The sequence below is a fragment of the Diceros bicornis genome, chromosome 38 (genome assembly GCF_020826845.1).
Source record: "Diceros bicornis minor isolate mBicDic1 chromosome 38, mDicBic1.mat.cur, whole genome shotgun sequence".
Lineage (NCBI taxonomy): Eukaryota > Metazoa > Chordata > Mammalia > Perissodactyla > Rhinocerotidae > Diceros > Diceros bicornis.
In genome coordinates, this window is record NC_080777.1 from 10,659,446 (window position 1) to 10,731,534 (window position 72,089).

A 72,089-nucleotide genomic window follows, 5' to 3' on the forward strand; every position below is an offset into this window, starting at 1 on the left:
AGACCCAAAAAATTCTTGGCAGGCTGCTCACTCAGGGCAAGACATTCAAATGATTTATGTATGGAGATAAAGGGTGGAGACCTGTGTGCATTTGCCAAGAGCTTCTCTGATCACTTCAGATTTCCTAAATTTCCATTCCAAAGGTTAAAGTCTAGGTGACTCCATCATTAGAAAGAAAAAAATTAAATTACCTTTAATTTACCCACATTACACACAATGAAGTATGGTGGTAATAACCTAAAACATCAAGATCAGAAAATCATTTAAATTTTGTTAATTGATTCAAAAGATTTTTTGCTCCATGATTTGTTTTATTGGGGATATTTTTGGCTTGGCAAGAATTTAGGGTTTAAATATTGCTATAAGGGGACGTTAGCTACCTTACCAAACAAATCATTGGATCTTGGAAGCTCCCAGATAGAGCTGGGTGATACTTTTTCTCCACGTATTGTTTAGCATCCATAAATTTACAAAAAACAGACCATGCCTCTTGGGAGGAAAAGGACCAGGACTACAACTCCTTCTCCAAGATTTGATGATATAAAAATGAGGTGGGACAGACTGGGATGATACTGACCAAGAATAGGTGGCATGAGAGGACAATGAAGGCCCAAGAGGAAACTCACCATAAAACAGGGGGAGCCTGGACTGGTGGACAAGTACTGTCCATTGTGTAGATTGTTGGTGGGGAGTGTTGGTTCTGGTTATAGTGTATGGCTAATGGTAGACTCCCTTCCTACTGAGTCAACTTGACGTTATGACTGTGCTTTGGGGAAAACGGCTATGGGTGTGTGAGTAAAAGAGCTATGTCACTAGAGAGTTGTACTTTCTAGAAGCCTAAATTTTTGGTGGGGGGAGGTTGTTCATAGCTAATATTACAGAGAAATGTTTTCCCTGGTACATGGAGACCCACCTGAGTGAATCAACAGGTAAAAAATATGGGAATTGACAGTGGTGACAAATGAAGCAGCCACACTAAATTTGCAGGAGGCGGTTGCCTGGTTAGGTGGCAGCATAACACAGTAAGGTAAGAGGCAGAACTGATACAGCTCAGGGAGTTCAGTCTAGCCTTAGGGAGTAAGGCAAAATTCCTGGCCTCTGGGAGCATGAGGATTCTTGGATGAGTAACTTAGAAGGTCTTATGAATATTGAGGAATAGAAAATACATTAGTTATCCATTGCCGTGTAACAAATCACCCAAAATTTAGCAGCTAAAACAATAAACATTTATTGTCACAGTTTCTATGAGTCAGGAATCCAAGAGGGGCTTAGCTGGGAGGTTCCGGCTCACAGTCTCTGTGAGGTTGTAGGCAGGCTGTTGGCTGAAGCTGCAGTGATCTGCAGGCTACAGGAAGATCATCTTCTAAGCACATTCTGTTGATGTCCAAGTCCCCATCTGCACAGAGGCTCCAATTAATGCTGGAGCCAGATATCCCAGGAATTCTGAAGCCTTGATTGGTGGGAGCAGGCTGTCCTGGAATGAGAGAAGACAGGGAGCCCTAGTTCCTGGAGAGGCCTGGGTCCCCATCAGCCGCACAACCGGGTGGGGACTGACTATTGGCCACCTTTGCAGCCACAGCATCAGATCACATTGCATAGGTGGGGGTGGGGGTCCCCTCCAACCAGGAGAATATCCAGGTTGTTGGGCCGGTCATGGCATTGATACCAAGCAATGACCTTGTTCTGCTCACCACAATCTGAGCCAATTAATCACAACGAGTTAGAGATCAAGAAACGAAGTTTAATTAGATTAGCCAGCAAATCGGAAGACAGGTGACTAATGTCTCAAAGAGCCATCTTCAAGGATTACAGAATCTTGAGGCAGTTATACAGGGAAAATGGGCAGTAAGGAGGGGAGCCCAGAGATGTTGGTCTCCAGGCATGACAGGCTTCAGGCATCATATTGTTCCATTCTTCTGTCAGCTGTGATGGATACCTTGTAGGTGTGTTTCCTGCCTGTGGTCAGCCTGTTCCTGGAGAGAAACTCACAGAACAAAGTTTTTAATTTATCAGGTTATTGGGGAGTACATATGTAAGTGGAGGCCATAAATCAGGAGAGCACGTGAATTTTTTGGAATACATGCAGAACAGCGAGTAGTCACACAAAGGAGGGGCTGGGGCCATTTAGTGTAACAAGATGGCCTCACTTATGGTTACTTACAGCATCAGATGACTAGAGGGTTGTGGCTACCTGAGGCTTGCTGAAAGGTTGACTGAGCATGCCCCTGCCCTGTGATTCAGGGTAGCCAGGGATCTGGAACTGTTCAAGGGTCCTGACAGGCAAGATGACTAGTGCCAGCTCTTGGGAGACCCAAGGCTTCTGGAATATTCCAAGCCCTAACCTAATCAATGGTGCCTATTCCCCCTGAAGACAGATCTGCAGGGAAGTCCAAAGTCATCCAGGGCGGGGCGTGGGAGGGCTGCCCAGAATTTTCTCCAATAAGAGACACCTGGGAGCTTTGATTGCTGGAGGAGCCCAGGTCCCCATCAGCAGTGTGACCAAACAGGGGAATGGCTTTTGCCACCTTTGCAGTCACAGTATCAGATCATGTTGCAGAGGGGTGGGGGGGTGGGGGCCTCTACCCAGGAGAATATCTAGTTGGTTAGGCCAGTCCATAGCATCAAAGATCTTGAGAGCCATGGCTTCCCAAGGCCTGCTGAAGTGCTCCTGTCATGTGGTTCTGGGTAGCTAAGGATCTGGAATAGTTCAAGCGTGGTGAGATTCCAGATCACGGGGACAGGCCCATGGGGACCAAGGCAGCTGCCCAATTCCAAGCCCTAATCTACTCAGTGTGGCCTCTTCCCCTTTAAGGCAGAGCTGGGTGGAACTCAAAAACATTTCCAGGGTGGGGCGGGGCTGGGCGAGGTTTCCTCCAAAGAGACACGTGGGATTCCTGGCTGCTGCTGGAGCCAAGGCTGCCTGGGGCCTGGTTCGGGAGAAGGAATTGCTCCTGCCAGTGCCATGCAGCTCTCTAGAGCTACAGGAAATGTGGCTCAGTCCGGCACCAGGTAGTGGGCGAAGACCCTTCTCAGAGGATTGGTGACACTATGGTGGCTTTTGGGGGAAACTAGGCCTGTCAGCAGTCCTTTGTCCCTCACTGGCTGTTGCTTGGGGATCTCAAGATCTCCTCTTTGCCAAATGGACCTCCCCATAGGCTGCATGAGTAACCTTACAATATGTCAGCCGTCTCCCCCAGAACGAGTGATCCATCATTGAAAGAGAGAGATTAAAACAGAAGCCATAGTGTCTCATAACAATCTCAGAAGTGTCATACCATCACTCTGACATAGTCTCTTGGTCATATAGACCATCCTGGTTCAGTGTGCCAAGGGGTACATGGAGTGTGAATACCAGGAGGTGGAGATTACTGGGGGCCGCCTGAGAGGATGGCCACACAAAGACTGGACTTCCTGATAATTTAGCTCTGCAGATCTTAAGGCCGACAGGAGTGTAGAGAGTTTTGTCTGTTTGGTTGATAGCACCTAAGACAGTAACTGGCACATAGGAGATGCCCAATTAATATTAAAGGAATGAATTAATTTTAATATTAAAGGAAATGTGACCTTATCTTGCAGCACAGGCTGGTAAGATCTGGGCATTGGTTTCTACTTGTTTTCCTTATGATATTTAGCTCAAAATTTGATTGATTTGCATACGGTCACTGACCATAAGAGAAGGCAACCTCCCTTCTTTTAGTGGAAAGAAAATTAGATTGAGAGTGTAACATTTGCTAGATAAAATTCACTCCTATGAATACCACACTTTGGTTTGCCCAGTTCTCTAGAATCAGCAATAAGTGGATATCTTCTAGGGTACCATTGAATTTTTGAGAAAAGTGGAAAAGTCAAAAAGAGTCCATCACAGAGTGTATTATGAAGCAAAATAACAAATAAACCAGGGATAGAGTTTTAGTGTGACCTGACGCCTGAGATGCAAGTAACCAATGTTTAACTGGTGGACTTGGCCACCCCTTCTGCCACATCCTAGAACCCTTGGATTTACTTCATCTTGAAATTGGGCTAACAGGGCCTGTCAGGTGAAGAACTAAGACTGACTCCTTAGTGGGGATAAACCATTCAGACTCCATGATACCAGGATTCTCATCAATATTAATTATTATAATTGATACTATGATTTGAGTACCTAATCAGAGCCATGTGCTTTTTCTCAGTTTTCACATCCTATTCTCAGAACAGTCATAGGATGTGTCTACCTAGTCCACTTGAATCTCTTTTTCCTGAGAGCCATGCTCAGCTGGAAATACGTCCTATAACCATGTTCCTCCTACATGACTCCACCTCCCTTGTCACAATTGATGGGATGAGGGTTGGTCACCTGAGCAAAAAGAGCTAATCACGTTTTATTTCTCATATGTATGGAATTGGAGCAGTTGTTTGAAGAGATGAGTTCTAAAGAGCTATGGATTTGACACCAAAAGCAAAGGCAACAAAAAGCAAAAATAAACAAGTGGAACAACATCAAACTAAAAAGCTTCTGCACAGCAAAGGAAACCATCAACAAAATGAAAAGGCAGCCTACTGAATAGGAGAAAATATTTGTAATTTATCTATCTGATAAGAGGTTAATATCCAAAATATATAAAGAACTCGTACAACTCACTAGCAAGAAAAGGAACAATCCAATTGAAAAATGGGCAGAGGATCTAAACAGACATTTTTCCAAAGAAGACATACAAATGGACAATGAGTACATGAAAAGGTGCTTCACATCACTAATCATCAGGGAAATGCAAGTCAAAAGGAGATATCTCCTCACACCTGTTAGAATGGCTGTTATCAAAAAGACAAGTAATAACAAGTGTTGGCCGCAATGTGGAGAAAAGGGTCCCACTGTGGTGGGAATGTAAATTGGTGCAGCCACTATGGAAAACAGTATGGAGGTTCCTCAAAAAATTTAAAATACAACTACCATACGATCTAGCAATTCTACTTCCGGGTATTTATCCAAAGAAAGCAAAACACTAACTTGCAAAGATATATGCATCCCCATGATCATTGCAGCATTATTTGCTATAGCCAAGACAAAGAAGCAGCCTAAGTGTCCATCGATGGATGAATGAATTAAAAAATGTGGTGTATATATATATATAATGAAATATTATTCAGCCATGAAAAAGAAGGAAATCTTGCCATTTACAACAACATGGATGAATCTTGAAGGCAGTATACTAAGTGATATAGGTTACATGGAGAAAGACAAATACTGGATGATCTCACTTATATGTGGAATCTAAAACAAACAAACAAAAACAAAAAAAACCCAAACTCACAGATAGAGTGAATAGATTGGAGGTTGCCAGAGGCGGGAGGTGGTGGGTGGGCAAAACGAATGAAAGTGGTCGAAAGGTACAAGTTTTCAGTTATAAAATAAATAAGTCCTGGGGATGTAACGTGCAGTATGGCGACTATAGTTAATAATATTGTATTGTATATTTGAAAGTTGCTAAGAGAGAAGATCTTAAGAGTTCTCATCACAGGAAAAAAACATTTGTAACTATGTGTGGTAACAACGTTAACTAGACTTATTGTGATAATTTCACAGTATATCCAAATATTGAATCATTATGTTGTACACCTGAAACTAATATAATGTTATATGTCAATTATACCTCAATAAAAGTAAATACATAAACAAAGATTAAAAAACAAAAGAGATATGGATTGATCTTCTTCCTCATGTGTAAGAAAGATGAGAAATGGAGAGAGAGTACTGCTTAGGTATCAGCTTGTCAGATTTGTTCTAAACCTACTGAAACAGCTTTGCCCTTGGGGCCCACGAGATACCTCAGTATCCTTCCAAAAATATCCTTTTTTTTGTTGCATAAGCTAGTTCACATTGGATTTTCTTCCTGTATGAAACCTGTTTTACACATGGGAACACTGAGAAGTTGAGTAACTTGCACAGGGCCCCTGGGTTAGAAAGAGGCAGCAGAGCTGAGACTGAACCCATGTCATATTGACGCTAGAGCCTGTCGTTGATCCCTTATGCCACTAGAAACAAGGGTTTCCCTTTCTCAGCTGTCTTAGGAGGCTCGCACTTCTTAAAGTGAATTGTGGCCATGTGACCTGCTTTGGTGGAAGAAACAGAAGCAGAGGTGACATGATTCATTCTTAGCAGAGACATTGATTGCCAGTGCTTCACTCCCCACTCCCCTTCTGCTTTAGCATCCCTGAGAGCATCATAGTACGGAGGAACCATAAGATAAAGAAGCATGCACATGAGCCAGCACGTGGAGAGCACTTTGGGAAGCCACCTGAGCTGACAGTGGACTTCTCATGACAAAGAAAGACTCTGTTGTTGTTTTAAGCCACTGAGATTTTGGAGTTGTGTGTTTATGCCACATAACCCATCCTACCCTCATATATTCAGTTAACTGTACCTTATTCTCCAGGCCTATGTCTGTCCTCAATTTCATATCAAATCAATTCCAATTTCCCCTTCTCTTAGAGCTATTATTTCGGTTATATATGACTGCATCACCAACCACTACAAAACTTAAAACAACGATGATTTATTGTGTCTCATGATTCTGCGGGGTGACTGGGCTCGGCTGCGTGGTTCGTCTGCTCCTTGTAAGGTAGCAGGAGGTCACTTATGTGGCTGCATTTGGTGAGGAATTTGGCTGGAGCTGAATTGTGTAAGATGATCTTTCATCCTTGGTACCTCTCTCTATGTGGCCTCTCATCATTCAGAAGTCTAGCCCGAGCTTCTTTACAACATGGAGCTTTCTAAGAGGACAAGCCCCCATGTGCAAATGCTTATCAAGCTTCCACTTGCATCACACTTGCTGCTCTCTCATTGGGCAAAGCAAGTCACATGGGCAAGCGCAGGGTCAATGGAGGTGGGACTGTACAAGGATGTGAATTCCAAATGGCACGGTGCTTTGGAGCCCTTCAATAGAAAAGTCTATAACAGCCATTAATTAAGTATTAACAACTAATATTCACAGTGTTAAAAGTGTTTTCACATTTATTATCTCATTTTGTTTAACAATAACTCTCAAGGAACAAATAAATGCCACCCGCATCTTATAAAGAAAGAGACTGGGGCTCAGAAATCTAGACACTTAAAATCACACAACTAGTAAATGGTAGAATTGAGATTTGAACTCAGATCTTATTACTGCAAGTCTTGTGTATTTCTGTTTTATCACAGCCCCCTTTGGCCAGCACAACCTCTGTTATCCAGCTATGATTTCCATGGTTGATCTTTCCAGGTTTTGAAAATTTGTTGACAAATAAACAAGAAAATCATCCATTTTTTTCCAAATACTTTTTCTAGAGCTTAGATTATTTATTTTTTAATCATTTGGGGGAAAATGCACCCAATTCTCAAAGACTTGGATGTCTTGTAACAGAGTTATTAACGATGTTTGCTTATTGCAAAGCAAGCCCCAACCAAGATGACTATAGGGAAGGATACACTTTATGTTAAGCCTTGAAAGGGGATTTATTTAGATTTCATGATGCCCAAAGTTTCTTCCGAGGAACAGAGCTTCTTTTCTGCACCCTAACTCCATGATAAGGAATTTCAGCCTGAAACTCCCATGCCCAAGTTCCTTAAGGCATTTATACTACTGTGCAAATGTCAATACTAACTACTTACGAGTAACAAGGCTTGCATCACTGGGGTGGAACTGGGTTGCAGGGCTTATAAATAAACATTCAGATTGAGAAAGAATCCACAATTATTCTCATTATTGCTTGCAATTCCTGGCTGCTGGAGAGTAAATCCCAAAGAGATTAAGATCACATCTGGCTCAGATGCTCTACCTGTGGTGCTGTTGCCATGGTAATCAATGGCCGAGGAACAGAGATCCAGGGGAGGTACAGGCCTATTGCCTGTTACTAGCTGGAATCTGCCGCCAGACCCTCCCTGGAGGAGGCGCTCCACTGAGAAACGCACTCTGCAATTTCCTCTCGTCTGGTTCCGTACTCTCGGCCTCCAGCCTCCAGGTGACGTTTTTCATTAGGAACCTTGGCTGGCTGGGCTTTTGATCCATTCCTTTCATTTTCCTTGTCAAATTCCTGGTATGGAGAGAAATAAGGAAAAGTTTAACTGTAAACCAAATACCTCTGAACTCCCCCTCTCGTAGAGACACCTTGTAAGAAGCTTCTCCTTTAAGCAATCCCAGGCTTCACACTCGACTACCTTCTCCAACTCGTCTCCTGACGTTCTAACTTCTCATGAGAGAGGCGAATATGAAGACATGTCACGGGGTGAGGGGCATTAGAGAAACAAGTCAGTCTGACCATGGGAGCTCAGTGAACTTGTAGCACATGGTCACCAGGTGGGAAAACACTCTTCTATACGGGCCTGAAATGAGAGCAACCCACCGTCCCATCTCAGGGCTCTCAGTGTCCCCATCAGGATGTCACATACCTTATTTTGTGTTCTATAATACTCATTTAACATATACTGATATTTGGGTTGAGTAAGACCAAAGAAGATAGCCAATCTTCCACCAAGGAACTCGCATGCTAAAAGAAAGAAGAAGAACTTTGGTAAGTTGAGTTAATAACTGATGCTTAGAGTCAGTTGAGGTGCCAAGAATTTAAACTTGCCTACAAGTGATCTGTTACTACACTCAACTTCAAGGCTGACAGAAGATTTCAACTGATCTGGACTCCCCCAAAATTCGAGGACTCGAAGGGAATTTGTTAAATCTATCTTCACGTGGGATTCCATCTAAACTATCCTTTCCAGATGAATACATCAGGAGAGACTTTCAAAATACTTAGTAACAGGTACAGCATTGGTCCTGAGCAATCAGACTAGATGCTGCCCATCCCCACGCATATCAGCTGATCATCAGTTGTGAGTATATTTCAAATTATACCGAAAATTCAATCCAGTGTTACTAAGACCCATGTCAGAAATTCTTCCATGCATCAAGACAAACTCCTTCTTAGCAGCAGTTTAAGGCCGTCCTTGTCTGTCTTCAGTCACAGTAGTAAGGTGGCCTCCAGGCTCAGCGCTGTGATTGTTGAGTCAGGGGTAAAGGTTTAGCGTGAATAATGAGTGGTTTCCTGAAGGTGTCTCTTAGAAATCTTTCCCTTCAAAATTATAGGACTTCTGACCTCCCCATTATAGGACTTTCTGATTTCCGTGACTCATATTGTTCATATAGGCCATCAGAATGATGCTATTTTTTTACATGTTTTATCTTTTCAAAAATACTCAAGGTCTTTAATCTGTTTGTTTGCCATGGTGCCTAGTACACACGTATAAGGGAAGTTTCTAAAATATCAGAATAAACTGTAGGAAGTTTTCCTGTTTATGACCTACTAGAATTTTAAATTGAAAAAATTAATTACCAGTGTCCTCTGGGGTCCAGCTGTATCCAAAGTCTCTGTGTAGAGACCAGAGTGCTGACTGCACGCATGTTTATGCTTCCACCACAATGTGGAAGCCCCAAGCAGAAGCACTTTAACGCTCCAGTTCTGTTGGGAACACTGAAGGCAGCTTGATTCTCCATGTGTCCTGTCCCTGCCATCTGAAGTCAAGGCCCAGCGTGGAGGTCACTGTGGTCCCTGTTCTCTTTCACGATCTCATATTGCTGTCTCGAGAGTTTTGTTCTTTCACTTGACCTAATCTCCAAAGGCTCTCTCCCTCCCTCCAAAACATTTCACCTTTTCAAACAATCTTGTCCTAACTAAAGCATAGAACTCTCTGGAAGACAGCATTTCTTCTGCCAATGTATTAGGGTTGAGGTAAGATTGGTATTTCACCTGGGTTCCCAAAGTAACGTCCAAATCACTAACCCTCCATCCTGATGTAAAAGCGCTTATTCCTTTAAAGCTCAGACCATTTGACTAAATCACTCCATCATTACTTTTTACTGAAATTTAAAGACCCCCCCCCCCAGTCACTTTCACGGTCCTCACGCTGGCCTTCACCAGACATACTCTCATATTACTCTTAAGGTATCTCCTCCATATGTCAGCATTCTCGAGTCTCCCCATCTATAGTCCCTGTGCTCCATCCATCTTGGCAATCGTGACGACAAACTATAATTATAGGATGTTTACTGGCCTATATTATCCATTGAATATTGAGTCCCTTGAAAGCAGGGATTGTCATTTGTCTTTGTGTTCCAGAGTCCAGCACAGTGCCAAGCACATATTGGCACTCAATAAATGCTTATTTAATGAATGAATGAAGGGCAATTCCTATAAGCTATATTTTATATTTTCTCAGATTTTTAAAGTTGTTTTCCTCCCTGTTGTATACGCAAGCATATGCAAGTTAGAAGGAAATGAGTGATTAGATGTTGCCAATTGTGTTTTAAAGAAAATTGATGAAAGTCAAACAAAATAAGATTTAGTTTTTCATCTGTTATGGTCAGTTAAGCCATCATGATGCCCCTGGGATGGGTCAATAAAGCTCTTTATTTATAATAATAAATTTTTATAATAGAGTGACTACGACGAGGGAACTTGGAATTGTGGCATATAACAATAGTTAAAAAAAATTTGGAAGTTTATTCAGGTGAAGAGTCAATTCAGGGAGGCCTGGCTATTGTCTTCATATATTTGAAATTCTGTTCTGTGAGAGAAGAATCAGGACTGGTTTTGTATGGCCTTAAGAAAGACAACTAGGATCAATGGGAATAGCTTTAAAAGAAGACAAAGTATAAGATAGAATTTACTAACAAGAGTTGAAAAAAGATGGAAGGGTCTGCCTGAAGATGTGAGATTCTATGCCATTGGGAATGTTCAAGAATAGATCTAGAAGTGACCAGATTATCACTTCTTCAGAATGCCATGGGGTGGATTAAACTATTGGAAGTCCCATCTAACTCTGAGAGTCCATAAGTCATATTTAGGACAGAAGAAAGTAACCTTAGCAGTACTTACTAGAAAATGAGGTGCTTGCTATTCGCCCTGCCCAAAACCATAGGTAAGGCCCCCATGAAAGTTTAGACTGAAAAAAACAAGAGAGAAATCAAGTTAGAGTAATTAATAATAGGAATGGTGATTGCAGAGTCTTTCATGTAGAGATCTCAAAACGCTTTATAATATGTGCCATTTTTTGTCTCATAGAAGAGAAAACTAAGATTATCAAAATTATGAGTTGACTATAGATGGACCTAGAAAGCAAACCAAGGAGAACAAAGAGTTAGCTTAAAACTATATTTTCTACAAATCCTGTCTGGCTTAATCTGGCATTCACTCAGCCCCCGTGTTCACTAATATTGATATTCCAAGCTTACAGGGTCAAGTGTTGAATTCACTTTCTGTTCCTCTTTTTCTTCCTCTTCCTCCTCTGTGCTATATTCTTCCATGACGTCTCCATCTACAAAATGGATAATTCTTTTGGGAGTAGTTCTTTTGGAAGATCCATTCTTCTCTAGTTCTAACTGCTGGAAAGCGTCTTTTTCCATAAGGAAACAAAGCAACTAGTAAATTCAAAACAAGACGCCTTAGGGCAAGTTGACCAGGGCAGTGTTTATATAGCTGAGAGGTGTCTAGTTATTTTCAATTGGATGGTAAAAGTAGAGAGTTCAGAGGTAATCACAGCTGTGATCTCATCAATTCTTCAAATCCAAGAGAGGACTGTTCAGCTCTGTACCAAAATGGAAAAGATTCAATTAGTAGTGAAAATGTGAACTTTGGGTCTTCAAACAAAAATTTCAACAGGATTCCTTTACCCCTTATTAATTGCAAAAGTCACAACTGTTAGTAGGAAGAGGCCACAGCCCTGTGGAAGTTCTTCAATAATTTCAATCAATATTGAGAGGCAGTAGAAGTAGTGGTTAAGAGTACAGGCTTTGCACAGATGGGAGAAAATATTTGCCGTGTATATATCCGATAAAGGACGTTTTTCAGAATATGTAAAGAACTATTGCAATTCAATAGGTAAAATACAAACAACTCAGTTAAAATATGAGCAAAACATTTGAATAGCTGCTTTACCAAAGAGGATTTACAGATGCCAAATAAACTTAGGAGAAGATGCTCAATGTTATTAGTCATTAGGGAAATGCAAGTTGAAAACATACTGAGATATCATAACACACTCACTAAAAGGCTAAAATTAAAAGACTAACAATACCACGGGTTGAAGAGTAAGTGAAGCAACTAGAATGCTCATTCATTGCTAGTGGAAACGCAAAGTGATACAGCCACATTGGAAAACAGTTTGGCAGTTTCTTAAAAGTCAAACATATACTTACTATATAATCTTGTAATTCCATGCCTACATATTTACCCAAGAGAAATGAAAACACATATCCATCTAAAGATTTGTATGTGAATGTTCATAGCAGTTTTATTTGCAAGAGCCCAGAACTGGAAACAATCCAAGTGTCCATCAACTGGTGAATGGATAAACAAAATGTGGTATATCTATTCAATGGAGTGCTACTCAGTGATTAAAAGTAAGGGACAACTAATATTTGCAATGCTACGAGGGAATCTCAAAAGCATTATGCTAAGTGAAAGAAACAAGACAGTGTATATTATATGATTCTATTTATGTGATATTTTAGAAAAGGCAAAATTATAGTAGTAGAAAACAGATTAGTGTTTGCTAGGGGTGAGAGGATCAGCAAAAGAGGTTAACTACAAATGGATAAAAGGGAAATTTTGGGGGTGATGGAAACGTTCTAATAGATACTATGATTGTAGTGGTGGTTACTCAACTGTAACATATTTGTCAAAATGAATTGAATCTAGACTGAATATTAGTTAATTTTATTGTATTCAAATGAAATCTTAAAAAAGCTGACAAGCTTGGAGTCAGACTGCCTAAGTTCAAAATCCTCTTACTTAATATCCCTGTGCTTGGTTTCCTCATCTATAAAACAAGAATAATATAGTTTGAATATGTATGTGAATATAGTACCAACCTTACAAAATTGAGGATTAGATGACTAAAGACACATAAAAGAGTTAGAACAATTCTTAGCAAATAGTAAGTGTTTAATAAAAGCTAGCTATTATTAAGTACCTAGCACTACCTAATGGTATCAGGCACTATTCTAATGTGGTAAGCACACTATTGTCTTAGCTAATATTTAATATATTTTAAGATTATATCAGCAGACTGAGCTGACGTGGAAGAATTCTCCTTCCTGTTCCAAACACACAGAAATGCTGGCTAAAACTAAACAAACAAAACATTAAATCAGGCTGTACTAAGGAAGTAAGAGAGAAAGAGACAGAGAGAGAGGGGAAGGGAGGAAAGGAGAAGGGGAGGAAGGTATGAAAGTAGGAAGGAAGGAAGGAGAGAGGGAAGGAGGGAAGAAAGAGCGAAAGAGAGAGAGAGAAAAGAAAGAAAGAGAGGAGGGAAGGAAGGAAGAAAGGAAGGAAGGGAGGGAGGGAGGGAGGAAGAAAGGAAGGGAGGAAGGAAGGAAGGAAAAAAAAGAAGGAAGCCAGCCTAAGTGTCAGAAAAAGAGAAAACTCAGAATCATAAGTCTGAGCTGAAGCTGAGATGGTTCCTGGGGATTCGGAAACAGATATAGGCCTTGGGGCCAGAGTTTTAAGACTGGTGCAGAGAGAAGAGAATCCAAACCACAGATCACCATGAGTGTGGGGGGCTGAAATGAAGCTACCCGCATAAAACTAAAATAATAAAAGGACTATCTTATCTATAAAACATGGACTAGAAAAACCACCTACTGGCTTGCAAAAGTGGCAAAATAATTTCTCATCTCCTGGCAACGTGAGTAGAAACAGTCACCTGAAAAAATTGGAACCCCTGGCCAGTACCACGTGCTGGCATGTGGCCCATATTCATAGTCTCCACATGGTGTGGGGACCTGAAGTGAAGCTGAGGGTGTGCTCATTGCAAAAACTGAAAAAGCACATGAAGAAACCAACCATCATGAGGAGGGTTCAACAGATGAAAAAATTGGCAGAGTCTTCACCCAAGAATTAGGAATAATAGAACAACATGAAACTTTAAAATGAATATGTTTCGTAGATTCAAAGAGATAAAGGAAGCAAAACATTATAATATCCAAAAGGAATAGGTTGATTTGAAAAAGAGCTAAACAGAAATTCTAGCAATGAAATATATAGTCAACATGGGATAGGTTGGATACAGATTAAACACAGTGAAGAAATCTGAGGAAATCTCTCATAACACACATCAAGAGATATATATTCCATTAACATGAAAGAAAAGTTATGAGATATAAAGAATAGATGAGAAAGTTCAATAAATGTTTACTAGGAGTTCCAGAAGAAGTGAATAAAAAGAACAAGGGAGGTAATGTTTGAAGAGGTAAGGCTATGAATTTTCTATATTTGAAGAAAGACACAAATCTTTAAATATGAGAAATGTAAAGAATACTAAGAGGGATAAATAAAAATAAAATCAAACCTAGATCATGGATATTATAAAAAATCTTAAAGTTGACAATAGATAAGGCAGATTACTCTGAAAGGAATAACAATTAGACCAGTTGCTGACCTCAGATCAGCAACAATTGGGAGCAGAAGACAATTGATTATTGCCAAAAAGAATTCAATACCTAGCTAAACAGTTACAGGGAGAGAGTAAAATAACGACATTTTCAGATCTACAAAAACTGAGAGTTAACCATTCTTACATCTTCACTGAAAGATGAATAATAAAAAATTGTATGTCAACAAGAAGGAAATCGAACCCAGAGGTAAGAATAAGATGCAAGAAACAAAGGTAAATAGATTAGTCAACAGAGTGACAAATCTTAAGTATTGACTCTTAAAACACTATTTCAGTAGAGTGCAGTGTAAAAACAAAGCAGTATTAAGTATTAGACAACAATAACAAAAATATGAGGAGTTGACCTCTTTAAGTATTGTTTTGGAATACGTTGTTAAGTATGCATGTTAACAATTTAAAGGTAACTAAAAAAATAATGGAATTAGAATGTATAGCTTCAAAACCAGTAGAAGAAAAAAAAGAGAAGAAACGATCAATTCAACAGTAGGCAGGAAAGAGGGTAGAAAGAGAGCAAAGAAAAAGCAGGATTAATGGAAACACTAAATAAAATACTAGAAATAATTCCAAATAAATCAGTAATCATAATAAATGTAAATAAATTATCAGCAATCTATCAAAATGAAGACTAGCAGATTGAATTTTAAAAAGATTTTATGGGCAATACAAACATGATTAAACACATATATGCATATATATTCTTATATACATATGCCTATGTATATATGAATATTCACATATATGTATAAATATACATATGAATATTCATATGTATATATGACTAAATCACCAAATTTTATTGGTACAATGCTGAGTTTATGCCCTTGTCAAAGGCCAGAGTTGCCAGAGGCCTCAAGGGTTAAATTTGTCACCCGCAGCAAGGGGAGTTGATACCTGCCCAGCTCAGGGTCCTCTGAGGAGACTTGAAGGATAGACACGCTTTTCCGTGACTTAGTCTCAGTGTTTCACAAAAGAGCTTCGGTAAGAAATAATAAGAAAAGTTGTTACCATTTAGTTTCTGATGCCAAAGAGCACCAAAAAATAACCATTTTAATCTAGTGTTTAAGACCAACAATATGCTAAGCCTAACACTATCGCAAAAGTAAATATTGTCAGTGCCATGAGAAATAAAACACATTCTATGTAACTATTAAAAGAAAATTACAACTTTTTCAAAAAGCAACTCACCTCTATTATTCCTCTGCTTTTTCTTTCATCGCTTTATGTTTGGTTTTGAAAGTAGTACAAAATTTGGTGCCAGGGGTTGTTCGGTAGATGATAAATTAATAAAACCAGGCTGAGGCCATACGGAGCCCTCGGATACGCTGATGTGGAAGTGTTCTCTTGCGTGTATCTTGCAGGGTGGAACGTGTTTGAGTTGTGGGAAGGTCAGTTATGTTTACATATTCGTCATTGAGTAACCCAGTGGCCCTCAAACTTGTCTTCATGGTAGAATCATCCAGGAGTCTTTTAAAAAATTCCAAGGCCACGCCACACCCAAGACCACTGAAATCATAATCTCTGGGCAGTGGGAGGTGGCATGGACATCAGTTATTTTTGAATAAAAAAGTGCCCAGGTCCTCTGCTCATTTCTCTGTATTTGCACTTTTTCAATAAAGTATATGTTTTATTGATGTAAAACACACACACACACACACACACACACACACACACACACACACACACACAAGTACCCAGGTGATCCCAATGTGCAGACAAGTTTGGGGGCCAGTGCCTTAAGGAGAGTGGGAACAGATGTAACTTTTAAATTGAAACAGAGACGTGATTTAGTGATCTGGTGTATTGCAGAAAGCTCAAACATAAAGCTACTGCCAAGACCTCTTACTGATTTTTTTCAAGAGGGTTTTTTGCTTTCTGCTCTCTGCGCCTTCCTCCCCATGTTGCCCCAAGCTAACAATCTTAAACATCAAAAGTTAAAGGCCTAGGGGCCGGCCCCGGCCCCGTGGCTTAGCGGTTAAGTGCGCACGCTCCGCTGCTGGCCGCCAGGGTTCGGATCCCGGGCGCGCACCAACGCACCGCTTCTCCGGCCATGCTGAGGCCGCGTCCCACATACAGCGACTAGAAGGATGTGCAGCTATGACATACAACTAGCTACTGGGGCTTTGGGGAATAAAAGGAGAAGGATTGGCAATAGATGTTAGCTCAGAGCCGGTCTTCCTCAGTAAAAAGAGGAGCATTAGCATGGATGTTAGCTCAGGGCTGATTTTCCTCACAAAAAAATAAAAAATAAAAAGTTAAAGGCCTAACAATGCCATTATAGTCAATGTACTCAACTCAAGACCACCTCCCGACTCATACATTTCCAAACCAAATGAAACATACACACATACTCCATCCCCCATACACCTGGCTCATCTCTGTTATATTACAGACTAATGATATCTGTTGGCTCTCTGAAGAAAATACCAGGTTCTGTTCTTCGTGATAATACTGTTGTGCATTAAATAGACATATATATCTTTTAATTCAGAGGACTCAAAGGGAGACACAGAGAGAGAGAGAGAGAGAGAGACTTAACTTAGTCGATTTAGTGAAGGCTTTTCTGCCACCTAATGGACGCTTGAGGATGTGCTATGCCAAATTCATCTTTGTAATCACAGTGCCTGCCACATAGAGGGGGCTCAATCCTGACGAGTGTGGAATAGACTTATTTTTATTTACAAAAACCTTGGGAGCATTGCCAACTTCACACCAGGTGGTTAGACACGGATGGTCTGTAAGAGATCTTGCAGAGGGCCAAATAGTCCTCTGAAAAAACATGCGGTTTATCTCAGTTTAATTCTTATGAGCACCTCTTCTTTTTGTTTCTTAAAACCCCAGATCTGGTTTATCAAGGATTGTTCCTTAGTATATAATGTAATTAACAGACCATATAATTTCCCTGACCTTTCCATTTTGGAGCATCAGCACTCAGTGATTGGGTCTCTTCTCTTTTTCATCTACTCCCTTCATGATCTCATTTGGCCCCGTGGCTTTAAATACTGCCTACACACACATTGATATGCAACATTTTTATCTCCGGGTCAGACTTACTCCCTGAATCTCAGATTCATAGACCCCGCTGTCTATCTGGTGTCTCTTCTTGGATGTCTAACAGACCTCTCAATCCTGACATGTCTAGATCCTTGCTCATACTTTCAGTGCACCCTTCTCCCTCCTGCATCCCACCCCCCTCCTCTGGCAGCCTTCCCATTTCAATAAATGGTGACTCTATTCTTCCAGCCGCTCGGACCAAAAACATTGGAGTCATTCTTGATTCCTCTCCTTTGATCACACCTCGCATTGAATCTTTTGGGAAATTCCTTTAGATATTCCTGGAATCCTCATAACCACCACTCCACTGCCACCACCCTGGGCTAAGCCATCATCTCTCACCTTGATTATTGCATCCTCCTAATTAGCCCCCTCAGGTCTATACTCAAAAAGCAGCCAGAGTTGTTAAATCCTAAATCAGAGCATGTCACTCTGTCACTGACTAGTGCCGCAAGGAACTCAAGGGTGGGTTTGGAAGCATTCAACTGTTTTTCCAAGTTGTTTTTTTATGTTAAGGAGACACAACCAGCAACCACCCTGAAACTACAAGCCTCCCTACAAGAGCTATGCCCATGACCTTGCCTTATTTTTAATGTGAAGTTCTCTTCAGGAGGAGATTAAGCCTCATTACCATAATCTGCAGTGTACCCGCCTTTCTCTTTTGAATATTCATTCCCTATCCTAAATCAAAGTTCCCGTGTCCCTTTGTTCAGGGACACCATGACTTTGGAAATGATTCCTCATGGCCTCCTATTTGCTGCAAATACACTTTACTTTGTGAGACAACTTCCACTGGTGTAGAGTCTCATTTAACTCACCAGGAGGCGAGCCCACTTGGTTCCGTATCAACTCGTCTGCTTCAAACACTCCAGAGGGTTCCCACCTCCCCCAGAGTAAAAGCCAAATCCTTACAATGGCCTACAAGGCTGTAGATCTGGCCCCCAGTGTTTTTCTGACCTCCTTTTGTACTACTCCATCTCACTCACATCACTCCAACCACGCTGGCCTCTTACGGTTGTTCCCTGACCACACGCTCTCTCCTCCACAGGACCTTTGTCCTGGCTGTTCCCTGGACCAGTATTTCTTCCCTTAGACTTTGCACCCCGGCTCCCTTCAGGTCTTTAATTCAAATGGTCTGCTCTGAGCTCCCCTATCTTTCCAGGCAACTTCCCATTCCCTTCACCACCACTCAGCATCTTCCCTCCTCTTGTTCTATTTTTTCCTCCTTAGCACTTATCATCATTAGACATACTCTCCATTTCTCTTATCTTGTGTGTCTCCCTCTTCCCTTCCCTCCCCTACCCCACACTCTGGTCAGAGTGAGAAGGGTTTTACCCGTGAGCGCCTTGCTGTATCTTGCCCCTACAATACCTGACACATGGCTGGAATTCAGTATTTTTTTAATAAATAAATCATACTTTTAGTTCTTTTTCATCGGTGGCAAAAGGTACTACACAATGGATTGGAAAAAACAAGGAGAGGACAGACTTGTAGTTGTCTTTATTTCCTGATGTTAAAATGACTACCTTTTGTTTAATACTTATTACATTTACACACTAATCATTTCATTCGAAGTCCTTCACTGAAACATAGCATTGTCATCTGTATCAACAAAATAACACACTAGTTCCACATCTTGGCATTTAACTTCAGGAAGGTATAAGAACTAAAATTTCCTAGAGTTCTTCTGGTTTTCATTAATCAAAAAAATGTTTTCAAATGAACCAGGTTAGAATGCAGCCAAGAACTGGCTCCAGGTAATTACACAGGAGCTAATTAACCTGGTTCACCTGGGCCACTGCCAGTGCTCCCCGCTGCCCCCTTTCCCTTTTTTTTTTTTTTTGCAGGAGATCAGCCCTGAGCTAACATCCGTGCTAATCCTCCTTTTTGCTGAGGAAGACTGGCTCTGAGCTAACATCTATTGCCAATCCTCCTCCTTCTTTTTCCTTCCCCAAAGCCCCAGTAGACAGTTGTATGTCATAGTTGCACATCCTTCTTCTAGTTGCTGTATGTGGGACGTGGCCTCAGCATGGCCGGAGAAGCGGTGCGTTGGTGCACGCCCGGATCCGAACCCGGGCCACCGGTAGCAGAGCACGCGCACTTAACCGCTAAGCCACGGGGCCGGCCACCCGCTCTCTCTCTTATCCTGAGGTGCTCTGAAGGTCACCCCTCTGGGGAGAGCAGAGATGGGACACCCAAAGCCCCACTTCGCAGAGCAGTGGTCACTACCAATCTCTCCGTGCCCTTTCCCCTGAGGCAATTGGCCCACTCCAATCTGTGACTCACACTACTGGGTGGGGGTAGGGGGGGCCGGCAGGGTAGAGCGAGGAAAAATATGAATAAACAAACACATGTATAAACAAACCACTGTTCCTCCTTGAGAACTGCTGACAGAACATGACCTAGCAGGATTTTTATATATTTTCAGTATTAAACCCTGCACGTGCCCCCAGTCACCGTAAGAGCGACATTACACACACGCCTGTCCCTTTGGGGTGCTTCCCAACTTTTTCTACACCATGACAGAAGATGTAGGAAATTCTTTGAAATTCTGGTGGTGACCACCCTAGGAGCTCCAGTCACCTTAGGCCCTGCCCAGCTAGCCCCAGAAGGCTGAGATTAGTAGCTTGAGGAAAACTAGTTGAGAGGCTCTGCACTCAAGAATCCGAAGCAAAGACTGAGTGATTTAACATTTTCTCTGGGGAGCATTCTACGAGTGAGGACACGAGCTCACACCTACCTCAAGCACATCACAGGCACCACACACACTGAATTGCATTGTGACAGCTCTAGCCTTTCCGGTAAGTGCGATCAAATGTGGCTTTCTGTTCTATAATTCAGAGTAGGCACCCCCTTCCACATTATTTTAATCCCTTTCGTTTACTGTAACACATATTTTAAAATAAAAATTTAAGTTCTAAGAAAATTATTCAAATATCAAATAAAAAGTCTTTAGACACATACTTATGGTTACCCAAAGTGACATTGCAAGTTTATTTTTATGCACATATTAAAAAAGAAATGTGGTATTTTCTAAAGCACAATTACTCTGGAAAATATTTCTGAATATGGTTTTATTTCTGAGTACATCTATATGGCACTGAAAATGCCACCTCGGTTTCCAAAGTACGAAGTTTTCTACAGAGTATTGTATAGCAATAATGATAAGCTTTGTAGCTTAGCTTGCCACAGTAGACAACGCTGCATCATACTGGGTAATACTATGAAAGATATATGCAGGCTTATCGAAGTCTTATTTTGAGATTAAGAGGTGATAAGTATCAACAAACATAAATAGAAACCAGATCAGTCAAGGAGTGTTGAATATTTCATGAACTCATGTAGCATGAAACAACTGATGCAAAATGTATCTGTCATTTTAAAATGTTACTGTGAAGAATTACGATTCTGCATTGTATTAACTCTGTCCCTGGCTTAATAAATGTAAACATTTATCAAAAAATAAAAATAATTCCAACGAAATTGTTAGTAAAATCACTTTTATTTTCATAAATAAAAAGATAATTCATTATACAAACAACACTTTTAGCAGGATAGGTTAGCTATCATTATCCTGTTTAAACTAAGTATGAAATGTACATAACAGTTAACACAAATAGTTACATCTCTCTATAACCTTCATGCAACTTCTTTACATTTGTTAACTTCCCCAAATTTCCAATACCACTTCAAACAATATTATGTATAATGGGATATTTTAGTCACAAAGTGTTACCTTTGCTGAGTCAACAGAATATTGTCTGCTCGTCAAAGTTGCCAATTATGGATTTAAGGTAATACCAGTATTTACTGCATTTTACAGAAGCACTGAGCATTATTACATGTTTTAATTCCAAATACGGTAGTTTGAGCCACAAAAACGTCAATGTAAAAATTTAGTAACTAGGATAATAAGCACTAGTACCTAAGATAAATAGGTCCTACAGGCAGAGTAAGAAGCTGGCATCAAGTCCTGTTTAAAGTTTGGTCAGTAAACGGCATATAGCAAACTGACGAATAATTTTGTAGTATCAGACAAAATACAGTGAAACTTAAAATATTTTTTCTATAGACAGCAAAATAAAATTAAGTGTTCAGTTATTACTCATTTATTCTGGAAACTGCAGCTTCAAATATTAAATATTATATGGTAAGGAGTTATTAGCATTTCCATATTTTTTTTAAAAAGCCTCACTGATCTTATGTAGCTTTTTTCAGGAGTGTAAACTATGATTTAAGTGATCATTTATTTGAACACAATATTGATTCAGATAAGCATAATCTATTTATTCTTCATAATGAAACGTTTATTCCTATTTCAACACTTTATGCAGATTTTACATACTTCTCACAGGGCTGCTGTGTGGATTCAATGGTTTTACCTGTGTACGTGATCAGCAGAGTGCCTGGCACACAGTGAGCTCTCAATATATGCTACTATGATTATTTTTCTATTAAGTGAACCAATCTGTCATTTATAAAAGGAAAACTAGCTAACACTCCAGGAGAATAATCAAAAGAAGATAAACTTACAGATGTGTGACTTTTGTTAAAGTATCATGCATCCACTGTTTCCCAAGTTTGTGTATATAGTAAACTAATTGTTTCAAGTATTACAAGCTATGTTTAAGATCATTTTTCATCTGTTGGCTCTCTGAGTTTTTGCTATGGCCTTTGGCCTAAAGCAATACAATTTTGACAGGATATGTGTATTAGAAAACCATACAAAAATAATGTTCACGGAAATCAGGTAACAAAGGCATTTTACCATAACTTCTGTAGCAAAGAAGTAGCGAGTTACCAGTGTAATTCAGGACAACCTATCTTGTTTAGGTTTAAAGTTTTTTCTTTATATCATGCAATATTTGACTTCTGCAAAAACATTTTCATTCTGTCTTCTCTCATATAGAAACACTAGGAGTTGTTACAAAGTTTTGTCCTTTAAGTAAAAACACCCATTAGAAAAGGTACTTGTAAAAATCATTGTAGGTTTAGAGACTGAAATGAAGTACAGGGCTATCAGAATAGGAGTAAGTTCTTAAATGATCTCAACAAATCCATAAACACTGATTTTCGAGAAAATCATAGATTCTAACATATGCAAGGGATTTGGTATGAGATTTTCTCATCTTTAACTATAAATGACTTTTTTTTTCTACCAGAAAACATAACTGATTCAGAACCTAACAAGTCTGTGCTACAATCAACATAATGAAGGGAAAAAAACTGTCTCTCTTAAAAACCTATTAGTGTCATTCTTCTGGTATCAAATAAGAGGAAGGAAAATAAATGTTTTTTGTGGAGATAGAAAAACATACCTGAAACCACATGATTCTAGCCTATAATATATTAACTTAAAACTTATTACCCAGAGTTTGGGGAAAAAACCCAATGCCTAAATATGCCCTTTAAAGGCACAATAAAATCTTTCAAACGTTGTCCTGCTTAAAAGGAGTGTGGAAACAAAGCATGGAACATCTCCACTATATTAAAAATCAAGAACAAATAAACTGAAGGCAGATTCCCTCTGAATGTACTAAATCACTCTATAGGCTTCACAGAAATCATTTCAAGAAAGATGAACTGGAGTTCCACGGCTTATCTCGTCTACTAGCAGAGAAATTCCCGGTGCACGTGCCTCCGTGTATTTTAGGAGATGGAGCACCCAGTGTCTCTCTGCGGTTTGATGTCTGGTTCCTTCACAGGTTTCACCGCCTCCTCTGGTTTGGGTTTGCTCTAGGGAGAAAGAAGGAGGCAGTGTCAGTACACTAAGATTTGGAAAACAAACACTAGATCTTTTCCACTTCAGACTTTTATGTAGCTAGTAGGCTATCTCCTAGGGCATTATTTTAGAGGCTGAACAGGATGCAAAGATAGTTACTTTAAGAAATAATGGTTTTGGTATGGGTAAGAAATTATACAAAAACAATCCAATTTCAAGGAAGGAGATGTGGCTGCAAAATAATTCTCATTCTCCCCTCCTGCCTTTTTTTTTTTTTTTTTACAGATCCCTCATCTTTTGGTAGTCAAATCTCAAATTTCCCACTTAATCTACCATTTCATTTAGTACACCAAGATGTACTCAGATATAAATGAATAAAAGCAGTCTTATTTTATCCCTGGATGATTTCACGGAATGATGAAATTAGGTCAAATCTTCAAATACTCTGTATTATGCTAAATCAAAACCAGAGAGTATCGCTATAGTAACATAAACATGGATGAGCCATCCTTTTTAGATCTTTTCTTCCACAGTCTTCTTAAAGGAGGTAATGACAAATTATAAAAAGGCAAGATAATGTGTTGAAAACAATGCCAGTCAATTACGTAGGAAATCAGAAGACAATTGAGGCCTAGAGGTCTTATCTCTGAGAGAGTTTTACAACACATTTCATCAATGTAATTAGCTAATTTAACATTTAGACAAACACATATATCTATTTAAATAGAGAAAAACATCAAAATGCTAACTCTGAATTCTCTTTTTAAACTTGTGTGAACGAATGGAAAAAAACCCAGTCTCGTACAGTGTCCTCCTTGGGTCTTTTGGTGAGATCAAAGGCAGCCAGCGTCTCCGGAGTCCAGTGCGCACTTGTAGGAGGAAACTCGAAAGGTACAGGCTCCACGAGACCATAATTTGCTTTGAGTTCCAGCTGTGGGGCTTCTGCTGGAATTTTCTGAAAGTAACTGCAAAAAGCAATTTAAATAGCAATTCACTCATTTGTTAACTATTTGTGTGCCTATTATGTTCAAGACCCTGCGTGAAATAATGACAATTTAATGATGAATATGGCAGAGAAGATTTTCCTGCCTCATGTAGCTTACAGATGAGTAGATGAGACAGTCAGGAAACCTTGTCAACTACAATGCAACATAATCACAGCTAAGATGGATGTACAGTGCCATGACAACACAAAAGAGGGGCATTAACCCACATTTGCGGTTTCAAGGACGCTTTTCAAAGGAAGTGATACAGTTAAACCAGGCCATGTTCAAGAAGAGCTCAGTACAACAAGGTACAGAATATACGGGGAAGAATATAAAGAGACAAAAGCAGGGACAAAATGGATTCCACCAACATCCATAGGTGGTGACCTACAGTTTGAACAATGCTGATTTAATAATGGAAAACTGCTTCATAGGACTAGGCAGGACAGACAGAAAATGAACTTCTCTACTTGACAGGTAGCCGAAACCAGAGTGAGATGAATATGCAAAGGGAGTTGAGAAGATATATATAACATACAGAGAAGGAATGGCAGGGAAACAGAGAGAAAATTAGGACAGCATAAGTGGGCTATATGTTAATAATTCATGTTGAAATTTTAAAATCTGCTTTTATATATCATCATCAGAAGCAGAATAAAAGTTAGATCCAACACAAGTGAACTTTATCACCAATGTAAAGAGAAGATTAATGCTAAACTTAAATGCAATTTGACACAAAATCTTTGGGAATAGAGACTAACAGCAACTGTGAAACAATATTAATATTTACACATTATATATTAAATAATACTGAGCTGTACTCACATAAATCCATTTTCTCTCTGACATTTTTCTAGTGTATTCTTCACAAGATTTCCAAGTTTCCTAAAGAACAAGTGTCCTGAAGGTTTGACTGTTGGTCCAGGTCCTTTGGTTTCTCCATATTCTTTGCATAATGCTTCTGCCTTTGCATAAACTGCATGTGAAAGGGATACAAAGCCATTTGATTATGATTAATTATTATTTATACTAAAAAGGCCTTAAATCAGAGATGGTAGGAAATTTCACTGCTCTTTGCCTAGTACAACAGCAACACCAGTAAGAGTATAAGGGAAAGGCGAGTATTTTCTATGGGTTCTGGGTTTCTGAAACATTTTTTTCTTTTCTCCAATTACCTCACTCATTCCCATTCTCTTTCATGAACCCAGCCACAATCTCTTTTAATTGCCTACTCGCTTTCATGATACAATATTCGTGGGGGTTTTTTTGGTGAAGAAGATTGTCCCTGAGCTAACACCTGTGCCAATCTTCCTCTATTTTGAATGTGCCACAGCACAGCTTGATGAGTAGTGTGTATGTCTGCGCCCGGGATCTGAACCTGCAAACCCTAGGCTGCTGAAGCGGAGCGTCCAAACTTAACCACTATGCCACCCAGCCGGCCCACATTTGTTTTTAAAAAAAGAGTTAATATTCTGGCAGGAACACTTACATTTTTCTGCTTCTTGGAGAGACCTGATGGCTTCACCACATTTATCACTAGCCAACAAAGTCTGACCATGGTAACAGTAAGCCTGATAAAAGAAACAAATTTTTATTCATTCTTTCCCCAAATGATGCTTTCCACTACTTTTGTTTTACATATGCATCAGATAAATAAATGCCTTTGTCCATTGTTTGAAGTATCAATGCAATCCCTTACATTTCTTTACTTGAGTAAGCTTTCCCCCTTCTCTGTTTATATAAAAAGTGGAATTATGTCAAGCCTTGAGTCCAACTAGCCTTCTAATCACGGACTGAGAGCAAAAAGCATTTGCTGAAACCCATTTTTAAAATTAGGGCATAGTGGATAAAGAAGGGAAATTATTGTGCTGATGCAGAGGGGGAGGGAGGGAGGGAGGGAGGATTCTGAGGTTAAGGATTAACAAGGTTTTAAGAGAAATGTCTGAGCCCGAAGTAGGACATATTCACTCATTTTTTTTTTTTTTTTTTTGCTGAGGAGGATTCACCCTGAGCTAACATCCATGACCAATCTTCCTCTTTTTTTCTGTACGTGAGCCGCCACCACAGCATGGCCACTGACAGATGAGTGGTGTAGGTCCGTGCCCAGGAACCGAACCTGGGCCACCAAAGCGGAGCCCACCCAACTTAACCACTAGGCCACCAGGGCTGGCCCAATATATTCCCTCTTTAAATGTCTCTATCAATGCAAGGATTGCACATGGTATTACGCAGGATGCCTGAAAACAGATTATAAGAAATAAATATGTCCACTTGGATCTCAAAAAGGGTTTTGATTATCTTTCACATGACATTCTAATCAACAAAACAAGTTAAGTTTTTTTGGTGGGTATAATAGACTGATAAGTAACTTCCAAAAGGGTGCGTACTAATGGTTCTTCACCAACCCAGGTGACACACTGCGTGGTAGGCTTTAAGATTAGAATTAGTAAATATCTTTCTCATGTGCAGGATGGAACAACTGAGAGAATTCTTCAGTAGGCAGAAGGTTCCAGCTTAAAAGCGGGTCTAAATCAGATATTAATTCCATTGCTATAATCCAGTTCTACAATCCTACATCATCTCTTTCCACCCACGTCAGTTCACAATGGCTGCACTGTTGGTGAACATTTACTGAGAGCTGTCTATTATTTGTAGAACGCTAATCAAGAGTCTGGCTAGATGACAGACCTGGCACTCCAGGGGCTGGAAAGACAGTAATTTACATTGTTTTCAGGGTTATAAATACTTACATAAGCTGTGTAGAAACACATTTTCAAATGAAGATATTTTCTCCATTTAGCAGAGTATGCAGGCTCCAAACTGGATAAAGTATGATCTAAAGTTACATTTTAAAAAGCAAAATATAATTTCACCCTGATTCACTAGAAGACTTTCAGTTCATGAGTTCAGATGTTAAAAGCAGAATGCCATTCAAGTCCACAACTCAAGCATTTACACATTTTCTTAAAACTTTGCTTTATTTAAAGTGATTTATTTTTCCATAACTATATTTTAACTACATAGTAAGATTGGTTAGATACCATAGCACCCCTTTGATTTGATGGTTAATGAAACTTAAGTTTACGATAAGGATAAAAATAGATATAACTGAGAACTTCAAGGTAAATATGAATTATGCTATTACCTAGTTTTTAAAATTTATATAATACAGCAATGCAAAGAGTAGTCTAGTCACCCAAGTCAGAAACACAAAGGATACTCTCCCCTCATTCACCACCCTATCACTGAATCTTGTATAAAATACACACTCACAACATATCCTGCCAAACATCTCTCCGATGGATCTCTTTCTCTCCATTTCCTACTTCACTGTGTTGAAGCTTTCACTGCTTCCTCCACAGACTATAATCATGTCTTCCTAAGTGCTAAGTCAAGTCAGCCTGCTACTCCTATACCTGGCAAGCCCATTTCTCATCTTGCAACCACAGGGAACTTTTCTAAATTCAAATCCAATCAAGTCACATTTACTTTATATTTTTTAATGGGTCCCAAATATCTACTGACTAAAGGCCAAATTCTTAGATAGGATTACAATCCATTTCCTAACCTTTTCTCCTATCAATCACTCTGGTTCAGCTCAGAGCATCGGTCTAAATGTCCCAGAATGTGCTAAGTTCTTTATCTCTGTACATACTAATATGAATGTTCTACTCTTCCCACACACTAAAGCTTCCTACCAAACTTAGAGCTTCTATTATATTTCAAAATAAGGCTAAAACACCAACTTCCTGTAGGAAGCCTTCTCTAGCACGCCCAGACCCTAAACTTTAGGTTTTTATTTCACTGCTGTAACAACCTTATTTCATGCTATAATACTGTCGTTACATATGTCTCCTTCCCTAGACTGTGAATCTGTTCTAATGATCTCTGTGTACTCAGCAACTAAAATAGTAACCACCTCATAAATAGAAACATATGGATCTTTCCTAAATAAGTTAATGAAAAGAATAATAAGCTAATGAGAAGACTTGACTTCTAGTCCCAGCTTCCCACCTGCTAGCAGTTCAATTATGGGTTAGTTATGTTAAATTTTCTAGATTTCAGTTTCTTGCTGTAACTATAACTTGATTGTTATCAAGACCAAAAAAATTTCAAAAGCAAAACAGCTGCATCATTATTAGACATAACTGGTTACAAAGTATAGCACCATCCTTTCCATTAGAAGTTATGTAACATATTAACTGTAAACAGCTCTAATTATTTTCTTTTTCATAAGATTAATAAAATAATGCAGATATTGTCCCAGTTTTGCTATGATGAAACAATCTGAGAATCTTTTTGTTCTGCTTGTTCCTATTAAGGCAAGAGCTTAATGTGAAACTCTAAAGACTAAAAATGGAACAACAGAATTATAAACTTACCAGCTTTTTGATAGAAATTGGCTGTTTCATATGCCAGTGCAGCAATTAGTCCAGGAGCGTGTTTCAGTTCAATTGCTCGAGCAATTGTTACTGTTACATAAACACAATAAAGTGAATGTGTAATTAAGTTCACTCGCATTCACCCTAAGTTCAACTGTAACAGCAAAAGGCAGTCTGACAATCTATCTGGGCTGTTAATAGTCTGTTAAATTTTCACATGAAATGTAAGTTACGGAAAACGCAAACAAACAGAAAACACTCATCTTGTTGGTTCTCATACCATTTCTTTAAATAAATTACTAGCCAATTACTAGCTAATCACAGAAAAATACTACTACAAAATAGCATAGTGTTAACAGAAAACAAGTCCTTTCAGGGCACTAGAGTTTGAAATAAAGAAAAACAAAAGCCTACAAAGTTTCTTGATTGTTTTCACATAAGTCTTCATTTATGTCCCGCCACTGAAAGGTGAAGAGTTCAAGGTCAGCCGAATAATGGAAGAGGAAAAGGAATGAGTAAGGTTGAGGGGAAAAGATGAGTTGCAGAATTAATTTCATGCTGTCAGAAAGGGCATGAAATCAAAATCCTCTTAAAAAGAGCCATTAAACTGGAAGGCCTTTTCCTGCTAACTAAAACTGAAGGCAAATGGTAATAGTAAAATTATTCCTCATTATAAATTTCTCAAAACCTGACACTCAATTCAAGCTAATTCTGATTTAAAAAAAAAAAGAATTAAACGCCAATATAGATTTTCTTCAAAAAAACAAAAAAAAACACCTTACAACATTTAGGATACCTTCTTGAGCTTCAGCCTGACATTGGATAATATAAGCTTCTATGAGTCGCGCCTCTAAATCCCGCCCCTTTTCTGCAGGTGTTATAAGCTTTGGAATATGACTTTCCTGAGAGAGAGAGAGAGAAAAAAAAAAAAAAACCAAACAGGCCAAATTTTATTTTAACCCAGTTGTTCAAGATGAAGAAAGGGGAAGCTATGAAACATTCAATTTGAAGATCTATCAGAAATTTGGGGTACAAAAATTGTATAAAAAGGAGCAATATTAAGCTTAGAGAGAATTAAGCTCCTATATACGAAAACTTCTAAAGTTTTTTTACAACCTTTTGTAAAAGCAAGAAATGTAAGAGTAAAATTTGGATCATAATAGATTGCTTAGATACGCAAATCATATTTTCATCTTAGGAAACGTTTATCTGAAACAGTAACCAAAGCTCCCTTTTAAAGGACAGCCAGAATTGTTCACTCACATTAATAACTGCAGATATAAAGACGACGACAATTCTAGAGCTAACTCAGAATCACAGCTTTTTAATCACTGTAAAAGCATCTTATTTTATCATGAGAAAACCCAACAATGTCCTCCAGGAGGCCTTCAGTAAATAGCAGTTTAATTGGAATGAGGTAGGGTTATTTCTGGTTGGAAAATACCTTAGTCTTTCCCTTAATTCCCACCACATCTTCAGGCAATTTTATCTAAGTAGTATGTACTGATGGCCCTTCCAGCGTTTTCACTGAGATGCAGAGAATACAGAGAAAAGTTTGTAGGCTCATGACTGCCCCTGGCAACCGCTGCAGACAGCGACGGGAAATGGTAAGAACCATGAATTTTTGTGCTTTGCTTTCTCCTATCTTTTTAGAAGAGACAGAAAAATGAGCAGTGAATTCCAACTTGAATTTTCTCACTGTAAAACTTGCTGGTGATCTAAAATGGAGACAGTTAATATTCTGTAATTGGCTGCACTCATCAACAAGGTACTTAACATAAGGAAAACAGAACACATACTAGTTCCTTTTACATAATGAAATAATTCCCTCCCCTCGCCCCCCAAAGAAAGAAAGGAAGAAAAATTATTCAAGAACTAAAGCATTAAGAATATAATTTATTATTACTGTATTATGATTTTACCTTTAAATGTTTAAAAATCCCAGCTCCAATTTTTAGGCTCCGATGGACTTCTTTTGCTTCATCTTCTGTTATGCTTCAAGACAGTGGTTACATTAGTTAGAGGATAAATCCTGTTTCTGGTATCAAAACCAATAACTAATAGATTATCATAAAACCAAATTAACTCATTTGTGTTTCTCACCACTATTTCCTTCCTTTTAAAAAACCTAATTTGACACTTAAAAAAGTAACAGATGCACATGAAAAATATCCAGAAAGAAGATAAAACAAATGAAAAAACAGAGACCCTGTCTAGAGATATGGACAAAGGCTTACTTTTTCTTCCAGATACTCTTCTGTGCATAAACAAGCATAAAATATTACACACTTAATGCGTGCACTTTAAAAATACACATCCGAACACAATATTCACTGCTCTGCTCATTTTAATCACCTAAATTACTCTAGAGATAAATTTACATCAGCACATACAATGCAACTTCATTTTTAAATGGCTGCATATTATTCCCACGTTCAGATGCATCATAGTGGGTAGCTGCCAGTTTCATATTGCGAATATCCACTTTTACTATTATAAAAATTATATCTCACTTTATTTCACAATTCTTTAATCCTTCAAAACATGTTTGACATACTTATAAGCCTCTGTATTTCTTTTCCTGTGAATTACCTGTTAATATCCTTTGCTTATTTTCAATTAATATGTTGGTCTTTTCCTTGCTGATTTGTAAAAGTATACATTATAAAAACAATTTGTCATATGCACTGCAATAGTTTTGACCAATCTGTCATTTGTTTTTTAACTTTGTTTATGGTACTTTTATGTAGTCAAATATTCAATCTTTTCCTTTTGTTGGTTTGGGGCTTTATATTTAGAAAGACCTTCCCCATGATGAGAATATTAAAATTTTTTCCCCCTTTTAACACTGGACTCTAACATTCTGATACTTAAAATTCTAACATTATGAGGCAACCTTTCACATCAGAAGTGGTACTTTTTATCAATAGCCTAGACTTTTTAATAATGAAGTTTCATATATTTGAAAAATAATACGAATGCATATAACCCTCCCCTTTTAACTTACTTTTCTTTTCCAGCCAGTCTTGAAGCATATTTGGTATACCATAAAGCTACATTAAATCCCATGGAAATTAATTCAAAAACAGCATCTTGCTGGGCACTAGAATTATAAACATGATTGTTAAATTCCATTAATTTCTGAGACAACTGTACATGAAGCCTACTGTAGATCCAACTCAAAATTATGAAGAACTATATGCTAACTGGAAAAATGAAGAAAACAGTCCTTAGGTTTAATATAGATGGGGAGATAAAACACATACACATAATTAACAATGAATGACTAAACGTAATGGCCCAGTAAGTACTTCATAATAGTAAACACGGGAATAGCAACCCAAAGGTTACTGTACACAGAATAGTTTTAAAAATACACATTTCTGGGACTTAACCCCAGAAAGTCAGAAAGTCTGGGAGGGGCCCAGAACCCACATTTTAACAAGTATCCAGTTTATTTAAGAAAATGGTATTCAGAGGAGAGATGATTTCAGGCAAGAATGACTGAAGGAAGCTTAACGCTATACACAGAACCTGAACTGTGCTGTGAAAAGATGGCTGGAAGGGAAGCAGAAGGACATCCCAGGTGAGGGAAAGACGCTGTTAAAGCACAAGAAAGTATGAAGATTTTTCTGACAGTAGTGACCCAACCAGCTTGACTGGAACAGCAGGGAAGATGGGCAAAAAGCCAAGCTGAAGGGAAACTGCAGAAGACTTTGAATGCCAAACCAATCAGTATTCTACGAAGAAAAAGCTCTTAAAAACAAGTATATTTTATATCTTGTTTCTTTCAGACTCTATTACTAAATATGACACAAAGAAGATGGCAAAAGCTTTTTAAGCAAATAAGATACTAATTTTTAATCACTATTGTTTTGATAAAACCCTGAAAATTTTCATTTACCTCAAATGATGAAATAATAAACCAGAATACCCTTAGTTTACATAAATAATACTAAGATACAGAAAAATGACCCAAAGGGAAGAAACTAGAATCATGACTCTACTTTGTATTTTTTATTTAAATGTTGCCTACATCTTAAAAGGAATGGAGACACAGAAACTTTTTACACTAAAAAAAAGATTTATTATAAAACATATAGTAATTCAAAGATAACTAAGAGGAAGATGGGCACAGATGTTAGCTCAGAGCCAATCTTCCTCACCAAAAAAAAAAAAAAAACAAAACTTATAAACTCTCCTGTTTTAATATATGTTATAATATACAAACAAGTTATGAACATTTTAAAAGTTTTACCCTGCTGAAAAAATATATAATGCATAGTTTAATGGCTTATTCTTTTCAGCATTGAAAACTTTCAAATGAATTACATCTGATAATCTAGTAGGCATACCTAATTTATAACGTTACCTTTAAATAATAAGGTAGTTTTGCTAATTTACATGACGTTTCGTGAATAACTCTCTCCTTTTTTATCCTTTATTTCAATCTGCCTTGCCCCCAAACACTCCATTACTGTTATACCACATGGAAGAAGTAGTCATGGTATACACAGTTGAAAAAATATTTTTCAGAACAGATATACTCACAGCGCACCTTCTACTGAATAAGAAGCAATCAAGAATACAGCAATTTAAAAATCTCAGATGTAATGAATATTCACTATTATTACTTAAGGCCTTCACCACATAATTCTTCATTGTCTCATAAAACTATGCTGAAAAATGCTGTTACAAGGAATCGAAACTTGGCATGGTGGGGAAAAAGTGCCAAATTTATGTAATGCAAAACACTTCAGAATCTGCCGAAGTTTTGTAAAGTAATAATGATACAGGCTTGATTCTTTAACAAAAAAAAAAGTCTTTTTTAAGAAAAGTACTGCTTAATTTTAGATAAAGTACAAAGAGGTCACATAAAGAAAAGCAGAAAACGAGGACTTGGAAAACCTCCATATCCCAGAATATTAAAATTTGGAAAGGAGCCATAGTCCCCAACTTCCTACCCAGTTTACGAATTCTAGTACAATATTCCCAAGGAAGGAAGGAAACTAACATTTATTGAATGTCTGTTGTATGCCTGGCATTATCTTAGTCACTTAACATAAATTTTCCCATTTTGTTCCTCACAAAAGCCCTGTATCTGGAACCCCAACATACATCTGCTTTTGCAGATGTACGCATAGTAGAAGACCCGAGATTGCACCTAGATATGTATGAATCCAAAGTCCATACTTTTCCTCTGTAATGCCCGCCCTGCTCTTCAGCAATCTCCAGTTCCTTCCCTTCTGGTTTTATAAAACGGTAATTCTAAAGCAAATTAAAATAAAGATATATGACCATTTAAACCACCCAAAGTGTAAAAAAAAAAAGTTAAATTTAGCACCATTATGATCTGTTTCCCGTTATAATTAGATCTCTTCTAAATAGTTTCAAGTGAGTGATGAGAAAGTTCTTCGGGGAAGTTTTTAGAAAGAGCAGAAATGGTGCAGAGAAATTAGGAAGAAAACAAACAGTGTGAATCGAGAGTATGGAGCTGGGTGGAACCTGGGAGAAAGTGAGAGAGAAAGAGACTGACCCAAGACGTCTGAACTACCCGTCAGAAAAGAGAAGCAGGGAGAACCCACAATTCTGCTCTGCTTGAATGTAGGCAAAGACTGAGAGACACATTTAGGTTCCAAATTTCCAAACCATTCTTTGCGTCTTATTAAAAGCCAAGGCTGTTCAATTCTAGTTAATATTTGTATTGATTATCTCAAAAATAGATTTGGTCCAGGAGAAACAAATTACATTCTTACTTAACAGAATGTATCAGGTCAAATGTTTTCAATTAATTTCCTGATAAGAGAAAATGCTGATCAGACCTATATTTTATTTCTTCAAATAACAGAGGCTAAGGGTTAACGACTAGCTAAAAATTTACAGAAATGACTTCAATTTAGTAGTCAGCACTGCCTACCTTGGAACTTGTCCTTGCAATGTATCAGTCCATTTGAAATTTTGAATATATCGTAACTTGCTTTCTTGGGTAGATTCATCCAATGAATTTATGAAACCTATAAAAAGATACAAAATATTTCCGTTTTAGAAGAAATATCAAGTGTCCTGTTTAGAAAATTTTTCAGATAATGACTTTTCCAGGTACCTGAATGAAACTCCTAGCCCGTCTCCCTTTCTATATTTTGCACCCTCTCCTAAGGTAACATAATATGAAATATGTACACATTTAATTTCCAAAATGTCAGACAGACCACATACCATCCTTACATGCTCACATTTCTGAAACTCAAGCATACTAAAAATAGCCTATAAAACAAAATTATTCAAATGTGAAAAGTCTAAGAATTAAATGTGAACTTCTGTGTAGTGGCTTTTTAAAAATTCCAAGGTTCATATAAATAACTAACCTTGTAAAAGTGAAAAATATGCATCTGCTGCGTTCTTCATCATTTCTGGATTACAGCTCAAATCAGTGAACAATTCAAGCAGCCGTGCTCTGGACGATCTCAAGTCACTTAGAGGAGACAAAAAAACACATACTAAGTACACAGGAATGAATTTAATTAACTAATACTGGAGGTAAGTGAAATTTCCAGTAACAACTGTTCTAAAAGTTGTTCTAAAATAAACTCAGTCCAATTAAAGGGGCAAATTACAGATACAATTATGTAATAAAAATATACAGCAAGTTTTAATTTAAAATATCAAACACGAACATTTAAGATGGGAGGGAGGAATTAGGAATAAGTAAATTAAACTGACCAGTTCACAGTGAGTTTTTTGAAAAATGGAAATTTAATACGTTTGTGCACGATTTTAGTATCTCCTTAAAATGTCAACGTTTGTGCACGATTTTAGTATCTCCTTAAAATGTCAAAATTTGACATTATATCAAAATATACTTTATTAAGTAGAAAACCACATTTTAAAAATGAAATTGCATTCTGTAATTCAACAGCCACATAAAGAATACGTAAAAACACGTGGCCATCAGTTGCTTTAAAACTGCTCCCTCGTCTCCACTCTCCTTTACTTCTCTGCAGCAATAAATGTTGCAGATCCACCCTTTCCTTCTTGAGAAAATTCTCTTCCACTTTGATTCCAACAACACTAAATTTTCCAGGTTCTCCTCTTATCTCTAAAAGTTCCTTCTATATTTTTTCCTATGTGTCCTTCTTATTCCCACCTCCAAAAATGTTCCAGCTTTGCTTTTCACTTTTCCCTCTTTTGAGGTCTCATCTATTAGAACTTTACACCCAATCCTAGATCTACATCATCAGCTCTGACTTGGTCCTGTCCCAGTTCTACATCTGATTTCAGAAGGCAACTTGCTTACTGAGGGTTCTAGAAATCATATTTCAGACAATGATTGAAGACACTCACATGTAAATGATTAAAGAAAGACTAAATTTGAACTGTAAGCACCAAGAGAGTAGGGACTGTATACCCGGAACTTAGTAGGCGCCTAGGACAAAGCATGTACTCAAAATTCTTTGTTGAGTGAAAGAATACTAACATTTCAAATACTTTAAGAGTGAGAAGGGCTGTAACGTAGAGTGATGTTTAGAAGAGAGCACAGACTTAATCTTGAATGGTCTAGATGGACTGTTTTTTCACTGGTACTAGCTCTAAGGATAATCCAATAAAGTATATACCAACAATTACAGACAGCTGAACAAAATGGGATGGGCTACCTGATGAATTTGTTGAGTTATTTAACTGGGAAGGAGTAATTCCTGGACTAGGAAAAAATTTGAATTCTTAAGGCTTACTCTAGACTCAAATAGTTTGCTAGATATTTCCGGGTAGGCGCTCAAACATCACTTGCACCCCAACTTCTGTGAAGTTGTATTTATCTTAAAATTAAGGAATTTGAGAAAAATGTACCTTAGAAATATCTAATTTAGGCTATTCATTTTACAGATAAGTAATTAGACCCAAAGAAGTTAAGAGACTTGCCCAATGCTACAGATAAAAGTTAAGCTGGGACCAACCTCTAGAAGCCTAAGATCAGGGCTTAGCAAACCACAACCTGTCACTTGGTTTTGCACGGCCCACAGCTTATTTTTGTAAAAATGAACAAAGAAGAAAAGGCACCAGTGACTGTGTGTAGTCCACCAGCCTAAAATATTCACTGCTTAGTCCTTTACAAAAGGCGTTGACTGACCCCTGGTCTAGATTAATAAGCCAGTTTTCCTACCTACTGCTCCTATTACTTCTTTCCACAAAACACGGCAGCTCTCTTGATTGTCCGTTACTGGTACCATCAATGTCTTGATCATCTAGGTTCTGTATCTTAGAGACTGAATCCTTTTCAACTTCCCAGAGCAAATCAGTCAATCTGACCAGTCGACTCCTCCTTTGAAATATCTCTTGCGTCTCTCTCTTCTGTTCCAGTCAAACTGCTCTCCTCACTGTCCCTAGAACAAAGGTTTTCTTGACAGAAATGACTTCCTCCTCTCCTTTCTTACTATCTAAATCAGGGATCAGCAAACTTGTTCTGTAAAGGGCCGAAAGTAAATATTTTAGGCTTTATGGGTCGAAAAGTCTCTGTTGGGACTACTCAACTCTGCTGCTGTAGAGGAAAGCAGCCAAAGGCAGCCAGAGACAGTATGTAAATAAAGGGGGAGGGGGGGAATGTGTTTCAATAAAACTTTATAAAAATAAGCAGTGGGCCAAATCTGTGGCACACAGTTTGCAAACTCCTGATCTAAGCCATACCATTTATTTAAAACCCAGCTCAAGTCCGTCTCTTACATTAACAGGTCATTCCAAGGCTATTCCAGGTCACGGGGTCTCTTCCTGCTCAGAACTCAATGAATTTACTATCTGGCCAATTAACAATACCCATGTACCACTTCGTAGAGTTTCTTGCACCCTTGTAATACATAGCTTAACTCTTCTGTTGTGATTGCTTTAGCCTCTCTGGGACTCACTTACTGATCTAAAATCAAGGACCCTGGCCTAGATGACTGCCAAAGTTTAAAGAGTCTATGATGTAAATCTTCAGAATCATTTATAAGTTTACAAGGAGTCTAAGGTTAGGGACAGTGCATTACATACTTCTGTGTTGCCCATGGGATGTAAAAAAGTACCTTGCATTCAAAGGTGGCCCATCAATACTTGCTGAGATTGACCAAAACTTACCTGCAAATTTTTGAAGCAGCGGGGCCACTGACTACGCCATAGTAGTTAAAAGAGACAGGAGCTGTGGCCTTTAATGGGTTCCTATGAAACCAATGTGTCATTTTCTCCAGATGTTTCTATCGAGAAAAAAGAAACATATAAAAATTAAAGATAAAACATTTAATAAGCAGTGTAAATAGTATAAAAATAATTATTTTTAAAACAAAAGTTTACTACAGAATACATTTTTATATAAAGTATATGTAAAACATACATATATATAAACAAACTAATTCATTGCCATAAATAATCTTCTTTTAATTGTCTATTTATAGTAGCCTATGTTTAGATCAAGCCTATAAAAAAACAGCATTTGGAAATTTGCCCACAGTAACTGCAATGTTAAAAATACTGGAGCAGTAATGCTAAACTTTCATGTACACAAAAACCACCCTGGGTGGGGTGGTCTTGTTAAAATGCAGGTTCTAATTCAACAGTCCGGGGGTAGGAACTGAGATGCTGCTGCTGCTGGTCCCCAGACTACACTTCTGAGCAGCAAAGTACTAGCCTTTGGTTGGACAGCTGCAAGTGAGAAGGGCATGGGACCAGACCAATGTAATTTCCAAAACAGGTTCCAACAGTGACCCATATTTTAGACTGCTAAGATTACTTGAAAGAAATAGGTTTTACATGATCTGTACTTCCCATATGATGCTGCTGACACCAACTGACTGGTTATAGCATGTGTTTTATAATAAACATAGTTTCCACAGAATAGCTACTAAGAATCAATATTTTCATGATAAAAAGACATGATACTTGATCAATAACTTCTATCCTAAAAACGAAAATATTTGAAAAACTACCTAAGTGAAATGCCAACTTTAAAAAATTAAGTTCCATGCTTTTTAGGATTAAAAAAAAAAAAAAGTAGTATGTTCCTTGCCTAAAAGTCCTTGGGCAGACAGCGAAAATAATACAGGAAGGCCTAGCTGAAGACTTAAATATGGCAATTGGATTCCAAGAAATAACAGAAAAGAAATTCTGATACGGGTTAATTAATTTGAAGTCATTATACGATGTTATTGATCAACTTTTCTTGCTGGGAAAAAAAGTGAGCTGCAGTGTATGAAACACCTGCTTTAAGCACCTCCCTGACCATATTTACTTATTCAGGACAAAACTGGTTTGTGAGATCACTAGGTACCTAATGAAGAGAAAATGCATCATGTACAAAATGAAAAATTGAGCAAGTTCATCGATGACTCAAAACATTTAACAAGTCCTTTTAAAACAAATATAAGTAATAGTTAAACATCACCCATATACACCTCCTTTATAACATAAGTAAACGAATACAGCATCTACGTGCATATAAATCAAGCCGTCTAGAGATAATGGCACACAATAGACTTGATTTTATGACAGCAAAATTCCTACAAAATACTCTTCCAAGGCGGCCTCCCTCTTCCTGGATGAAAATGTCTGAGTTCCTATCTTCAGGAACGAAGGCGGTGACTGCTGATTCTCTGCCCCTGCCCCGTTTTCCCGGCTCTCAGACCCAGTTTTCAGGAATCGGGAGGGTGGGGTGGCAGAACGACACACCCACCCGCAGCTGCGAGGGTGCCTTTAGAGCCACCAGCACAACAGCCGGATCGAGGCTGCCACTCACCCCGCCTCCACAGGAAGACACCGATTACTGACAAGCGCCCCCCGCCCCGGAGACCCCGGGTCCCCGGAGGAACCTACCTGACCGCCGCCCCGAGCTCTGAGCGTCCACTTCCTGTTTACCACCCAGCCTCTTCCTCCCGTGCCCCGTGCCGGGCGAGGCGGCGGCGGCCACGGTGCGCAGGCGCAACCCAGCGCGCCCCTCCTGCTGAACAGACATTTCTGTGGAAAGCCGATACTATCTACCAGGCAGAGGCAGGCAGACGGCGGCAGAACGAGCCCCTATGTAGTTTATAAGACCCCCCAACTGCCAGTGGAGACGGGGTAAAGGGGTTCGGCGAATCTAGCTCGATTCGTGGGGCCAATAGGGATTTTCTTTCGTTTGTTTCAAGGCATCAGAAGGAGACTTCTGGACCACTATCCGGACACTGTGTATAAGGGGGTGACCCTACTGCTTGGGACTCCGGGGGAACGACAGGGATAGGGATATTACTGGAAACGCCCATCCTCATGACACACTTACCGGATTCCTCGGAGTCTGTACAGCAGTCCCCCCGAGGGAAGAAAGGCAGTGTGCGAGTCCGCAAGCGAGAAGGGGAGGGTCTCGGAGCACCGAGGCTACTGAACTAGAGCGACGGGGATCCAGGCCTGCGCCGAGTCGCAGTCACGTGACCCGGGCGGCCATGACAGCTACCGAGGCGGCAGTGCGCGCCGCTTCGGGGCGGAGGCCGCCGCCTTGTCGCAGCCCGCTTCCAACACTCCGCTCCTCAGCCCATTCCTGGCTCCTCCTCCCTACTTTTTCCTCTTGAGCTGCAGTCGCTCCTCCAGGGAGGAAGAGCAGAGGCTGCCCGGTCTCGCAAGCCGAGGACGAATGCCGCACTAGCAATGGCGGCCGCTCGGGGGAGCGGGGCGGCCTCAACCTAACGCGGGGCGGGGCCTCGGGGGCGGAGCCTCGGCGGGGCGGCCGCCTCGGAGCCGCAAAGTTTGGCTGTGGCGGCAAATGGGCTTGGGCGGCTCCTCGGCGGGTGGCGGTGGTGGCCGTAGCGGTTCCTCCTGGCCCTGTTAATGTCGGGGCCAGGCCCGGGGAGGATGGCGCCCTAGAGCCCGGCCGCGCTGGGGTCGGGGCGGGAGGGGTCGGGGTGGGGACCGGCCATGTCGGAGGTGACCCGGAGTCTGCTGCAGCGCTGGGGCGCCAGTTTTAGGAGAGGCGCCGACTTCGACTCTTGGGGCCAGCTGGTGGAGGCGATAGACGAGTATCAGATGTGAGTGACTGCGTGCGGGAGCGGGCCAGACCGGCTCCGGTCGGCCGCCCCCCCTTTTCTGTCGGTGTCTCTCATCACTCGGCGGCCAAGGCTTCTCAGGGTGGGGCCGCGGCGCTGGGGCTGCGACCGCACTGGCCCTGGAGACGACGGTCCGCCCTCTGGGCTCCCTCTCCCCGCTTCTCCCTCCGCCTCCCCGGGCCGGTTCCATTCAACAGGTAGCCCCTCTCTCCGGGGGCGCCGGCCCCATCGGGCTGCCGACTCGTTCCTTCCCACCGTCCCGCGGGTCCCCCGCTCTGCAGTCAGTTTCCTTTCCTCCGCCTCTCCCGGGTTGCCGCCCCTCAGTTTCTCTTTTCGAATCTCTGAGGAATACTTGTGTGCTCTCCGCCCACGTTCCGGGGATGAGTGGCCTTGCTCTGTGCATGGTGCCTTCCTCCTCCCCTGTGTAGGACAGGAGGGGACTGGTGGCGATGGAGGGGAGGGGGTGCCCCCAGGAAGCCCCGAGGCCAGGGATGCCTCACCAGCCGAAAGAAGGGTCCCCTCTCGCGCCCCTTCTCCACCCCGCTTTCTGCTGAGCCGTGTTTTCACAATTCACCTCGATTCCGTTTCGGTTTCTGGGACTGTTATTTGCTAGGCTGCGCGTCCCACCCACCCCCTCGCTCGATCGCCTTGGGTGGAGTCCGCGCAGGATGTGAACAGAAGAGAGCAAAATGTGAATTAATAGACCACGCACAGGAGCCACCACTCCTTCCTTGAGTCCCTGCTCTTTTCCTGTGTATAATATGTAGCCGCAGGGTCCATGTGAGGACCAGTTCCTGCGATCAACCGAGGTCCGATTTCTTTCCCTTTCTGGTTTCCCCAAAGAACTTCTGGGATGTTTTTAAAATGGAAAGACAAGATTTATATGCAAATTAAGTCTTGCTTAGTTTCTTGCACATTTTACTGAAATTGAGAACTGCCCACTAAGATGCTATTGTTTGCAGACTGTTGCCATTAATTAGTTCTTGGTTTAAAGCAAGTTATTGTTTGAGGTTTACCCGAGTATGCAACCATGTGTGAGTAAAATCTTTTTTCCTTCAGTGTCTTCTGGAAAGAATACACGATTGGTACTTTGAAGATCTAAATTCTTATCCTTTCTCCACAATACATAGTTATTTATTTTTATCTGACTATTAAGATAATTTAACTATGTAGATGTTCTCTACCCCATCTTGCTGACTTTGAATTGCTGGTAGTAGTTTCAAAAAGCCCTGAAAACAGCCGTGTTCTAGGTGGTTTTGCCGGGTGTAACAACTACCAGCATTTGTTTGGCATTTCCACTTGTTCTTGCAACTACTCAGTGAGAATATTATTATTCTCATTTTACAAAAGGAGGAAACTGAAGCTCAGATTAAACGTTACCTGGGATCACAAAACTATACCACTGAAATCTGGGATTTTTTTTTTTTTAAATTCCAAATCCTGTCTGCTCTACTCCACAGTGCTTAAGAAACTTTAAGATGGGTTGTGTAAGTGAATAGGACAAATTAGATTTACTTCATTACCAGAGAACATATCCTTCCATACTGTAGCCAGTAAGATAGTGAGTACCTGTGTATACTCATTCTGTGTGATAACTAAAATTGCATACCCGGAAGTATAAAGCTGCCTTTCCCTTGTGATGTGGTGGGACTTAGCAGTGGTTGGCACTCAGCAGTAGACCTCACAGTGGAAAGTGAAGAATACCATGTCCAATTGAAATTACAAAGGAGAATTGAATATGCAAGCTGTTTGGCTGGAATCTCTAGAAACATCTCAATGAGAGTAATCGGCATGTACAAATCTATTGTTGGACCTCAATACTAACCTTTGAACTTATGTTGCATAGTAGTTCTCAAATTATTGTAAAAACTGTCAGTGTCAAATTTGAATAAAAATGTGTAATGATTGGCTTAAATTTTTGTAAACATACAGGTTATATAGAAAATGAGGTTGAATTCAAAATTAATATATTCAAAAATGAAGGCAGGGGTCGGCCCCCTGGTGTAGTGGTTAAGTTCCATGCGCTCTGCTTCAGCGGCCGGGGTTCATGGGTTCGGATCCTGGGTGCGGACATAGACCACTTGTCAGTCATGCTGTGGTGGTGACCCACATAGGAAGTGGAGGAAGATTGGCACAGATGTTAGCTCAAGGCTGATCTTCCTCAAGCAAAAAAAAAAAAACAAAACAAAATAAAGGAAGATTGGCAACAGATGTTAGCTCAGGGCTAATGTTCCTCAGCAAAAAAAAAAACGGCAAATTTCTTTTTGATTTGAATTATCTGGGAGGAAGGGCTGCAGAAAAGGAGACCATCTGGGGGCACTAAATGATGTAAAAAAGAATTGACAGGATTTAGTCACTGACTGGAGAGTGAGCGAAGGAGGAAGAGTGTAGGGTAATGGACATTTCTAACTGGTGGGCAGCAATGTCTTTATGGTCCTACAACATACAGGAGCAAGTTCATGGGAGGGAGGATGTTGGGGAAACGAATGAACATGTTTGTACTGTAATGATGTAGCAGTACTATAGTTTCAACAATTTCATCACTCACTAAGTGAGAGCTGGGGATATAAATAAACGTGATTAAGGTTTGATTCCACCCTCAAAGCACTGAGAGTCAAATGAAGGATTTTAGAGTAATTGGGTATTGCTATTGCAGAAGTATGAAAAGAGTAAGTACTACCACACGCTGCTGTTTCCCTAAGCACGTTTCTGCCTGGGGGCTTTTGTACTTTTTCCGGAACTCTCTTTGCCTGTTATCTGCTTGGGTCACTTGGTCACCTTGTTCAGATCTTTGTTCAAATATGATCTTGTCAGTGAGGCCCTCTCTAGCCACCCTATTTAAAATTGCAAAGCCTGCTATCCACCCCCACTCCCTCTCTCTCCATCTTGAACATCCTAACTCCCTCCATCCTGCTTAATTTTTTCCCGTATTATTTATCAGCATCTGAACTACAATATATTTTAGGTATTCATTTGGTTTATTGTCTCTCTCCTTGCTAGAATGTAAGCTCTTTGAGGGCAGGCTATCGGAGGGGTTGTCTGTTTTGTTCTCTGTTTTATGCTTAGCGTCCAGAGTAGTACTTGGCTGTCATTAAATAATTGTTTATTTAGATATTGTATAATTATTGTATTCTGTTGAATAAATGGATTCATGAGTGTGCTGTGGGAGCATTAAGGAGTTGATGCCAAAATACTGTTGAAAGATTTAAACACATTATGTCAAAACTAAAATTGCTCTGCAGAATATACATGGCCAATTTAAAACAACCCCATTTAGCAGGCCACCTCTTTCGGCAACCTGGGGATACGTGACGCCCAACTTAGAGTAGAGTGGCATGGACTCTGTTGCTCAGAATCAGATATTTCGCAGGATCAATCCTGAGGTATTACTTTAGCACATAGATGCTCAATAAATATTTGTTAAATGAATGGATGAGTATGAAGGCTGGATAATAACCTGCTGGTAATCATCTTTTTCTGTGCCTTATATCAGTGCTACTCAAAGTGTGGTCCACAGATCAGTGCTCGTCTGCACACTGTTACTGGTTTGCAACAAGGTAAAGAAAGAAATTGAGATTTAAGATTTAGAGACTTTATAGCAATTTGACATCTTCACGATAATTTTTATTATGTTTTATGAAAGTATTAGCCTGGAACAGATTGGCGGTGGGGGAACTAGTCCTTTGCTACAGATAGTTTGAGAAGCACTAATTTCTGTCAGGGATTGCTGTGGGGTTTCTATTGGTCACTTGTTTATGTACTTAAAGTACATTTAAACCTCCCCCTTGAGAATAGTCCTGTAGGTACCCTTGTAAGTTGAGATTATTCTCTAGAGAAGAATATTTGATGGGTTTCTCGCCTTTACTAATAGAATGTCAGCTCTTTTTATCTGCTCATCTGATAACTGAAGCATTTGAGTTTTCCCTCAATGGACAAAATCCTGTCTTACTTTGTCATAAAATGGTGCAATCATTTATAGATTTAGAAAATTAATTTTTTTGCCTAGGTTTAAAAAAAATTTTTTTAAATAACTATTGAAGTATAATTTATATACCATGAAATTCACCCATTTACATGTACCATTCAATGAATTTTTAGTAAATTTACCAAGTTATGCAACCATCACTATAATAAAATTTTAGAGCATTTCTGTCATCCCAAAAAGATCCCTTGTGTCCATTTGCAATCACTCCATGTTCCCACAGATTAGCAGGCAACTGCTAATCTGTGTTCTGTCTCTAAGGATTTGTCTTCTCTGGACATTTCATATAAATTGAATCATGTGATGTGTGATATTTCACAGGTGGCTTCTTTAGCATAATGTATTTGAGGTTCATCCGTGTTGTGGCATGTATCAGTATTTTATTCCTTTTCATTGCTGAATAGCATTACATTACAGTCGGCCCTTTGTATCTGCAGTTCCGCATCTGGGGATTCAACCAACCGCCGGTGGAAAGGCCTACGGTGGTTGCATCTGTACTGAACATGTACAGACTTTTTTTTTCTTGTCATTGTTCCCTAAACAATACAGTATAACAACTATTTACATAGCATTTACATTGCATTAGGTATTATAAATAATCTAGAGGTGATTTAAAGTATACAGGAGGATGTGCATGGGAGGATGTGCATAGGTTATATGCAAATACTAGGCCATTTTATATAAGGGACTTGAGCATCCTTGGATTTTGATATCCATGGGGGTCCTGGAACCAATCCCCTGAGGATACTGAGGGATGACTATATGGATAGACCACATTTTGTGTATCCATTCACTAGTTGATGGACATTTGGTTGTTTCTTCTTTTTGACTGTTATCAATAATGCTGCTATGAACATTCACATGTAAGTCTGTGTGTGAACATATATTTTCATTTTTTGTAGATACTTAGGGGTGGAATTGCTGGTTCACATGGCAAATTTATGTACAATTTTTTTTTTTTTATTGTGAGGAAGGTTGGCCCTGAGCTAACATCTGTGCCCATCTTCCTCTATTTTGTACGTCGGACACTGCCAGAGCATGGCTTGATGAGTGGTGTAGGTCCGCACCCGGGATGTAAACCTGTGAACCCCGGGCCACTGGAGCGGAACGCTGAACTTAACCACTGCACCACTGGGCCGGCCCCCTTATGTACGTTTTTTAGAGAAAGTGCTAACTTGTTGTGCAGACTGGCTGTCCTGTTTTACATTTCTGCCAGCAATGTATAAGAGTTCCTGTTTCTCCACGTTGACAGCATTTGTTATTGTCTGTCTTTTTGATAGCAGTTCTAGTGCATATGTGGTGTATTTCACTGTGGTTTTAATTTGCCTTTCTCTTTAAGATGTTGAGCATCTTTTCTTATGATGCTTATTTTTCCCTCTGTAAATCTTGTTTGTGAAATGTCTGCTCAAATCTTTTCCCATTTTTTTAATTGAGTTGTTTGTCTTTTACCTATTGAGTTATGAGGTTCTTTGTATATTCTGGATACATGTCCTTTATCAGATATATTATTTTCAAATATTTCCTCCCAGTCTGTTGCCTAATTTTTAAAAACAGGATTCTGTTTGAATTTAACATCCTTGTCTACTGACTGTTAGCATTTGAGCAGGAGTTTAGAGCTATACCTTCTCTTCTGACAATGGCCCTGCTTAGGTTAATAGTCACTATTAGCAAATTATGTGTAGAACTGTTAAATAAAGAAACTGAGCCACACTATAACTTCCCTGAGGTTGGGGATGTGGGTGTGGAGTTGACATTGTTAAGTATAGACTATGTTCCTAAAGAAAACTCCATGTAGGTGGTAGGCCAGCAAGAGTTAGAAAGGAAAGCAAATATGGAACAAGGACAATGGCAATGTCTATTTCTATTTGTACTTTCTCCTGTATGGAACCCACAAAGAGTGGGGTCTATGAATGACATTTTAGGAAAAATATTATGGGGTTTCCAGCTTTGGGGGAAAAGAAATAAATGGATGGAAGCAGTTTCATTAAGTAATATGCTAGCATGGCAAATGTTATGATTTTACGTAGGAGTTTTTTGCTTTATGATAAGGAGGATGCAAACCTTTCATAGATTGGATAGAGGCCATCAAGTATGATGAACTTGACACCTGATCTTTAAAGACTTCATTGCATCAAATAGAACATCATATCTAAGACTTTTTTTGGCAACTTGGTGAACTGTCTTCTGCAGTCGGCTTGGTAGGAAATCTGGCGCTTGCTACCCTTTGTATTCTTGCCTCTGTTCGCCACCCAGAATAGTACAGTATGCTTGGGAATTAGAGTTTTAAATTCTTTTACCAGTTACAGAATGTTTCACCAAAGAATCCTTTCAATTCTTTGGAGGAGTTTTCCCCCACAAATTTTTAAAAAGTGAGATAAATATCACATAACATAAAATTTACCATTGTAAAGTTATACAGTTTGGTGGTTTTTAGTATATTCACAATGTTGTGCAACCATCACATCTATCTACTTCCAGAACATTTCCATCACCCCCAAAGAAACCCCATACCTGATCCCAGTCACTCTCCATTCCCTCCTTCCCGTAGCCCCTGACAACCACTAATCTGCTTTCTGACTCATAGGATTTACCTATTCTGGACATTTCATGTAAATGGAATCATGTAATATGTGATATTTTCCATCTGGCTTCTTTTATTTAGCATGTTTTTGAGGTTCATCCACGTTGTAGCATGTATCAGTACTGCATTCCTCTTTATTGCCAAATAATATTCCACTGAACGGGTGTACCACACTTTGTTTATCCATTCGTCAGTTACTAGACATTTTGGGTGTTTCCACTTTTTGACTATTATGCATAATACTGCTGCTGTGAACATTTGTGTACAGATTTTTTGTGTGAACATACGTTTTTCAGTTCTCTTGGGAATATACCTAGAATTTTGAAATTGCTGGCTTATATGCTAACTCTATGTTTAACTTTTTGAGGAACTGCCAAACTGTTTTCTACAGTGACTGCACCATTTTACATTCCTACCAGCAATGTATGAGGGTTCCAATTTTTCTACATCCTTGCCAATACCGTTATTTTTTTTCCTCTCCTTAAAAATTATACCTATCCTACTGGGTGTGAAGTGGTATCTCATTGTGGTTTTGATTTGCATTTCCCTAATGACTATTGATATGATATTCATGTGCTTATTGGCCATTTTTATATCTTCTTTGGAGAAATGACTATTTAGATCCTTTGCCCATTTTTACATTGAGTTGTTTATCTTTTTATTGTTTAGTTGTAAGAGTCAATCCTTTGGTTTTTGCTGTCTCAGAAATAGCTTTGGATCCTTACTGTTGAGCTTGGACTAGTAACATGGATCCAGCCTTGAAAACTCACCCAAGGCCTAGCTACTGTTTTTAAGTATGATGATAATTGGGCAAACAGTGATTTCCATGTCTGATTGAGGATTTTCTTTATTTTCCATGAAAAATGTTTTCAAAAGTATAATTCCATAGAGTATTATCACTTTGTCATGGCTGTATGGACTAATCTTATCAGCAAATTAAGGATAAACTGATAAAGTGTCTCTGGTTGGTACCCTTATTGGTGTTCACTGGAAGTGTTTAAACAGAATCTGGACAACTGCGTATTGGCTTGTTATAGAAGAAATTCATGCACGCTAAAGAAAGTTGGATTAGATGCCATCTGAGATTCTTTCCAGCTCTGAGATTCTGTTTTTACTGCATAGAGCTGAAATTTGTCCCAGTGAAATGGTATGAAAAGTATTGTGTCTTATTTTCATTGTCCTTGTGTAAAGAGTTTGATTCTAAAGATAAAGTAGATTAATACTTGGAAAACAGAACAAAGTGTTATTGTACTTCACTGTCTGTTTTTTAAAAGACTTAAATTGTTTCACCTTGTTGCACTTGAGATGGTTTTCTTTCTTTCAATTCTAAAGAATATGTTTTGTTTCTTCTTACAGATTAGCAAGACATCTACAAAAAGAGGCCCAGGCTCAGCACAATAATTCTGAATTCACAGAAGAACAAAAGGTACCATAAAGTAATCTCTAGATAGATCAGATTCCAGATGAAAAATGTTCTGTCTTTGGAGTCTGTTAAGCGAAAACAAACAACAGAAACTGTTATGCTTAAGTACAAAGAATGATACTGATTATGCTTTGCTGAACATTGAGTGATCACTTAGAGACACCACGTGACTTACCACTGAATGAATTTCTCACTTGCATTTCTTTTCTTAGCCATTTAGACTTTAACTTTAGTGGAGACCATCCACACTTGGTTGGGGGTAGGTGGGGAGGATTTCAGAGACTGGAGTTTGATTGTAATTGCATCCCATCGCAATAGTTATTTAACCCTAAACTTTCTTAACTCCTTCTTCACCTCCTCTCAAAACAAACAAAAACAAAGGCAAACCCCCCCCCAAAAAAAACCACCCCCGAAAAAAATTTGTTCAAGTCAAGAGTTTGACATAAGAATCCATCAGCAAGGTAAATGCATAAGGTTGCAAAATGTTTCAGTGGTGCTCTGTCTCCTTGAATTAAAATTTAAATGTGTCAAGTTGATTCCCCTACTGTTAGAGATTATGAAAAATGGGATACTTTAAGAAGGTTTACTTTAAAAGAGTGAGAAGAAATGGGAAGAAACAATTCCCATTTTCTCCTGGCTCAAAGTATTTAATGTTCAAGTCAAATTTTAATCTTGTAGATAATGAAAAAAATTAATATGTTGGGCTTTCCCTCCTCTCTTAAGAAAAGACATTGTGATAACTATGGTGACTTAATTTGCTTTTATTAATTCTTTTTTTGCAGAAGGAGTGGGAGTGGGAGTGATTTTTTTACACACTTTTTGAGTAAGCCTAAGCCGATTTATTTTAGTCCTTAGGCCTGTATTTATTTGACTCTTATTTATAGGAGTTTGCAAAGGAAAAAAAACCCTAAAGATTAGCATTAGCCATATTTCTTACACAAGTTAGTATATTTGCATTTTTAAAGCATTTAGAAGCTACATTATCTAATGTACTTTTTTTTGTATTTAAAAAAGAAAACAACATGTTGCTACAATTTAAAGAGTAAGTTTTTCTTTTTTCCTTAATACCCACAATAAGATTTAGAAAATTTAGAATTTGAGCCCTGGAAAATAATTACCACAGAGGAAATGATCGGTTTGCTTAAGGAAAGGGACAAAGACTGTGTGCTTTATCACCTCTATAATATTTGTGAAATCTGTCTAGGAATTGATTAGGAAGTGGTCAGCTGGCTTCACAAAATAGAGAGTTAAAACACTTAAGTTTTGAAACAGAATCTCAACTATCTAAGTATATAAATTAATAGCTAACAAGGTGTATTATGAAAATGGAAACAAAATGGAAGCTTAGGGAATTAAAAAAAATTTAATGACGCCTATATTTTAATCACCTATTTGCCTTGAGTTACTTCTATACTTTGTTGCCAACATCTGTTGCTTAGGTATGGGACCTATGAACAACATGACCTCAAATATAAAGTGATTTGACCTAAAACATACTAAAATTACAAAAAGAAAAACAATGCATCAAGAAATGAGCTTTGCCATATGATGATGATTAGACTAATGAGAAAAAATTAACTTTTTTTTAATTTTCTAAGGCTGAAGCTGGTGTTTGATAATGCTGTTTAGTCTTTAATTTATAGCTGTTCCTTAGTAGCCACTTGGCTGCTGTCTCTTTTCCTCTTACCCTGACCCACACATCTTGCACTCTAAAAGGCGCAGGAGGCAGAATGACCTAGAGGAAGGAGCCTGAGTTCTGGAATCAGAAGACTTGGTCTTGAATCCTGGCTCTGTCTCTGGGCCTTAATTTCCTTATGTATGAAATGAGGGATTAGGTAACATCATTACTTTTTAAATGATCTTAAAAGGTATCCCTAAAGCTTCTAATGACCTCTACCTTGGAAGTATTCTGAACCTCTTCCTTTCCTGGAGGCCCGATTTCTGAGGTATTTATTATCTATAATACCTGCCTAGGAGGCATTTGTGGCTGCCAGTTGTGACTACAGAGAGAGCTTGTGCCTGCCTGCCTATTCCTTGGGCTTGGGGAAAGACCCCCAGCTCACTCTGTACTACATTATGAATATAAGGCAAGTTGTATGCATTTACAAATTTAATTTTCTTTATAAATGCAGATGAAACATTCACAACGGGCCAGAAAACTTATACTGACATATAGGCCTTATTTGATTGTCACAGAAGGAAAAAGTTAGAGGCTCCAAGAAGATTTCCTAGATGGGGTCTGGGGAACATTGGCTCTGAAAAATTAATAGATGTTATTTGAACAGAGAGAGTTTGTGACTTGTCAGGGCTTTTAATATGCTAACGTGTATGTTGAATTTGTAAAGAGTTTGGGTATAGAGTATTTCTTAAATTGTTTGCTTGTGGAAGTCCTCCTCCTCCCTTTATAGAACATTTCTTTGAGTTTAGTGTTCTGAAGAACATGTTATGGGAAATTTTGATACCAACTGTTAGGTCTGCAAAATTGAATGCCAGACCTGGCATGTAAGCCAAAGGAGAAGCAACTCAACTGTGTTTTCCTCAAAAGAGGAAAATGGAGAATGTTCCTTACATTACTCTAAGCAAAATTGTTCTTTATGTCTTCTATTTTGAATTATATTCTCTATACTTTTACTACTTTAAGTGTTTTTGTAGCAGTGACAAATTTTAGAATTATGCCAACCATTCAACAGTTTGTGGGACTGTGAAAAAAGATTTTTTAAAAACCAACCATATTTCTAAGTGTTTTCTTTATGAAGCTTTTTACTGTCTAGCTCACAGTAAGCTCTCAAAAATATTTGATGGATAAATGCTTTGTTGGATTTTAGGCTATTGATGTTCATATACAATTATTGTTTTAACATAAGATAAACCCTAACTTTTCAGACAATAACTTATATACATCTTCACAATATTTATTTTAAATCTAAAGAACTCTAAAGCAGAACTACTGACCTCTCTAAACTTTATTAATTGATGATAAGTAGTTTAAAATCTTCATGTGGGTTTTCAATTCGTAATATTCTCAAAAGATTTCTGGTGGAAAATAAGAAAGTTTATGATTCTTATTTGATCCTCCCTCATGATTAGTTGACTTAGCTTTCATTTCAGTCCTCAATAGTTTTGTCATTATAACAACTGGGTTTAGTAGCCAAAGAACAGCTGCCAAAAGCTTTCATTCCGTTCAATTCCCTACTTTGGTATAGTAGATTTTCTCATGTAAGTTTCTGGACAGGATAGAACATCCTGTCTCATGATGCTTAGAAAGTTTTTCCCAGTTTTGAATCAAATTTGGTGGTGATGAGAATTCCAGCGCTATATGCTTGTTTTATTTTATAGGTTCCCCCTTTCCACCACCTCCTTCCCCCCTTCCTCCCTTCTCTGCCTCTTCCCAGTTAGAGAGTAGACAACTGGCTGTTTAAATCTAAAAAAATTAAGTCTGGATTGAGACTGTACCACTTCAGCTCTGTGTCTTTTTTAAACCTACTTTTCCTTATATAAATTGAATATGTTTTAATAAAATTAATTTAGCTCTTCAGTTGTCTTTTCCTTTAACTGCTCTTTTTGAGTTGTCAGTTTCCTAGCAATGTCAAAGTAAAATAGCCAGTATTCTGAAAATGAGAACATTTTCCATTTCTGTACCATATTAGGCATGAGCAGTTAATTTGAATGCAGTACTACTAATTTAAATCTTTCTAAAATTAAACTTCACGTACCTTCAGTGCTTAGTCTTAATCTACATAGTTAGTAGTCAGTACTTACACTCTGGCATAAGTGACCTTGTACTTCTTAATCGTTTTTCTGGAGCATTTGTTTCTAAGAAAGGTGAAATGCTTACAGTAGCAAGCACTTGATTTTGACATCAGTAAATGCTACATGTTTTAAAAGTCATTTCTACAGCCGAAAATGATAGTGTTTTGCTCCTTCTTTAATACTGATGTTGGGTGTGGTCCCTTAAAATAGTTATGAATAATGCCTATTGGTATTTTGCCATAGTTCAGTAGATTCTGTGTAAAAAGCTGTTGCTTCTACTTAACTTGAAGAAATGTTTAAATTTAAAATAGATTATTAGTGAACTCATAGTTGTTAAACTACATTTTACCTTAAATGTTAAAAGCATCAAATCAAATTGATTTTATAGTAAAGAAGGAAAAGGAGTTAATATTTTTAAAGACTTACTCATTGATACATCTCATTTAATACAGACGAAATCCTTTTTAAAATCCATTTTTAAAAGAACATAAAAAGCATGGCCAAGTGGTATTAAAATAAGCGTATTGCTTTGTTGTAATTACTAGTCATCCCTCAGTATGCAGGGGGACGGGGGATGGGGGAGGGGGATTGGAGGGGGAATTGGTTCCAGGTCCCCAGCCCCCCTGGATACCAGAATCCTCAGATGCTCAGATCCCTTAGTTGGCGCTCCATATCCACGGGTTCTGCGTCCACAGGTTGGACCAACCGCGGATCACACACAGATTGCTATTGTACAGAAGGTGTTGATGTCTAGGGCACGTTGCTTGACCTCTCTTCAGTTTTCACATCTGTAAAATGGTTATGTCTAACTCATAGGGTTATAGGGAGGATTAAATGAATTAATGTGTGTAAATCACTTAGGAGAGTCTGTCACTTAGTAGGTGCTCAATAGTTGTTAGCCATTGCTATATAATTATATTTGTGTTTTAAATTATTTACTAGTTTTGTCAGAGTTGAGTGGTATATTTGAACAATGATTTGGGGATATTAGGTTTTATATAGAAAAGACTATTACTGGTTCCTATGCAACAGCTATTTGAGGGGGTGAATAAATCTATGAGTATCTTGCATCCTTTTGCAGTTATTATGTTTAAATGTAATCTTTAGGGGCCGGCCCCACGGCCTAGTGGTTAAGGTTGGTGTGCTCTGCTTTGGTGGCATGGGGTTCATGGGTTCAGTTCCCAGGCACGGTCCTACACTACTTGTTGGTGGCCATGCTGTGGCGGCGACCTACATACAAAATAGAGGAAGATTGGCACAGTTGTTAGCTCAGGGCAAATCTTCCTCACGCAAAAAGAGGAGGATTGGCAACAGTTGTTAGCTCAGGGCGAATCTTCCTCACCAAAAAAAAAAAGTAATCTTTAAATGTAGATTTTCAGGGTAAAGTTGGGCATTTTCTAAACTCTTATATTAGAATTAAAAGGAATTTTTAAAGGGGCCGGCCCGGTGGCATAGTGGTTGAGTTCGCACGCTTCACTTCAGTGGCCCGGGTTCCGCAGATTTGGATTCTGGGCGTGGACCTATGCACCGCTCATCAAGCCATGCTGTGGTGGCATCCCATGTACAAAATAGGGGAAGATGGGCACAGATGTTAGCTCAGGGCTAATGTTCCTCAGCAAAAAGAGGAAGATGGGCAACAGATGTTAGCTCAGGGCCAATCTTCCTTACCAAAAAAAAAAGGAATTTTTAAAGATTGTGGAGATGGTTAAATATTGTTACTTGTTCCTTAGCCACGAGTCTCATCTTGCTCAGTCGTGGTTTACTTTGTGAGTTGCTATCCCAGCTGATTACTGTCAATACAGTAATTGCATAGTGCCCACTAGCCTAAGCGCCAGGGGCCAAGACAATACTTGTTACTCCTCTTTCCTCCTCATTTATCTTCCAAAGAAAATTGACAAAGGAGAAAACCACCAAATCCAATTGACTAAACTTTTGCAAGTCATCAATACATTTAGAAAACATGTCATTTTATTTTTTCAGACTATTTCATTGAGAGGGCATTGCATGTATTGTACAGAAATGCTTCACTTTTATGATCTGGATTTATTTCTAATGAAAACTTAAGAAATGTCTTTTTTGGAAAGGCTTAAAAGTCTTGGTGGGCATAATTCAGCTGCCTGCTCTTACAGATATTTCTTTTGTGGGTCTCCTCATTTCTACCCTAGTCATTCATGTTCTTGTTCTGATTGCCATTTACCTGGACGGTTGAGATAACCTGGTTGATCTTTCCTTAGTCTTTTCCCTTTTCTACTTCAACCTGTGTATATTGTTAACACAACAGTGTTCTTCAAGGGCAAATCTGAAAGTCATTCTTCTGTCCAAAAACCATCTGTGTAATTTATTGTGAAAGTAATGATAGATTCCTCAGTTGTCATTGAACGTCCTTTTCAGAATGACTCCCCGTACACACTCTTCACATTTCAAACCTATCTCCCCCTGCTTCGGTTTGGGACTTAAGACAGCTGAACCATGACAGTTTTCTAAACTCTTTAATTTTAGAAAACCTCCCAGTCAGTGGGGCTTGATTCTTAATATAGGTTCTTTCTTGTTTCTTCAGGACGTATTATGCCTTCCTTTACTGAAGCTTGTAGAGTCCAGTGTCTCTGCTGTATGTTACAGAGATTCTGTACACATCTTATCTCATATAGTAGAACATGAGCTTATTAAAGGCAAGGACTATGCCCTATCATTTATATTCATTTTATAGCTCATATTATATAAAACTGATCTGACTGTATAATTTGCCACCATTCATCACAAGTATTGATTTTGCTTGGTATTACCTATGTATTTAATTGAACAAGTCAAGATTAGACTTAAGTCAAAATTAAATTATACTTTTGTGCTAACTTTCAGATATTTTTATATTTAAAGCTTTTAGTGAATATCAGGCTTTATGGAGAAGAACAGAAGGCAAAGCTAGGGAGGGAGGATGTCAGAAGTGCTTTTCATTGCCCTTTAAATCATGTCTAAAGCTGTCATCAAAGCAAACTTGATTTAAAATTGTTTGTGGCACATTAGATCAGGAGAGAATATGTACTCACCTTCTCTCTCTTATCCCGGCCCCTTGACTCCTGTTTCTCTTCCCTAAAGTCTGTAAGATGCTAAAAAGAAATAAAATTTAACTTATTTTTAAGAATCATAGATCACTTATTAGTAAAAATTAACTTGATGATTTTGACAACTAACAGAGTATATTTGGTATTTATGGCTTTTTCTTTTTCCTACAGAAGACCATAGGCAAAATTGCAACATGCTTGGAATTACGAAGTGCAGCTTTACAGGTAAATAGGTGTTTTTTTTTTTTTTTTTACTCTTTTTAATATAAAGAAATTATGAACTATTCTGATAAAACGTTAGGCATTCATGCTAAAAGCAGTATTGTCTCAGAAGGGTTTTATAACAATAGGAATTCATAGGTTAAACTCATATTAAAAGATTTAGTTCGTATTTTATAAACTATAGAAATAAAAGATATAACTTTAATTTTTTTTCTGTTATTTTTAGCCTGAATGTTTCAAAAATGCAAAAACAAACAAAAAACAGTTTGGGATTTTTCACTTTCTACTTTGAAAGCTAGAAATAGATTCATTTATTTTGGCAACTTTTGAATATTTAGTTCCTGCCACTTAAAAGACATAGAGGGTAGTGAAATCTTTGTAATACAAAGATGTAATATGCATATTTTAAATTCAGTCCACACAGTCCCAAGAAGAGTTTAAACTGGAGGACCTGAAGAAGCTAGAACCAAGTAAGTTTTATTTTATTTTTTTTAGTAATATTCCTTTAAGAAAATATTTAATCTATTATAGATATTAAGGTTATTTAGCATAGATGCTTATTTGATTTATTTCTGTTAATATCTACTCCTATGTGATTTTTTCATGCTTTTATAATTTCTATAGTATTTATAGTAATTATTTTATGGTTCACCTTTATTATAGAAGTACACCTCTAGGTTGTCCTTCATCTATATATTTTAGCCTTTATTTTGTTTTAATCACTTTAATAAGACTGTAATTACTTTGGTAAGCATTTACAGTAGAGTCTACTGCGGAATATAAAGTTACGGTCACTGATGCCCATTATTCTACCTGTCATTGAAAACTGCAGTCCAGCTGTGTGAGCTGCTATACAGAATATTTCCTTATTATCCCCATTTTCCTTTCCCTTCTTGAAAGCTTTCTGGAAGTAAACAGTTCCTTCAAACGTTTGGTGGTTAGGATGCTGCTAAATAAAGCTTTTTTGCTGGTTCAAATGACTGTTCTCTCAGAGGAAGTGTTTGCAGTATAGGCAAAGACATGAGGATTGAATATCACCACAGTCAATTTTAGGACAATTTCATCACCCATAAAAGAAGCCCGGTACCCGTTAGCAGTCACCCACTTTCCCCCACTCCCCCTTTCCCAGCCCTGGGCAACCACTAATCTACTTTCTATCTCTATAGATTTGCCTGTTGTAGACATTTCGTATAAATGGAATCATACATAGTCTTTTGTGACTGGCTATATATAAGACTATTTTAAGAAAAACACATTGATGGCTCTAAAAAAGATTACAGCTGCAGTTAGGGTGTCTATTATGTGATGGTTCTAAGAAAATTATAATGTTCAGTTTTTTTAATGATAACAATAATTAGGATTTTGACTCCTTCTTTAGGCACTGTTTTCCATTAGTTTTTTTTTCCTTTTCAATTTGTTTCCAAATAAAATTTTAGAATCTTACAGATAAGTATGATGACTTGTAAACCATTTATCCTCAGATATTTATGATCTCTTCCTATAAACATGCTCCATTATTTCTCCTGTGACCTCAGGATCTTTCGTTGGTGATAATGGTTCCCATTTCTTAGAGTAGCAGCTATAGTCCAAGCACCCAGGTAAATCCACTCAACTGCATTTCGCTACCTGACATTTGCCCGTAACCTTACGTTTGTAAAGGCCAGAGCTGGGTTTGACCAGGGTTCAGAGTGACCGACCCCCAAGTCTGTGTTCCTTCCACTTTAGTCTATTGTTAATACTTGTAATGGTGCAATATTGACATCAGTCCTAAATATCATAGTTGTTTAGTTCATGCTCCTGAGAGACTACTGACCATATATTAGTGGAAGATTGGACTAAAATCTACAATCTTCTCTTTCTTGTTTTTTTGTTTGTTTTTATTTTTTTAAGACAGGAGTGGGAATGGAAAGGAAAGATAGTATTATTGGGATTCATTTTGTTATATTTTGAATTTATATAGTGCTTTTCACGTGGACTTCTCCCCTGTGGGTACTTATCTTTTTAGGTAGATTTTATATTTAAAATTAGATTTTAATTTGCTGTTGCTTCTAACATACATGTGTATATTGTATCTCAGAAGGATATGCTTTGTAATTTCGAATTTATCAAAGTTAGGCACTTGTACTAAGTTAATTATTTTATCAGAATTAAACATTTTCTACAAATTGGTATTTGACTATATTTCAGAGTAAGTGGTCTTAGTCAAGCTGGCCTCTGCCTCTTCTAAAACTATAAGGAATGGAAAGTTAATGAATGACTGTACCTTTCAATATGTGGGACTTAGTTGGTTTATTTTGTTAATGTATTTTTCCTTCACGGTTTTTTAAATCTCTTGATAGTCCTGTCTGAGATTCATAAACTAAGACCTTGAAAGTACTAGTCATTTAATTTTCTTATGTTAATCCTTAGTCATGTACTACTTATTTCTCAGACATATCTCTCCTACCACCACTTTGTAAATTTCCCTTCCATTAATTCATCCTTCAAGGCCCCAAAGAAATCCCACTTTTCTCTGAAAGCTTTCTCTTCTCTCCCTAGCCATAATTAAACTCTACCTGTCCTTTAGAGGAGCACTTTTCATATCCATTATCGTAGTCTTCCCTGTATTATTCTCACTTATATTTATTTCTCTCCTCAAGGAGATTGTGAATAACCTTTGTGTTTTCCCCACAGAGCCTAATTCAATGCTTTGCATGTGGTATGAACTTGGCAAATTTTTAAATTGAATAGAGTTGAATGTCTTCAGGGAATCTTCTCCATAATTTAAAAAATAACCTTTCAAATGTGAAGCACTTGCTCATTTTGCCTGCCACAAAAATGAAACAAGTCAGCCACAAAAGCAGAACACATTTTGGTATTTATGTTTGATATTTGATATTTTGATATTTTTAGAGTGTAGGGTGGCAGGCCGTGCTCCATGAGAGCAGGCCGGAAGTGCTGAATTTTTACTAGTGGAGTACACTATCAGATGTCTGCTGTTCAGTGGTCCTACGCGTGTAAGTCCTACTGAATGAGCCAGTTGGTGCCCCCATGATGGGCTCCCTGCTCATGGTGATACTCTCCATGAAATTATAAACTTGCTTCTCCTCTTCTCCACATCTTCCTAAAGTATCAGTACTAGTATCAGTGGAAGAAGAACCCTATGTAAAGTTTAAGTAGAACCCTATTTTTTTTTTCCTTTTTGGTGAGGAAGATTAGCCCTGAGCCAACCTCCGTTGCCAACCCTCCTCTGTTTCCTGAGGAAGATTGGCCCTGAGCTAACACCCATGCTATCTGCCTCCACTTTCAAGCCGCTTATCAAGCCATGCTGTGGCAGAGTCCCATACGTGGGACTCTGCCACAGCATGGCTTGATAAGCGGTGCATAGGTCCCTGCCCAGGATCCCAACCTGCCAACCCTGAGCCGCCAAAGCAGACCGTGTGAACTTAACCACTACACCACCGGGCTGGCTCCTTAAGTAGAACCCTATTTTAAAAGGACATTAGAATCTCTGTTATTCTGTAGTTGGTGAAAATGAAAACCTATCCTACAATTACAGAAAGTGAGAAAGGATCTGTTATTTTTCTTCCAAAATTATTCATACAAATTCATGTTAAATTAAATATCTGACATACTCTATACTTGTAAATACAAAATAAGGAAAGGCTATTATGCCAAAAGAAATGTTTCCTTTTCAAAGCATTGATACCTAAGAAAAGAAAATACTGTTTAATTATTCTATTGCAATATAAATGCAAGATATTCTTAATAACATACAGAGTTTTCAACTTTTTTATTGATTATTTTAATACATATGTTGAGTTGATTTTTGCCCCTTTTTATTATTAAAATATGATCATTTCTACACTTTCATTTCTGATATGAATGATACCTGGTCTATTGTTTGTCACCCACTCCCCCATTCTTAGTAACTAGCATAATACTGTGTAAGTGATTAATTGATATTTGAGTTGAATTAATAGTGTACTCACAACGAGCAATCATATGCCAGGTTTAGAAAGGATGTTCTTATAATTTAAAAAATAGTGCTTCTTACTGACACCTGAAATTCTGGGATTCTAGTCAGCTGCATGGGGAAAACTAAGGAGAGAATAAATTACCATATAATAATGTAGACGTATTCTTATATGGTACTTTAAATTTTCCCATGCATTTTTATATATATTATTTTATTTAATTCTCTCAACAGTCTGAAGGGAGTGGTATTCCCATTTTAGAATCGGAGAAGCTGAGATTCAGAGTCATTATGTGAATGCTCAAGTTGTTAACATAATTGTAGGGCTAAGATCTGATTTCAGATCTTCTGCCACTTCCTCCTTGTTTATCAAACTTCAGCTATATAGGCTGTTCTCTTCCTTGAACAAGCCAAACTAGTTCCTGCCTCAGAGCCTTTGTTATTTCTCTAGCCTGTTCTCTGAATCTTGGAAAGCCCTTGCCCCAGAGCTACTTAATGGACGTTTCCTCTCCTTCCAGGTCGTAGCTCAAATGTCTTCTAATAATTTAGTCATGAAAGGCCATCCCTGCCCATCTTAGCTGAAGTTCTCCCTCTACTCATTCCACCTACACACTCCTCCTGTTTGTGTCCTTTATAGCGCTAATTACAGTCTCACATTATCTTATTAATTTGTTGGTTTATTTATTGTCTGCTTTTGCTGACGAGGGTCTAAGATCCATGTATGAGGGCACGAACCCTTCCTCTTGACCACTGCCATTTCTTTAGCACCTAAAACAGTGACTGGAACATTATGGGCGCCCAGTGCACATTTGTTGAGAAGAAGAAAGAGAGAGGAAGGATGAGGGTAAGAGCTGGAGGGAAAGAGAGAATAAGAATGAATGAGAATCTAGACACAAGTCTCAGACTTCTCTCTCACTGAAGGGCTTAGTAGGAGTGTGTATCTTAGAAGAAGTCTGATAAACAAATCTGACTCCTGTTGGAGTAAGTCATGTAATTGTAACCTGTGCACTGGGATTTCCTTCTTTGGGATGACAATATGCCATTCTTATTTTAGCTCTGAACTGCAGGACTCCAAAGTTAGCCTGAATAAGTTGAGTACAAAATCATAGGAACTTTTTGGATTGCCCAGTTAATGCCATTACTTCACCTTCATATAATTCCATGTAGTTACTGGGAACCCATAAGGCCAAATGTGAAGCACTAAGTTACATACTTATAGTACCCCTGTAAGGTATACATACTTATAGTACCTCTCCAAATGTAGCTAGAATTGCAGAACATCTCTCTTTAAGTTTACATGCCAGAATGTAATTATCAACTACCATCAACTACCAGTGTAATACAGGAGGTGGTGCCATGTTGTTTGAAGACTTCTCCTGAGGATAAATTCTTCTGTGTGTGTGTGTGTGTGTGTGTGTCTATATGTACATATATCTATGTATATAATAAACTTTATCATAAATGGCGTATGAGAATTGTAGCCAGTTTTACCAAACTTTACCAGTTTTATGGCATTGAGGGGAAATCTAATCAAGACATAGAGTAAGATATGCTCATGTACCTCTGATTGGTCATCTTTGATACCAGTCTTTTAATGCAAGTACTCCAGGGAGAAGGTATTCTTTCTCTGGTCCCCTGTGTCTCACCTAGGACCTTGTACATAGAAGAACTATTTTGGGGTTCGTTGTCCATGAGGGCTCTGAGACTCTAGAACTTACTCTCCTTGGAGATCTGACAGTACTCTGAAATTACTGGGTCCTGGAGTATACTATGGATGTTTTCGTTTTACTAAGACTTTTAGTGGAAAAATGCATTGTCTCTCTGGATGATGATAAGATTAGGAATTTTTAAAAAGTATTAATATGCATAGTAAAATTGATTAAAAATCAGTTATTTATGATAAAATTTTTTACTTTGACTCATCGAAAAATTCATGTGTCTTTCTCTCTCTTTTTATTCTAGTCTTAAAGAATATTCTTACATATAATAAAGAGTTCCCATTTGATGTTCAGCCTGTCCCCTTAAGGTAAAATAAATAAGCACCAATATTTGTCTTTTTATTTTATGATCTTATTTTATACCTATTTTTCAGATATTTCTGGATTTCTTTGTATTAGCATTGGTATCATTGATATCGATATATCAGCATTTTTATGTCAACATGTTTTATATCAGCACCTTACCTGGGAAATGAGTAGCTATGAGGCTTCTCTGGTATATCTAGTTTTGTAGCTCACTGTGTTGTCGGTCCTTTTGTGTGCAGAAGAATTTTAGCACCTGGTGAGGAAGAGCATTTGGAATTTGAAGAAGATGAAGAAGAGAGTGGAGCTGGAGCAGGGTCTCCTGATTCCTTTCCTGCTAGAGTTCCTGGTGGGTATCACTTATTTAAAAATATGTATTACTTAATCCCTGGTCAGGGTATTGGGAACTTATTGTGGTACTTGCCAGTGGAGAGTAAAACCTCTCCAGGACCCATGGCAGTCTTAAGCAAATTTGTACGGCCATATTATTGGAAGTAGCTATTTTATAATATAGTCTGAAAGTATCTTACTATCTCTGTCAGGGGCCCCCAAGACCACCCTCAGGTTCGGTCAGTTGCTGGGGGGACTCCTGGGACTCAGCGTATAGTCGTCCTCACAGCTGTGACTTATTACAGTGAGAGAATACAATAACAAAATCACCCAAGGGAACAGGCGCATGAGTGAGCTGGAGGAAGCCAGTGCAAGCTTCCAAGAGACCTCTCTCAGTGGAGTCACATAATTCCTCCAGCAACGAATTGTGACAACACGTGTGAAATTGTGTCTCCTAGGGGAGCACATTAGAGACTCAGGGCCCAGAGCTGTTCCTGGGGGCTGATCACATAGGCACCCTCTGCCTAGCACTGACTGGAACTCCATACTCCCAGAAGGAGAGCAGATATGCAGGGTAAACCATATGTTTGCACAGACAGTTTAGGCATAGGGACCATTCTCATCAGAGGATGGTGGGAACCCTTCGCAAATCCAAGTTTTCAGACAGTAGCCAAGCAGGCTTTTCTAAGAATAACAGTCTCAAGACTGCTATATTAACTCTTTTCTGTACACTATCATAAATACTTCTTTACTTAATCAAATTGGGCTCATTAAAATGGACCCAGGGGAATGGATACTGAGCAAATGCCCTTTTTTTCCATCTTGTTTTAGGAGAGCCAATAATGTATGGCCAGCCTTTTTCATTCACTGAAGATCTCGATGAAGATCTTCCCTCCCTGAAATAACCTAGGCAGGCACCCTGGATACATTTCTGGCCTCTCCCAATTACTGTTTACTCTGTTCTGTTCTTAGACAGTGCATAGTTCTCATTTCTGATAAACTAGTTCACTTTAGTAAGTATAGCAATATGCTGTAATATTGCGATGCGTTTAAAAATAGACTCTAGAAGTTTTACCGTGCAGCTAAATACAATTTGTGTGTCATCCAGTTAATTTTCCTGGTAATAAAAGTATAAGAATATTCTAGTATTTTTAATACTCCTTGGGGAGGAGGCACTATGGAGTAGGAACCACATAGGCTTGAACCAACAGGATACTTGGGCCTGAGTCTAGGCTCTGACTGTTACTGGTTGAGTGACTTTGCACCTGTTTCTTTTTTTTGTGTGTGAGGAGATCAGCCCTGTGCTAACATCTGCCAATCCTCCTCCTTTTTTTTTTTTTTTTTTTGCTGAAGAAGACTGGCCCTGGGCTAACATCCATGCCCATCTTCCTCCACTTTATATGGGACGCCGCCACAGCATGGCTTGCCAAGCAGTGCGTTGGTGCTCGCCCGGGATCTGAACCGGCGAACCCTGGGCCACCGCAGCAAAGTGCATGCACCTAACCGCTTGCGCCACCCAGCCGGCCCCTGCACCTGTTTCTTAAACCAGTCTGAACCTCAATTTCTTTATTTGTAAGATGGGATGATAACAGTGCCTCCCTCATAAGGTTACTGTGAAGGTTAAACAAGGCACTGCATAGAAAGCTTTTAGCGTGTTACCTGTCGTATGCCGAGTATTAGTGGTGGTGGTCATTCTGATCACATCACCTTTCCGTGGAGGATAACAATACCTACACTGTAGAGTTATTGGGAAACTTACAGGCACTAGAGATAGTAGCCATTCTTGTTAATGCTTCTTTGGTACAAGGGCATTATTTCCAATCGACTTAGCTTTCTGAAGGGAGATGTGGTTTTCTTGCTTTTGTCTTATATGTAGGACATTTCAAGGTTGCTGAGATGGCGAGAGAAGTTATCTTGCTGTTTTACTAACTGAATAATTGTTGTTCCCTTTTCAAACACATATTGTAATTGATGTAGCTTCCAGTACTGTAATTTCTGTCTGATTCGATCATTGCTCACTTGCTGTACTTCTGCAGCAAACAAGATCTTTAAAGCTGATGATGTAAATTGTGAAACAGATTAAGGTTTTTGTGGGGTTCAGGTTGCTGTGCTGAAAAGAAACTTCTGCCATAAATTAAATCCATTTGCTATGTAAGATTAAGCTAGACTGAATAGATTTTTATATTTTGATATAGCATTGTGATATTTCGTTTCAGAGATACAAAAAGCTTACTGAACTCTTGGATTCCCCGAATTTCTTTTTCCTAAAAGTAAGAAAGAGTACACGTAGTTTAATTAGTTGTATCTAGTTTGGGATCATATTGTCCAGGTCCTATAAGTGTTTTTAAAAAGTAATACGTAAAATTATATTCATTGAAATAGTAAGATGATATTTAACTTTTAACTTATTGTAAAGCAGGAAAAAATTTCTTGTAACCCTGAGGGGACCCGAGATTTCAGTCATGCTAGGATGTGCCTGCATTTTGGTGGCAAGATGTTTCTAGGAATTTTTATGGCTTTTTCTTTTTGTTACCTTTATTTTTATATAACTTAATTGTAAGTTTGTTGTCACTTTCTTTGTAAGTCAGATTTATTGAAGTATCATTTATATATATAAAATTTAATCTTTTTAGTGTGCAGCTTTTTGCATTTTGACAAGTGCATATAGTTCTGTAACTACCACCACTGTAAGGCTGATGAGGATTGAGGTATGGTATGTGGATATGGTGTGCCCAGAGTAGTTTCTTCCCATTTAAAATTAAAAGTGAATTAGCTAACCTTTCTTAGAAAAAATAAAAGTTAAGCTTAGGTTATCTTTCTTGCTATTAATCTTTCTTTCCTTTTCAAATTTTTAAAAACTCATAAGGCAAACACAATAAACTTCTGTTAAAAAACTGGCTTAAGGGGCTGGCCCAATGGCGTAGTGGTTAACTTTGTGCACTCTGCTTTGGTGGCCTGGAGTTCGCAGGTTTGGATCCTGGGCACAGACGGATGTGCCGCTTGTCAAGCCATACTGTGGTGGCGTCCCATATAAAGTGGAGGAAGATGGGCACAGATGTTAGCCCAGGGCCAGTATTCCTCAGTAAAAAGAAGAGGTTTGGCAACAGGTGTTAGTTCAGGGCTAATCTTCCTCACAAAACAACAACAACAACAAAACTGGCTTAAGCCAAAATGGGATTTAGGGGCTAGCCCAGTGGTGTACCTCTTAAGTTCATATGCTCCACTTTGGCGGCCCAGGGTTCGCAGGTTCAGATCCCGGGCACAGACTTATGCACCGCTCATCAAGCCATGCTGTGGCAGCGTCCCATATAGGAAGTGGAGGAGGACTGGCACGGATGTTAGCCCAGGGACCATCTTCTTCAGCAAAAGGAGGATTGGCAACAGGTGTTAGCTCAGGGTCACTCTTCCTCAGCAAAACAAACAAAACAAAATGGGATTTAATTTTTCTAGAGGTAGGCTTGGTAGATTTCCTTTAAGTAAAAGATGTATATTTACAACCTGTTATTTATGACCTGAAAATTTATTGACAGTGTTGAATAGTAAAGCTACTAAAATCATAAGCCAAAGCAATATGAATAAAAAAATAGCCCAAGACACAATTTTCAAGATTTTAAAAAACATTTTCTTACTGAATGACATGATGAAGCTCAAATATAGGCTTAGCAGTTTCAAAATTATTATACAGATGTGTTGATTTCTTGATCTCTTGTGTGGGCTTAAATATACAAGCACGTATTTGTTTTTGAAACGAAGAACAATGAAATTTACCTCTTTAGTGTGAAACCTGTGCTTGGTTTTTGCTGCACAAATACTCAATTCTGAGTTGACCTTGAGATAAGCAAACACGGATTTCATTTTCAGCTGAAATGAGGCAGTTTCTTGCTCACATATGTAAGAAGTTGGAAATTGCAGCAAAATGTTCTTTGCTTTCCTATGCAGGTCAGGGCTTTCGTCTTTCACAGAAATCCAGGACATGTCTAGGGGCACAGCGGTGAATACCATCTTAAGTGGACAGTTAGACCACAGCTCACAAAGTTCTTCCTCTTCTCTCCAAGTCTCGAGTCTCAGGCTGGGCAGAAGAGTCAGAGAAAGAGCCCTTCACCCAGGCATATATCTGTGTTGAAAGGGAAGGAAAATACTGTTTGATTTTCTCCTCTAGGTCTCCAGGCTGGTTTTCAATAAGATTTGAGATGTTGATATTTTTCCTTGCTCCCAAGCCCAAGGAGTTTTGGAAACATCTCAAGATTTCCTTTTCCAGCTTAATTGTTTTTCTTTTCAATCCAAGAATCCTGTCACTTGAAATCAGAAGGTTTGCTCCAGAGCTTTGCAGAGACTGGTTCATGTGAAATGTCTGTTAAGTAGGCTGTGTTCTGCAGCCCTTCTCTGTCTTCAAAGCCCCCAGCAACATCTGGCCTACTCTTTCTTGCAAGTACTCTGGCAATTCACCTTTAACTCAAAGACCTGTTGGTAACTCTTTCTTGCTGGCTGTAGGAAATGATGGATTGCCCTTCTTAAACTAGCATTTCTACGTGAAGCACATGCCCACTGACTCATTCCAGACTTTGTGGGGGTGTTTGTTATTTTTTTCCAAAATATGATACAGTGACACCTGTAAGTCAACCATGGTTCAAATCACATATTTCTGATAACAGAAAGATATAGACTAAAATGAAATTTAGTAGATTTCTAGTAGCTGTTAATAAGGAAAATTAAATGAGTCAGTGTACTTATATATATATAATTTATATATATATATAAAATATATATATATACTCTTTATGTATATAAACAACTTTAATCAGGAATGATTCTAATTTCACAGACCTAGATACAGTATTATTTAAATGATAATGGCCCTTAAGTTTTTTTCAAATTTTTAAAATAATTTAAAAAATGAACAAACTTCTTATAATTTCAAACTCTTTCTCTTGAAAGCTTAGAGGTACCCATGTTCCTCAACTGCTAAACAATTACTAGCTAAAAGAAATTGTATATATATTTTAATATTTTACCATAATTTCTACCTCTAAATTGAATTCAGAATTTCAAACAAATAGTGTCTCCATAACTTTTTAGCTATATACAATATAAATTGCAAAGATTCTCTATTTCCAGAATTTGAAGACACATTTAATGTGTTGTCTACTATTTACCAAATATTATGGCCAGTTTGAGCAATATCATTATCTTAAATTGTGTTTAAAATGATCCCAAAATAACTGAAGAATTTTTCTTGAAAGAAAAAGATGCTACTTAAATGCACAGCGTTGTCATGTGTATCCTTTTTATTACACTTTAGCAGCACAAAGAAATGTGCACTTAAAAAAATATTTGTATGACAGAGAATCTGAGTCAGTAGTAAAGATATGTGAATTTCGTTACAAGTATGATAACTGAAACAATGAAAACTAACAATATATATATTATCGCATATATATGATATTGCTTAGTCCACATTTTGGACACCTGATTGAACTCTGTTCCAAGTGTGGATAAAAAATTATATACTCCTTGTTGATATTTAATTTCTGAAGCACTAAGACAAAATAAGGACCAACTGACCTCTCATGGTAATACCAGTGCCTGTGGCAAAATCTGTATGGTATCATATAAAATGTCAAGCAAATAAAATTACTTAATAAGCAAACTCAAATCACAATATTTTCAATAATAAGTGTAATCCAATAATAAGTGTAATCCTCAGTAATTTTCCGAGAAGGCATTGCTTCTTTAGGATTCTGGTCTGGGTGATCATGCACTACTGTTTTGGAACAAAGACCATCATGCTGTTTCCCATTTTGGACCAGAAGGAAAAGTCTTCCTTTTGTTGTGATGTGTGATGTTAGCAGTAGCAATTTTTTTAAAAACCAAACTTATATGATGAAAAAAGAAATGGCTGTCTTCCTCTTCTATTTGTGAGGACACTGTCTTAAAGGATTTCACGGACTTCAATTTCTGTGTAACCTCTGTTTCCTTCAGTGAACTCAACAAACTCCTGAGCCCTGGGCTGCTGGTCCATTCATAGTCGGGTTCTCCGTAATCTCTCTTGACCAGGGTGTCTTTGGCTCAACATGGAGAATTTCTCAATGCGAGGAGACCTTCCTTATGCTAGGATTTGCATTGTTATCAGCTTCCCTGGGAAAAGAGAAGTTGTCGGTGAGGGATGAGGGGCCACAGATGCTCCTCTGCTTTTCTCGGTGCTGGCTGCAGGAGGGAGATGGTGCTGATGGCTGGACACCTCGCCAGCCCTCTGGGGCCTCAGTGTCTGGCATGCAGTCCCCCTCCCCACGGTGGCAGTGGCTGTCACCTAGTCAGCTGAGAACCTGTGCTGTTGCTCAGTCAAACATTTTCACATGGTTTTTAAAATATTCTGGAGTGAACTGGTCTTTGTTTAATAAACTTAGCCATTTTGGTGATATCTTCCAGAACTTCGTTTCATTTCATCTGCAAGAGTTTTGACACTAGCTCCTCTCTGTGAAGAAAGCCATGAGTTGGGACGGTGTCAGGATTTTCTGTTTCTATAAGAGGGGAGCCAGCTGTGGATGACACCTCAGTGCCGATGCCCGTGCAGTGCTTCCGAGACAGAGATGAAGGCTGGGCATCGAGTCCATCTTGGCTTTTGCTTGTTTGAGGCCTTGGCAGCAGAAAAAGTTTTCTTGATTTTCACCATCGTTTATACATCTTACAAATGCTACAGAATGATGTTTATTTGGGGAAATCTGTAGACTCAGTGGAGAAGCCGTTTTTATAGTTGATCACAAAACCTCTTCAGCATCGTGTGAAATGTCATCAATATGTCAACTTATTATACTGTTTGAGAGTGGAACTTTGTCAATTTCTTATACGGTATTTTGTCCTAAACACTTACTATAATTTCACCTACTGGCATTATTAGATTCTTACCAACTGTGTGACTGTTCTTTTTCTGGGCATTAAATTCTGCTCCTAAGTAATTTACTTTCTGAGCCTTTTTAACTGTCTGTGACTTTTTCTAAAAAAAGCTTTACTCTTTGTTTTCAATGGCTGTTAGAATCTCAAAATAATCATCACCTTTACTTGTGGCTCTGATTGTGCTTAAGTGATTTTTCAGTTTTTCTGCATCCAGAGCTGCATTTGTAAATTGTTTTCCACACACGATGCACAGTGGACTAGGACAACTTGGATTGAGCCCAAGTCCACCCTATGATAAATGGTTTTTATCATCAAGATGGACTTTTTTGTGTCCCCCATTGCACTGATGCAGCAAAAGGACTTTGAAGTTTTTGATTCATTGTTGTTACCTTATCAGAGTTGTCTGTAGGCTTAGGCTTACAAGCTTCCTCTCCTAGCTCAGACCTCTTCTTCAAAAGCCACATTGAATCGAAAAATTCCCTCCAGTTTTCTTGGACAACAGTGGAACATGTTTGTTCCAGTTGGTGGTGCATAGGAGAGGTTGGGGCAGGTAAATCAGAAGAAGGGGTTGACATCATCAGGGTGCCATCCTCTTTGCAGTATAGAGCTCACCAGCTACCAGTGCCTGCCCCATCACGCATAAAAAACTGAAAATACGTCCAGCCAAATGATCATGGTCTTACTGCCCGCTGCCGTATGAGGCTCAAAGCCCTGTGATATAGTTGCTATAGGAGCTGCCAGTCTCTGTCCGTCCCTGTGAACATGCATTGCTCAGTGTACAAAGTTCCAACGGCATTTATTCTTTCTGGATCACTCCCTGTTGTCGAGCTCTGAGCCACAGCCCAAGCACACTCCTGGGATTCTGCTGAAACCCTGGTTGAGAAATCTTGGTTTAGACTGTTAGCTGTAGCATGTAAAGCTTGCTGTATTTAAAAGTGTGAGGCAGAAGTCATGGCCCTTTAAAGATATCTACGTCCCAGTTCTCCGAACCTGTGAATATGTGTGCTATGTGGCAAAAGGGACTTGGCAGATGTGGTTATGTTAAGGACCTTAGATGGAGGTGATCCTCTAGGTCCTTTTTAGGCTTTGTGGACAATTAAATTAAAAAATGGCAAATGAGACGTGGTTAGAAGCATGGACTCTGGAGCCCAATGGACAAGTTACTTAACTTTTCACCTCTGAAAAATGGGACTGACATTCACACCTATGTCATAGGGTTGTTGTGAGGATTAAGTGAGCTGATACATGTAAAGGGTTAGAACAGTGCCTGGCACATAGGAAGTGCCCTGTGAATGTTGGCTATTTATTATTTATGCAATTCTGGCACCTGGAAGAACATAGATTATTTTTGAGCCTTGCTCTAGATGTAATAGCAAATGATGTAGTTCTAGTTGGAAAAGCTTAGTTTACACCAGATCATGGACAATGATTTCTTTTCTTATCCAGATTATAGTCTTCAAGTTTTATGAACATAGTTATGTGTTCTCATATTACTTTATATAGTTGAATATTTTAATTGTTCATTTAGAAATCTTCTTTTAATGCAGTGCCTTGATTTCTTATTATCATATGGTTTTATCTTTGATACACAAACATGCTACCTTTCTCATCTAACCTAAGACCTACAGGTGATATGGTATTATCCTAGGATTTTATCTTCTTCCATGCATATTCTAAGACAGTGCACTGATATATATACAACCTAGCCATTTGTTTACTAGAACATACTAATAACCTTTAGAGCTATAAAATTCATTTATTCGTTCAACAAAGTGTTCATTCAACAAAGATCTATTTATTATTAGTGCAAACAATACAAAGATGAACAGTTATCCAGACTTGTCTTTTAAAGCTTACCATGTAGTCAGCAAGACAAAGCCAAAAGTGAGTAATTATGGTTAGAGACATGTACAGTGTATTATGGATGAGCAAAAGAAGCTAAGGGAGATGAGGCTGAACTGAGACTCAAAGGGTGTGGGAGTTGGCTATTAAATTTTAGTATGGTCTCAGGCAAAAACATTTGTTGGTAAGGAGGAAAGAAATGTCATCCCATTCATTTCAAGTAAAAGAGCTAGACAATTGTAGATTATGAAAGGTAGAAACAGTCTTAATGTTCACTTGGGAAAAACAGTCTCATAAAGAGAATCTACTGTTGACTTTGAAAGTTGGATAAGCAGTCCCCTTTTGACTGTCAAAAAAAGCCATAATCAGAGTGAAAAAGACAAATAAAGGGATAACATCCTTAATATAAAAAGAAATTTTTAAGTTGTGACAACAAAAACCACAAACACATTAGAAAATTGGGCAGAAGACACGGACAGTTCACACACACAGACACAGAGATGTACAAATAGCCTTTAAACCTATGAAAAGATACTCAACTTATAATAAGAGACACAGATTAAAACTACATTGGCTAAGGCTGTGGGGAACTGATGCTCATTCATCACTGGTGGGAGTGCAAATGGTACACAGGTCCTTTGGCGGGGAATTCAGCAATATTTAACAACAACAAAAACAGACATTTACTCTTAGGCCTAGCAATTCCACTTCTAGAAATCTATTCTGAAGATACACTTCCAATAATATGAAAAAATACTTGCATATACACCAGATTATTCATTGTGGTATTATTTGTAATAGTAAAATATCAGAAACAACCTAAATGCCATACATAGATTCGCTGAATAAACTGACACATAGAATACTATCGATAATTATTAGGAAAATCTCCATGAACTGGTGAATATATTGAGAATATATTGTTAAATAAGCAGCAAAGTATATCAAGGTAATTCGCCGTAGCAGATTAAGGAGACAAATCTCAGTCTGCTCAATAGATGCAGAAAAAGTTTTAAATTAAATTCTAAATGTGTACTTGAGTTTAAAAAATTCTAGCTGACTGAGAACAGAACACTTCTCTAGGTGTTCTCTAAGGGACACTTCGAGCCAAAATTAGCCTTACTGGTAAAATTGAAGCTTTTCTTTTCAGATCAAGAACAAGACAAGAGTGCCTACTATTACTTCTTTTCATCAGCATTGTTCTGGCATTCCTAGCCAATGCACTAGGACAAGAAAAAGAAATGAAAGATAAAAATTAGGGAAAGAAAAGCCCCTCTCTTTTTATTTTTTTGCAGATGTTATAAATATGTATGTAGAACTTGCCAAAGAACATATAGGTAAATATTTAGGATTAATAAGAGTTTAAGCATGGTTCCTGGATATAAAATCTGTACACAAGAAT

At 38.5% G+C, this 72,089-nt stretch overlaps 3 protein-coding genes across 3 annotated transcripts in view; 1 reads left to right on the forward strand and 2 right to left on the reverse strand.

Moving 5' to 3' along the window:
* Positions 1 to 7,869: 7,869 nt before the first annotated feature.
* Positions 7,870 to 11,408, reverse strand: FAM177B (family with sequence similarity 177 member B). The gene is made up of 4 exons (XM_058533921.1): positions 11,238 to 11,408; positions 10,882 to 10,948; positions 8,405 to 8,502; positions 7,870 to 8,049 (listed from the first exon to the last, which is right to left on the reverse strand). The coding sequence occupies exons 1-4, from the start codon at positions 11,406 to 11,408 to the stop codon at positions 7,870 to 7,872; spliced, it is 516 nt and encodes a 171-aa protein (XP_058389904.1).
* Positions 11,409 to 20,992: 9,584 nt separating this feature from the next.
* On the reverse strand, positions 20,993 to 39,488 carry BROX (BRO1 domain and CAAX motif containing). The gene is made up of 13 exons (XM_058533651.1): positions 39,432 to 39,488; positions 37,705 to 37,820; positions 34,965 to 35,071; positions 34,517 to 34,613; positions 31,607 to 31,702; positions 30,522 to 30,594; positions 29,396 to 29,501; positions 28,600 to 28,689; positions 26,968 to 27,053; positions 25,707 to 25,788; positions 25,043 to 25,193; positions 24,037 to 24,196; positions 20,993 to 23,245 (listed from the first exon to the last, which is right to left on the reverse strand). The coding sequence occupies exons 2-13, from the start codon at positions 37,803 to 37,805 to the stop codon at positions 23,159 to 23,161; spliced, it is 1,236 nt and encodes a 411-aa protein (XP_058389634.1). The 5' UTR covers positions 37,806 to 37,820; positions 39,432 to 39,488; the 3' UTR covers positions 20,993 to 23,158.
* An 862-nt stretch (positions 39,489 to 40,350) lies between these two features.
* AIDA (axin interactor, dorsalization associated) overlaps positions 40,351 to 72,089 on the forward strand; it is a 42,756-nt gene continuing 11,017 nt past the window's right edge. Inside the window, exons 1-6 of the mRNA XM_058533669.1 lie at positions 40,351 to 40,613; positions 48,551 to 48,620; positions 55,598 to 55,651; positions 56,064 to 56,118; positions 61,566 to 61,629; positions 61,867 to 61,973. Coding sequence (XP_058389652.1) covers positions 40,504 to 40,613; positions 48,551 to 48,620; positions 55,598 to 55,651; positions 56,064 to 56,118; positions 61,566 to 61,629; positions 61,867 to 61,973 — 460 coding nt within the window. The 5' untranslated portion in view covers positions 40,351 to 40,503. The remainder of the gene's footprint in view (positions 40,614 to 48,550; positions 48,621 to 55,597; positions 55,652 to 56,063; positions 56,119 to 61,565; positions 61,630 to 61,866; positions 61,974 to 72,089) is intronic.

What these genes read in the sequence shown, in the direction of transcription:
- FAM177B (XM_058533921.1), bottom strand. Translation starts at nt 11,408, where the DNA reads ATGGAAAAAGACGCTTTCCAGCAGTTAGAACTAGAGAAGAATGGATCT. An exon ending in TGAATTCAACACTTGACCCT is followed by an intron (nt 10,949 to 11,237) that starts GTAAGCTTGGAA and finishes TGTTTTTTTCAG; the next exon opens with TCTAAACTTTCATGGGGGCC. An exon ending in ATTATAGAACACAAAATAAG is followed by an intron (nt 8,050 to 8,404) that starts GTATGTGACATC and finishes TCTCCATACCAG; the next exon opens with GAATTTGACAAGGAAAATGA.
- BROX (XM_058533651.1), bottom strand. Translation starts at nt 37,805, where the DNA reads ATGACACATTGGTTTCATAGGAACCCATTAAAGGCCACAGCTCCTGTC. An exon ending in TTGCAAGGACAAGTTCCAAG is followed by an intron (nt 31,703 to 34,516) that starts GTAGGCAGTGCT and finishes TTATAATTCTAG; the next exon opens with TGCCCAGCAAGATGCTGTTT. An exon ending in TCTCCAAGAAGCAGAAAAAT is followed by an intron (nt 25,194 to 25,706) that starts GTAAGTGTTCCT and finishes TTTCACATGCAG; the next exon opens with TTTATGCAAAGGCAGAAGCA.